The 67,530-nt window shown below is 50.1% G+C and overlaps 4 protein-coding genes and 1 long non-coding RNA gene across 10 annotated transcripts in view; 4 read left to right on the forward strand and 1 right to left on the reverse strand.

Moving 5' to 3' along the window:
• The first annotated feature begins 3,140 nt into the window (after positions 1–3,140).
• Positions 3,141–22,621, forward strand: SGK2 (serum/glucocorticoid regulated kinase 2). 2 transcript variants are annotated; one of them, XM_005235882.4, is made up of 15 exons: positions 3,141–3,416; positions 7,091–7,244; positions 12,766–12,835; positions 14,112–14,169; positions 14,576–14,625; positions 15,225–15,282; positions 15,875–15,958; positions 16,277–16,408; positions 17,287–17,399; positions 17,934–17,970; positions 18,520–18,606; positions 19,981–20,076; positions 20,347–20,502; positions 20,901–20,990; positions 21,213–22,621. In XM_005235882.4, the coding sequence occupies exons 2-15, from the start codon at positions 7,193–7,195 to the stop codon at positions 21,366–21,368; spliced, it is 1,239 nt and encodes a 412-aa protein (XP_005235939.2). In that variant the 5' UTR covers positions 3,141–3,416; positions 7,091–7,192; the 3' UTR covers positions 21,369–22,621. The 2 variants fall into 2 exon arrangements, with proteins under 2 accessions (XP_005235939.2, XP_027640279.1); XM_027784478.2 differs by lacking the exons at positions 3,141–3,416; positions 7,091–7,244; positions 12,766–12,835 and adding an exon at positions 12,868–13,068.
• Positions 22,622–22,984: 363 nt separating this feature from the next.
• IFT52 (intraflagellar transport 52) lies at positions 22,985–33,609 on the forward strand. 3 transcript variants are annotated; one of them, XM_005235881.4, is made up of 13 exons: positions 22,985–23,242; positions 24,596–24,683; positions 24,946–25,075; positions 25,965–26,040; positions 26,129–26,200; positions 27,072–27,198; positions 28,134–28,220; positions 28,912–28,980; positions 29,717–29,871; positions 30,904–30,991; positions 32,154–32,262; positions 32,764–32,909; positions 33,498–33,609. In XM_005235881.4, exons 1-13 carry the CDS (start codon positions 23,124–23,126, stop codon positions 33,543–33,545), a joined length of 1,314 nt encoding a protein of 437 aa, XP_005235938.1. In that variant the 5' UTR covers positions 22,985–23,123; the 3' UTR covers positions 33,546–33,609. The 3 variants fall into 3 exon arrangements, with proteins under 3 accessions (XP_005235938.1, XP_027640323.1, XP_055670018.1); XM_027784522.2 differs by lacking the exon at positions 24,596–24,683 and having other exon boundaries at positions 23,105–23,242; XM_055814043.1 differs by lacking the exons at positions 22,985–23,242; positions 24,596–24,683; positions 24,946–25,075; positions 27,072–27,198 and having other exon boundaries at positions 25,974–26,040.
• Positions 33,610–33,747: 138 nt separating this feature from the next.
• On the forward strand, positions 33,748–54,024 carry MYBL2 (MYB proto-oncogene like 2). Of its 3 annotated transcripts, XM_055814041.1 has the most exons (15): positions 33,748–34,399; positions 34,964–35,042; positions 40,206–40,299; positions 41,465–41,536; positions 41,920–42,012; positions 43,734–43,954; positions 44,115–44,271; positions 45,049–45,315; positions 46,582–46,968; positions 48,590–48,729; positions 49,700–49,799; positions 50,423–50,536; positions 51,102–51,218; positions 51,443–51,589; positions 53,257–54,024. In XM_055814041.1, the coding sequence occupies exons 4-15, from the start codon at positions 41,480–41,482 to the stop codon at positions 53,383–53,385; spliced, it is 1,929 nt and encodes a 642-aa protein (XP_055670016.1). In that variant the 5' UTR covers positions 33,748–34,399; positions 34,964–35,042; positions 40,206–40,299; positions 41,465–41,479; the 3' UTR covers positions 53,386–54,024. The 3 variants fall into 3 exon arrangements, with proteins under 3 accessions (XP_055670016.1, XP_055670017.1, XP_055670015.1); XM_055814042.1 differs by lacking the exons at positions 33,748–34,399; positions 34,964–35,042 and adding an exon at positions 35,910–36,069; XM_055814040.1 differs by lacking the exons at positions 33,748–34,399; positions 34,964–35,042 and adding an exon at positions 39,412–39,542.
• On the reverse strand, positions 36,478–39,208 carry LOC129785141 (uncharacterized). Its single transcript, XM_055814044.1, has one exon. It carries the CDS (start codon positions 37,273–37,275, stop codon positions 36,562–36,564), a length of 714 nt encoding a protein of 237 aa, XP_055670019.1. The 5' UTR covers positions 37,276–39,208; the 3' UTR covers positions 36,478–36,561.
• A 12,142-nt stretch (positions 54,025–66,166) lies between the features above and the next one.
• LOC129785188 (uncharacterized) overlaps positions 66,167–67,530 on the forward strand; it is a 9,787-nt gene continuing 8,423 nt past the window's right edge. The window contains exon 1 of the long non-coding RNA XR_008748841.1: positions 66,167–66,544. This is a non-coding gene — a long non-coding RNA (uncharacterized LOC129785188). The remainder of the gene's footprint in view (positions 66,545–67,530) is intronic.

The raw sequence follows: 67,530 nt of genomic DNA on the forward strand, positions 1-67,530 counted from the left end.
TGCTTGCCCCCGGGGCTCCCCCCTGCTCAGAGCCCGGGGCACCCCCTGCCCTCCCCGGGGCTCCCCCTGCCCGCCCCCGGGGGTCTCCCCCTGCCCACCCCCGGGGCTCCCTCTGCCCGCCCTCGGAGGTCTCCCCGGTCTCCCCCTGCCCCACTCCCGGGGCTCCCCCCTGCTCGCCCCGGCTCTCCCCCCTGCTCACAGCCCAGGGCTCCCCCTGCCCGCCCCGGGGGTCTCCCCCTGCCCGCCCCGGGGCTCCCCCCGCCCGCAGCCCGGCGGCGCAGCGCCCTCGCCCGACGGCGCGGCCCGGCGGGGTGCGGGCACCGAGCCCGGCCGGAGGGTCTGGGCGAGCCGCTCCCCCTTCACAGGCGCCGGCTGGTGCGGCTCCTGCCGGGAACGTTCCGCTCCAACTGCGGTTTCTCCCTGGGGTGCTGACAGGGGACGGGCATGGGAGAACCAGCCCATCTTCTGGTCGGAACCATCAGCAGCAGGGCTGAGCTAACCCCTCGGATCTTGGATGTGGAGAGCTGAGGAGCTCTGGCAGGTTAACATGCTCCTCTGCACATCTGTCGTTGGCATCGGCTGTGTGCGTGGTGGTTTTGGGGTGCTTGTCTCCCCGTGTTCCCCTGGGACCGCAGGGAGCGGAGGGATGCAGCCAGGACAGCTGCCATGCTGCAGCGGCTGCACAGCTTACTCGCCTCTCCTTGCGGGCAGTGGCCCGTGCGGGGCTGCTGGGCGCTCACACACTAACCTGTCCTGTGTCTTTGTGTTTTTCAGAGGTCAAAGGTTCTCCGCTTCAGGGTACATGAGGATGGAAACCATTCTATGAAGCTTTAACTTTATAGAGGTTTTCAATCTAATTCAGCGCTTTCCCCCCCCCCCCCCTTGGAAACAGAAATGGCTCCGTCTTGGAGTGTATTTGGGGTTGTAAGATGAGTTGTGCCTTTTTTGTGACGGTGGGGAAATTCAGGGCAGCTGAGGGCTCCTTGCTCCTATCCCTCAGGGAGCAGAACAGTGGAGCACGAGCAGAAAGTCCCCCAGCCCCTGCAAGGGCAGCTCAACCCCTAGGTCCTGCCCAGGCACAGCCCCCCCAGGCCCCTGCGCCCCAGGGAGCAGATACCGCCTGGCTGGAGGGACTCTGCCAGGCATTTCTGCCTCCCGCGTGATGCCTGGCAGAGGCTGCGTGGGTCCCAGGGATGACAGGGCATCTCAGCATCTGGCTCACTGTAGTTTTCAGCTGCGGTAAAGCCAGCAATTATCCAGAGAGCCCCGGCAGGCTTTGTCTCGCTGTCAGTTCTGCTCAAGCACTTTCCTCCGTGTTTCTGCTGGGTGTCGACGCACGCTCGTGGCTGACGTGCGACGAGCTTGCGAAATGAGCCTGCTCAGCAGGCCAGAGCGATAAGCTGAGGCTTTGTCCTCTAAACTTGTCCATGGCTGCAATGAGTGAGGCTGTGGGTGCAACCCTCGTGACTTGGGCTTGAAATACAGGCAGCCCCCTCCAACCTGCCGCAGCAGACATTCTGATGCTGTGCTGATGTGAGTGAAAGCGTATGTGAACGCAGTGTTGTGGGACATGTGCAGCCTTTAACGTAGGGGATGCAGTGGAGTGAGCAAAAGAAACCCCAAAATAGCAGCAGGTTTAACTTGGACAAAGCAGGAATCTGAAAAGCCAGCATGATGGCAAAGTCTGATCTCTGTTCCAAATGCCTTTTGTCTGCAGCTTCGTAGCTTCTGGTCATGTGCTGCAGCAATCCTCTAAACCTTCTGATTCTGAAAATGAGACAAACAAAGGCCCTCTCTGCGCTAGCAGGGAATCTATTTATTTCTCCCTCTGTGTCTTTATGGTTCCTGAAGTACAATAGGGACCTCTATTTGCATTTGTTCCCTGAGACATGAGCGTGATATCAAACCTCTGTTACCCTCACACATCTGCACGGCCATGCCACCTGGTGGGACTGTGGGTGGGAGCTGGAGCAAGGTGAGGGCTGAGCCTGCTCCTCTCTGCGCGCTGCCACTGGTGCTGGAGCTCACTGCGGGGCAGGTATGGCTCTGCCGTCTCCCCACACACACGGAGCTGAAGACCTTGGCTGCAGTGGCAGCTGGCTGTCGTGGCCTCACGAACCTTGGATGCTCCAAACCACATATTCCAGACTGTTTCAGAAAATGCTTATTTTGATGGGGGCACCAGTGTTCTCCATCATCTGATTTTATACATCTTTGTACCCATCTGTGTATTCAAATCCTGCCTCAGCTCACACTTTTGCTTTCTTAATGGCCTCCTTGTGCAGTGGTCCTTTTTCTTTCTCCTCTCTGCTTTGGGATTCACAGGCCTAGCTGGAACAGGCATGTGCCAATGGCAAGAGGTCAGTAGCTTGACAAACACTCAAGGAATGGTGCTGCCATTCAGGTTTTCTCAGAGCTGTGGGATCTATCAGCCAACTACATCATGGTCAACTCCCACGAGAGGGGCAGGTGCAAAAGGGCTTCTGAGGGTAAAAGGAATCTTCCTGCACAATCAGAAAATACCTCCCATGCATGAAGTTTGTATTTCAGGTGAGGAGCTTGAGGGTCCACCAGTGACTCCACCAACACACCCATCAAAGCCTTATCTGGGCACCCACACAGGGATGTGGTGATCAGTGGTGCTGGGCACCTAGGGATAGGAACAGGGAGCAAATAGGGGATGGCATGAATGGAGGGCAGTCGATTTTGGCTCCCAGAGGGCTGCTCTGGCCTCAGTTTTGATGTGCCCATGGGGTTCAGTCCTTGCCGGCTGCTCAGGTGCTTGTTGTACGTACATGTAGCCCAGGATGGAGCCAGGGGAGGGTCACACAGGAGGCAGAAGTGGGGTTGTAGGACTGTCACGCCTGCACAGTTCAAACATGTAAAAGTCCCTGGATCTGTTGCCCCGGACACAGTGCTGCCAGGGGACAAGGCTCCACATCGCCCAGCTCCTTCCTTGCTGGCAAGCTCCGCAGATTGCTGGTGGATGGGCAATGGGTTGTGTCCACATCCAGGAGGTCTTGCTGGCGTTTGGGAGGTGACCCATGCCTCACTACCTCTGCTAGGACCCAGCATGTGACCTGGCACAGCCTCCAGCGAACAAAGCACTTTGTTCTGACCCTTTGCACTTCCCTGCCGGTGAGCTGCCCTCTAATCCCCCCAAGGAGGGATTTTCCTCTCCCACCCCAGCTCCCTGTGCCTTGGTCCCCTCGGGAGCGCTGGCAGGGTAATCATTTACTTCCTGCCACAAGCTCCTCCTTCGGACTTTTCCTTCGACCTTCAGACAGAATCGTCAAAATAAAAACAACTGGAGGGACAGTGGTACATGCTGCTTCCCGCAGCTGGAGTGGGGCAGTGCCCGCCGGCTCTGCTGCCGGAGCCCAGGAGCCCAGCTCCCCACGCCTCGCGCTGTGCAGGTAATGCCGATTTGCTTTCTCTGGGATGATCACAACCTTCCCTTCTCTTAATGAGGTCCTGAACCCCTTTGGGAAAAGCAGGGGGTTTTGTGAAGGACTCGTCCCTTGCTGCCAGGGACCCGGCTGGCCCGTAGGAGAGCTGCTCCCCAGGCATTGGCTCAGGGTCAGCAGCGAGAAGTGGAGGGGATTTGAGTTCCAGCAGTGGGTTTGTTTCCCACCTGTGGAGGAATCCAGAGAGGAGACGAACAGTTCCTTGCTCCCTCTGGAAATGCTGTACTAGGTGGAAAGGTTTCTTGCATTAACTGTGCCTTCCCCAGGAAACTTCCATCACAAGGAACTTCCATCACCCTGCTGTGTCCGCAGCCCCTCACCTCCCTGGGTTAGGTCCCATTAGGAGCAGCCACAAGTGTTTCTGACCTTGGGTAATTTCAGGAGCTGGCAGATCAGCAGAGGCAACTGGTGACCAGCCATGTGTGTGTCCATGTCCCTGAGCTACCTGCACAGGGAAAGGAGGCTTGGACTGCACTGGCCTTTTGCAGCCAGCACCAGAAGGGTGAGGTTTGCACCAGAAATTTCAGGTCATTTTGGCTGTGGTCTTCTGGGCTGTGTCTCTGCAGCCAGGCTGGCCTGGCAAAGCTCAGGGGTGCTAGCATCCCTCTAACGGGGCATCCCTGACCTCCTCGCTGGCAGGACAGGGAGGGTTGTTCCTGCTCAGTGCCAGAGCAGGGGAGCAGAGACGGGCTCAGCAGATTTCAGTGCAGAGCTGCTGCTCTTGCACAGGGGCTCACTGGTCCTGACAATGCCTGGAGCAGTGCTTGGCCCAATTTGGACTGGGCTGCCCACTGCATCCAGTACATATAGCTGTGCTGGAGAGACTATCCCCAGCTGCGCCAGCCCCAGTTGCTTCCCATGCATGTAGATAAAAAGGGGTAAAAACATATATCCCATACGGTGGAGCTGGAGTCGGCGGCTCTCAGGGATGGGATGGGGGTGGAGCAGGGCAGAGGGGAGACAAGCTTTCCTAACGAACCCAGCACTGTGCCAGCAGTGAGGGGCCTGGTTTCGGGCAGTGCAGCTCTCCAAGCCGTCTCCAAGCTGTTAAGCCCTGCTCAATCCGGCTGGGAAACTGCCTCTCTGCCCTTGTCCCTGCCAGGCTGGTCACACTTGGGGCTTGAGCCGTGGGTGGTGGCCCTGAGTGTGCACCCTATGTCAGACTGACTTGCACTGCAGGAGAAAAGAGGTGCTCATCCCCAAAACCAGCTGGTTTCTTTTAAGAAAGGCTCTAAAACATAGGCTGTAATGTATCCTGAAGTCCTGCTGGGGAGGAGAGGAAGCAGGAAAATTGCACCTTCCCCAAGGACAAGGCTGGCCAGCCAGGAGAGGAAGGGTTGCTTAGAGTCAGACTGCTTCCAGCTTTGTGTTATTTATTCAGAGACTGTGCCTACACTTAAAAAGCACTTGGAAGCAAAAAAGTCCCAGCCAACTAATTTAATGGCAATAGGAAGACCAGTCATTTATTCCTCTGCAGATATAGAGGCTTTACAAGAGACCAGTAGCATTCTGTCATGTTCGTATTTGTAGAAATGGAGGCACAGAATGCTCGAGATTTGCTCAAACCCACTTTAGCTGTGCTTTGGAATAAAAACTTGCCCCCAAGTGGCCTCCTCTTGGCTCTTTTGACCAAAACTTCCCAGCACCCATGTGGGACTCCTTGGCAAAATCAAAGGCAATGCCTGAGGCAGAGCCCTGGCTTTTTAAAGCTAAAAGAAAAATGTAGAGAGAAAAAAATAATTTAAACAAACCCAGTGGTCACCAGTGGTCTATTTAGTCTTTCATGAATCCTCTTAAGATGAAGAAATAGGCTTTTATCCTATCCTATCCTATCCTATCCTATCCTATCCTATCCTATCCTATCCTATCCTGTCCTATTCCTTACCCAGCAGAGATAACTGAATAGTCAAACATTTTAGGTCACCTTTCACTGCAGGTTGATGGAAACTTGCTTTGTGCTCTCTAGAGAAATATTTGTTTTAATCTTATCTGGACCCTTCCTTGCAATTACAATTGCTCAGGACTGTGTGTTTCCACTGCAGCAATACTTTTATGATTACGGTTACAGATAGTGCCAGATGGGGAGATTAAAATAGTACACCTTTCCCTATAAAATAGCATATATGCATTGCATATAAAACATTTTAATAGGGAGAGACAGGGGTACTCTCTGCATGTAGAGACAACGGGCTGGACCTGTGCAAATGTGGCTTTCCCGGGGTGAGTGGCACTGGCCAGGGCTGGCCCTGCTGGCGGGGACCAGGCTCAGCTGGACCACACAGCCCTCGACCCCCTACAGGGCTTGTGCGAGTGAAGGCAGCTTTCCTCCCCCGGGAGGGAAAGGAAAATGCTTCCAAGCACTGCCAATGTCTGGAGGCTCTGAGCTGTGCGAGTGCAGCTGAAAAAAATCACCTTTTCTGGCCAGGGCTTGCTCCTACCATGAGCTGACCAAGTCCATCCCAGTCAGGAGATGTGCACAGAAGGGGTTAAATTGGCCAACAGCTGCCCATCACCTCTGCCCCCAGGTCCGGCCAGAGGTTTGCCTGGCACAGAAGTGCTCTCTGGAGGGCAGGGAAACACTGCCCCAGCACGGAAGACCAGCAACGCTGGCAGAACACAACCCTGACACCAGCAGGACTCCAGCCTCACTAAAATTTTAAATTGTGTTTAGGAGTGTGCGGGTGCTGGGCAGGGGAATGGGCCAAGGGTGTAAGAGGTGCATGGCCACACCTGCAGTGGCCACAGGGATGTGTGCCTATCTAATGTACGTGCCCTGCAAGGGCTCCCACATCCAGCAGCCCCTCCAACATGGCACTAACGTGTCCTGTCGTGGGGCAGGGGCAGTGCTGGGCAAGGGGCAGGAGCTGCTGCTGGCCATGACTGTGGGTGCACAGGGGCAGGGCAAGGGGAAACCCTCACCCCTGGCACAAGGGGAGGGCAGCCTGGGTGGGCAGCACACTGCAGCCTGACCCTGCTCACATCTACCTGTCCCACTCATGTCCTCCATCACGGGGACAACCGCTGGCCCAGGACACCTCTCCAGGGAGATGCATGGGGGTCGCCAGGGCAAAGCCCTCGGCAGCTTCCCCAGGCACCCGCTGGCATCTGCTGTTGAACCCCCAGGTGAGGATCTGCACTATGCTGGGGACTTACTGGGGGTCCATGTGTCCCTGTGCTTCAAGGGAATGTCTCCTCCTGTGCCAGGGAGCCACTAGTGCCAGGGCAGTCACCCTGGGTACAGGGACAACGAATAGGGTCTCAGGTGCTCAAAAGCATCAAAACCCAAATCCTTTCCCGAGAGCAGAAATCTGTGAATTTTACAGTTGTAGGGTAAATTTCTTCTGCTGTACAGAAGTCAAACAGCCAACCAGTGCCACTCAGCTCTCTTCCAGTGTCCCCCCACCTGCCAGTCCCAACCCTCTTTAGAGGCGTGTCCCAAAGCAAAGCCAGGGACACTAGCATGGTGGCAGAGCACCCTAATGATCCCCCCCAGACCGAGCACTGGGTAGGTGCCACAAAGGGAGCCAGCCCCACATCCCAGAGCCATGCCTGGCTGGCAGGCAGCCAGCGCTGCGCCTGAGGGCTTGATTCTAGCCTGATTCCTGTGCCCTTCACCTTTGCAGCTGGAGAAACATCTGCACGCTCTGCTTCCCGAGGATGCCTGCTGCCCATCGCTGAGCTCTCGCCCCAGCCCTAAGGAGAAGGGACTACTTCGTCTGGCTTTTATGTACATGGCCTGGATGGAGCCCTCCTCTACCGCCCTTGGGAAGACGAAGGGTAATGCTCCCACCGACTGGCACTGTGTCATTAACCCCCTGGGGATGGCGAGGGCACGGAGGAAGCTTCCCCGCAGAGGGAGGTCTCCCACCGGCTGGGCAGCTGGCAGAGGGCAGAGCCCCACTGCACACCTTCCAGGTGGGGTCCAGCCTGGCTCATGCCACAGCCAGGGCTCGCCCTTCCCAGCAAGGGCTGCACAGAGCCCGGCTCCCGTGGGACCCACAGAGGACCCAGGAGGTGGCTGTGTGCAGGGGTGACGGCAGCTTCACGCTGCACGCCTGGCCCTGAGTTACACCTGGCGCGTGCACAGCCCTGGTGTGTCAGCAGCCCTTACAGATGGAGGGGGCATGATGGGCAAAACCAACCCAACCTTCGCTTTGTCCGTCGGTATCTATTGTTGTTCCTGGCTGCACTCCAGATTAGATATTTTATGCATTCTAGCTGGTAAAAACTTTTCCCTCCAGGATCCTTCTGCTTCCTCTCCTTTGGATAGAAAATGGGTTTTTAATTAAAGATGCCTTTATATGGAAAATAAAATCAAGCAGATTTTGTTGATAATACCAAGTTTTTTATTGAAAGGAACAAAAGCAGGAGATATTGATTTGAAAATGTAAATTAGCTGCTGAAAGTATTTTGAAACTTGACCATTACAATGCAAGTAGAGGCAAAACTGGAGAAAATCAGAACATAATAGGAGATATTTTTAAAAGCTGATGATGCCAATAGCTTGAGGATTTTGGCTGAGCAAAAAAATTCAGGCTTTGACCTGAGACAGAACAGTACTTCAAGCAACATGCTGCTTCCCCTCTCATCACACATGGCAATGAGCACATCAGGTGTTTCAGATCATTTCTCTGGGTGGCTGTAGTCTGGGGTTAGGGACCTGTCCCACAGCGATCAGCCCCTCTGCTCCCCCTGGGGAAGGCTGCCCAGACCTCTGCCTTTACTGCCTTGCACTTACTCCTTAGCTTGCACCGTAAGATGGCTTTTCTCCTGTTGCAGCTGCACACAGGGAGATTTTATAGGAAATTATAGTGGAAGCAAAAAGCGATTGCTTTATTTTTAGTGAAGAGAGAGCCCTTCTCCAATGTTTCCCTTTTCTCAGAGCTTAGCTTCTGTTCTCTCAAATCATTGCATGCTTGCAATGCCAGGTTTTCCTGTCCATGTGTGTTTATGTTTGCATTTAATACTGCTGCAAAGCACCAGTCTGGCTACCCTGGGCTGCAGTCTTCCTGGGTTAGTGGAGGACATGGGAAGGAGCAACTTCTTCTGGGTTTGACCTGAACCAAATGACAGCCATGACCTTCCTCCCCACCACAGGACAGGAGACAAATTTTCAGCTTACTAATGTGTAAAAAGATGTTCTGAACACCTGAGATGCCTGCCAGGGTATAATTTGCTCCAACCCACCACCCAGACCACTCCCTCCTCATCCAAAACTACCACCCCCACCTAAATTCTCACTCCTTCGGTATATCTAGCAGGTGTCTCTTCATTTTTTGCAGCTGATCAGCTTTTCCTGCTCTCTTTAAAGGTCTGTAAGTGAGCCAGCAGTGGGATGGTTACCTTGGGAGGGTAGGGGTGTTTGTGTTCACAGCCTAAATGAAGTGCTGCAGGAAGCAAAGCTATTCCCCTCTGAGATTTAGGAAAGTGCCTGGGGCTTCTGCTCTGCCAGGACAGCCAGAGGCAGAGGGGGCTGGTGTGGGGATGGGGACCGAGGGGTCTCTGTGCTCGCTGGCTGTGGGTTGCTTCCCATGCATCAGGACGCAGCCTCTGCTTGTAGAGGTGCTCCCAGGTGTGTTTAATGCTTTGTTCTCTATTTTCATGGGGTTATTTTTTGCAAAAAATGCTGCAAGCTTTTAGCCACCTGCTGTTTTCTTTCAGCCTTGCATGTAGTTTTTCCCCCAAAATCCAAAGGGTTGTTTGTAATGTGGATTCCAGCTTGCTCAGAGCCAGGGCTGCTTGGCTGGGGCTCCTGCTTTGCTATGCAGTCTCTCTGGGGTGTAGGGAAAAGGGTCTGCAAGAGAAAATTGGGCAAAGCAGAAGCTCTGCAGAGGGTAGCTAAGAAAGCTTCCCCAAGTGAAGAAGTCTTTTAAAGTCGTTCCTAACCTCTTCCTGGATTAGCTGCATGCTATAATGTCTCAATGGGAATGAAAGTGGAGTTCAGTGCTGGCCTGGAGCTCTCTCTTGCATCTGTAGCAGAGGAAAGCTTGAGTTCCGTGGGTTTTTATTGGATTTTTTTTCCTCCTTTATTGAGGAAAAGCATGTGTTTGCAGGAATACTCCTTCCTGCCCCTCCCTATGCTCCTTCTCTGAGCTGAAACTGGGGCATCTCCCCCTTACACCCTGTGCAGCCCCTGCGAGGGACAAAAGCTGTGGGCTGCCTTAGGTGCCCCTCTCTCAACCTTGCCCCTCCAAACCCTGTGCTGCCTCCAAAACATCACCTGCTATCCCAGTGACAGCCTGCCAGGCCTCCTTGCCTCCGCATGCTGGCAACTAGCCCTTCCTCGAGCAGGAGAGGACGAGGCACTTGCTCGGAGGGGTTTGCAATCTAGGTTAGGTAGGGAATGATGCTGAGAGCGGTGACATCAGGGAAGAGGGTGGGAGGCAGCTTGCAGATGACGAGTCTATGAGGTTGCCTTTCCGTGCAAGGTATGCGTTGCATTAGTAATGTGTTTGTAGCAAATAACGCTGGGCTAGCATGGGAATGTGGGTCACCGCTGGCAGAACTGTTGAAGGAAGAAGGAGCTGCTTGTGCTGTGCTGGGAAGAAAATGTATGTTACTGAGGGATGTTTGGTGGGGGGAGATTTAGCTGTATGAACTGCTCCAACTTGTAAGTAGTAGCTTTGTGTTGGCCAAGTGGGTGCGTGCTGCCTGAGGGATGCCTCTGGCCTGCGTGTTGGGGGTGAAATGGTCTTTGGGGAGGGGGGCAGTGGTGGTGGTGATACGGTGCAGTGTGTTGTGTTCTGAGTGTGTGATAGTCACATCGTATCAGGAAACTCCTAGACTTGCTTGCTGATGCTCTCTGTGGCCCTGGCCAAGCCTAGAGCGTTCCTGCTGCCCCAGCAGGCACAAGGAGGGATGCAGCCGGGCATGTATAACCAAGGATTCCAGCGTATTTTCGTGACCTATTTCTGATTCTGTTGTTCAGCATGTGTGCACTCAGAAATCTTTGTGCTTTAGGGGGAGTAGGGTTTGTTAGTGATAAGGAAAAGCCAGTTTGACTGATCAGGAGATTTAAACCAAAAACTAACCTGGCTTTGAAGGTGGACTGAGGCTGGGCAAGGTGGCTCTGAGCCTGAATAGAAAAGGATACAGGATGAGGACGTATGTATTCTACAAACGTGTGTGGTACTTCAGTGCGATGAGAGAGACTCTTGCCTCAGAGCAAATACATTAAATGCAATAGCTTTGTTGGAAAGCACTGCCCTTGGTCAGCAGGGACTTGTTGCGTAGCTTCACTTCCAGCAAAGAAGCAGTGGAGCAGAACGGGGCTGGTGGGGGGAAGCATGAACAGGCTGTGGCCCTGGAAGAGGCTGCTGCCTAACTGCGGGCTGTGGAGACCTTGCTAAAGCAGCCTTGTCCAAGCCCCTCAGAGCAAGTCAGGGACTTGTCCTGCATCCTGTGCTGCCAGCAAATGCCTCCAGGCCAGGTGGAGGTGTGTCTGTGGCTGGCCTGTGTGCTCCAAGGTGCCCAAGCTGTGACATGTCCACCTGTGCCCGAGTTGTTATACCCCCTCCCCGAGTCTGAGATCAGAACAGTGTATGCTGCCACTGACAGACCGTGGGGCCAAACCCAAGCTTGTGGGGGTTCAGGTTTGTAGGGAACAGGCTGTGTCACCTGTTTGGAGCAGGAGCGAGGTGGTAACTGTGTGGGCTTGGTTGGGTTGCTGTGGTAAGGGGTGGGAGCCCTGGCTCCTCTATCTGCTGCTGCCATTTGCAGCCTGGGGCCTGTTACACATACCTGTGAGCTCTCACCATCCCCTGTGCCAACCTCCTCCCTTGCCCTGAGCTGTGAGTGTCGCCTGTGCCAAGGCAGCAGGGCTGACATCCCTCTGCTGTGACCGTGGTACCTGGCCAGCCTGTCTAGCAGCCTGTGGGACAGGTGCAGCCCCAAGGCAGGTGTTGGATGACCTTCAGTAGACCTCAGTGAGCCAGGGAGAGCCAGACTGTCAGGGAAATAAGGACTATGCCCAGTGGGAGGGGATGGGGATTGATCCGTCTGGGTGCTGCCTGCGTGCTGTCCCTGCCGGTGGGTGCCTGCTGGGACAGGCTCTGTACCTGCTGCAGAGCAAAGTATCAGACAAGGTCAGGGTCTCGGACCAGCCTGATGTTGTAAGCTCTCTCACTGAGTGGTTTGTGGGTTTCACTTTAAATTTCTGTTTTTCCTTTCTTATCTGTTCGGAGACTCTGAAACCACAGCCTGTTTTTTCGGGTCCTCATCAGATACGCACCCAGATCCCAGGATCACTGGTGGAGCCTGGTTCAGTGGCTCTCCGGAGCGTGCAGGTCCCTCCACCTGGCAGATCTGAAGACCCATGCAGGAAGGGTTCTCTAAATGGGCTTGTGTTTACCTCAAAACTTGTTGTCCTACAAACTCCTTGCCTGGGCTCTGGCAGTTGGTGCTGCCAATTCCTTGGTCTGTAGAAGAGATATTCCAGGATGACAACTTGCTTGTGTCTACAAAGGCCCCCTTTTTTTTTTAGGGGAAGCAGTGGAAAGTGTATGTTTTTGTGACTGTTTTAATTCTTTATTTCCCTCCAGTAGTAAAACTAGGGCAGAGCCAGGGAGTAAAACTGAGTCTTCAAATATTTTTGTTATTTACTCCTAAGCAAAACAAGGAACTCCTCCATAGACGTTGCCTTCCCAGGGTTTTCTTTTGCTCGGCCTGTGCGCTAGGGAGCAGGCTCAGGACTTTGCCTCTTTGTGAAGGGAGAGGTGGTGATGATGATGGGTGGTGGCAACTGCCTGCACAGCTGAGCATGAGGGATGCTCTGTGGTGGGAATCCCAGCTTCTGGCACTGGCTGTGTCCTTGGGCAAGTCACTTACTTGCTGCGATGTGTGTGTGCTGGCTTACCTCCTGCAGGGCCCTGAAAGGTTTCATTCATGTCCCTAATTACTCAGAGTCCTGAATGAAAGGGGCAGTGGATGTGCCAAGTGTGTGACGTATTCCAGTACAACATCGTCCTTATGAGCACACTCCTTGTCCCTCCTGGGGACCAAGGGGTGGCTCAGGGAGGCTTGACGGGGTTGCTTTAGCCTGAGTGCCCTCTGCCATGGGAGAGAGTGTCTGTTTTGTGGCACTCATCCCCATCCTGTGAGCTATTGAGGGCTCCTGGCAGGGCTGGGAGGGGAGCTGTCCTGGTTCCTATAATTTCCTGGTTATTTTGGTACGTGGGTGGAAGTGGGAGGAGGGCAGCTGTGGAGAGAAGAGCAAGGTCAGTGAAGAACAAACGTGCCTCTGTGCACTTGAAATCATGCTGCCAGCTAATCGGCTTCGGTGCTCCAACTTTCCTTGCAGAACTCATCAAGCACGGCCGTGAGAGGATAGGACAAACCTTCAAGGCGTCCGGCTCCAGGCTCTGCTCGTAGTGAGTATGAAAACCTCCCAGTGGGATGAGAGCCCTTTAAAAGCTCAGCCTGATAACCCCCGTGCTGGCCCGGCGGTGAATGGAGCTGGCTGGCACCGGCCAGATGTGGGCAGTCCCCAGGGAGAGCTGCCAGCACCCGCTGCCTCCCAGCATCTCCTGCCATGGGCGGCTCCGGGATGGCCGGGGGTCTGTGCCTGACAGTGTGTGGGGGCGGAGAGAGGGAGCACCCGCAGGTGAGATGTGTGGGAGACCAGTGGGAACTTCGGGCCCCCTTTTTGGAAGGGGCACAGCAGAGGGTGGCTGGGGGGATGAGAGCCTTCGGAGCCTCCCTGTGGTGTGTGAGAGCTTGGTGGGGCTGAGGGGGGAATGGAAGAAGCTCTCTGGGACTGGGAAGAAGGGAACAGAGCTGCCTCCCCCCACTCCACCTTCTGTCATCTTTTTAATCCCAACTTTTGCAAGGAGAGTGGGGGAGCCTTTAAAACCAAAGGGAGGAATCCCTGGGGTGGCAGGACCCATCCCTCCCCAGTGATGCCCAGGCAGGGTGGATCTGAACCAACAAGTGTTGATGTTCAAGTCCAGCACCTCCAGCCCCAGCAGCAGCTGTGCTGCCTGGATGAGAGCCCTGTGTGTTAATGCCTCTGCCCACAGAGTACGGGCCAGCCCCTTTCCTCTGCAACATCAACAGCCCCAAACTGCCCTGATCTGCCCTGGCCTGGGGGAATGGCCTCTGTCTGCTGCCAGCCTGGAAGGCATGTGGTGGTCAGACCCAGCTGGACTCCCCTGGCTCCCTGTGGGGACACTTGCTGGGCTGCAGCATCCCTATGCAATGGGCTGGGGGCTGCATCTGCCTGGAGAGGGGGCTGGCCATAGCCAGGAGGGCTGCAATCTTGTCTGGCCCTGATGCTGTGCTGCTGCTGGGGCTGTACTGGTCTTCACATGTTGGTGCCCTGCCTAGTTTCTGCTATTGCAAATCAAGGGCTAACTGTACCATTTAATCTGCTTGTGCTTCTTTGAATCACTTGTGCACCCATGAACGTTTTCCCCCTCCATCTGTCAGTATGCACCTGCTGTCCCCTGCCTCCCCCAGAGCATGTGCACCCCCACCCCTTGGGAGTAGCAGTGCTACCAAGGGGGTAGCTGAGGAATTCAGCTGAGGCTTGCCGTGATGGAGGAGAGCACACACTGGGGTCTGCACTGGTCCCTGCTGAGTTATGGTGTGAAGCTGTTTCTCTCTTGGATTTTGTTTTCAATACTGGCTTACTCTTCTTTTCCCAAGTGCTGAACGAGTTGCTCTTCTAATGGATCGTTCCCGGAGCCCAGACAAAAGCACCCAGGTGAGACCATGGCTCTGAGCCAGCAAGTTCTTACCTTTGGGATGGAGAGGGGCTGGTGCCTGTAGGAGAAAAAGCAAGGAGGAGATCCTGTGTTAGCCTGCTGGGAGTCTTACTGCTGCCTTGTCCCTGTGGGTGATGCTGGGAGAAGAAAAAGGAGAGCAGAGAGGCCCAACATAGCCTTTTGGAAGAGGCATAATGCTCCCGGAGTCTGGGGAGGGGAAGATAATCTTCAAGGTTGCTTCCAACCCAAACTATTCCACCATCAGTTAAAAGTTTGCCAAAGCATCCATTGTGTCTCTTGCTCATGGGTGCTTACCAATGGCTCTGTGCAAGTGATGCTGTATTGAGGAAAGGAAAGCACAACCTGCAGCGTGGTCCTTGTGACTAACATTGTTATCTTCCCTAGCCTCCAGCCACAACTGACAACATCAACCTTGGACCTTCTGCAAACCCAAAGTAAGCTCCCTGCAAAAGCCAGGTAGGGTGTGGAGCACGCATTGAAGGGATCTGGTAGGGGAATGCAGTTGGTCCCTGTGTCTCACATGGGTGGTGTCTGTGAAAGTCCCAACAATTACATTACTTGTCCTTTAATACAATGTGTATCACCGGTGCATAGTTTTCAAGACATTCAGCTAGAGCTGATCCCTGTTGTGGTAGCAATCCTCTCCTGTCCATGCCTGCAGCACTGTGTCACACCTCTCTTGAAAGGTAGTAAGGGAAGATCTTCCTCATCCCTGCTGGCTCCCTGACTGTCTTTCTCTGGAAATGGGGATAAACTGTTCCCTGCAAAGGTGCTGCTTGGTCCTGACAGATGCTTTCACTTGCCACAGTGTTCAGCGGGTGGGTTGCTGAGGGACTGCTCCTCCTCTGCTGGGCGCACTGACATGTGCAGTGCGAATCCCGAGCTGGCTGGGAGCGAGGGTCACCCGTCCAGTGCCCTCTAATCGCTTTCACAAACACTCGTGTTTCCAAGAAGGAACTCAGCTTTGATGGCAGCATTGCTGTTGTGTGTGTTTCTCCCAGAAACATTAACTTGTTCCATTCTTGCTCAACAGTGCCAAGCCAACAGACTTTGACTTCCTGAAGGTTATTGGCAAAGGAAGCTTTGGAAAAGTAAGTGGGCTTGTACAGGTGGGCTGTAGCTCTTCAGAGGCGGCTTGGAAAGAGAAAGCATGCCTAGCTGCGTCCTTTGCTTGCACCTTTCCTGGGGAGTTTGGCCTCAGTGGGGCTGAGACCAGATGAAGCCTGAGATAGGGTTTTCATCATCTGTCCTTTGAGCTGTCCTGCAGTCTCTCTAAGGACAGAAGTGTAAGGTGTTTTATGTTCAGGGTGGGGATGGTAAGGAGAAGTACTTGATTCAAAATAAGTTTCAGGCTTGTTCAGCTGGCAAAAGATCTTGAGATAAATCTGTATCTTGTGAAATAGCAAGGATTCACTTTAAATGGGACTGTCCCCAAATGCTCCAAAACTATTTTCTATTGGGTGTGTAAGGGATGGATGTGGAGATGCTGTGTGCTTCTTTCCAGCAATGAGAAAGTTCTGGGAAGTAAGAGGGCTGGAGCTTGGTCTTTAAAACTTTGTACCTGACCCTGTGTAGCTGTACACTCTGTATAATCACTCACAAGAGTGTTGAGCTTCTGTGAGGAAACGCCAACCATGAGCAGAAGGTGAGACTGAAACCCATGACCAGGGCCTTCTGTTGCAGGTTCTCCTGGCCAAACGCAAGTGTGATGGGACTTTTTATGCAGTGAAAGTCTTGCATAAGAAAACTATCCTGAAGAAAAAGGAGGTATGTCTGCTCTCCTTGGCTACTTCTGTGAATAGTGGTCAGCATGTATAAGGTATCCTGGTAATACAATCAAGGTATCTTGTGGCTGGTATTCATGTAGACATCTCACATGTTAAACATGGATTTCTCTTGCCATGGGAACATGGAGAAGAAATGAGATGAATCTGGTCAGAGAGGAGAGTGTTTCCCTTTCAGGGGCTGGAGATAACCTTCTTGGGCTCCCAGCTGCCACCCATTTTGAAAACAGCAGTGAGCCCCTACAGGAGGCTGGACTGGACCCTTGCCAGAAATGTTAACACCTTGCCTGCTTTTTGATAGCAAAACCACATCATGGCAGAACGCAACGTGCTCCTGAAAAATGTCAAGCACCCTTTCCTTGTGGGACTCCATTACTCCTTTCAGACCTCAGAGAAGCTTTACTTTGTGCTTGACTATGTAAATGGAGGGGAGGTGAGTGCACACTTACAGGCTTTATTTCAATCCTCTGTTTGGTCCTTCCCACACATGCTGCTTTTATTGCCAAAAATTGTTTCTTGTCAGAAGATAATGATGTTGAAGTATAATGCTGTTTTGACTGCTGGGAAAGACCAGCCAGGAGTGGCTGGCATGCTATCTCACCTGTAAATTGAATGAAGATCTTGCTGGCTGACCAGAGTCAGATGATTCCCAAGGCAAGGATGCTGAGAAAAGTGTGTGTTAGGGGAATCTTAAAATCCTATGGAGAATATGGGAAATACAGATGTTGGTGAGTCTTAGGGAAAACCCACTAGTGAGGCAGCTCTGGGTCCTAGTCCAGTGCTTGGGTGAGGCCATTGCAGTTTGCTAAACAACTTTCTGTCCTGTAGATGCTCACTTTTTTCAGCTGTCTTTTTCTGTGCTCTCTGAAACTGGCTGGGAGATACTGTTAACATGAATGTCTTGCCTAAAGAGATTTTATATTGGGGATCTTAGTGGGTTCAGATCTCTGCATGCCACTTGTCATGGCCATACTACCACTATAATCAGCTTGTGGGATGTAGCAATCCTAATTTTATAATAGTTCTAATAAACTTCTTTTTAGGATTTTTTTTTTTAACTAGATCAGCAGATAACAGTGTTCTGGGGAATGAATTCTTAAGTGAGATTGTGATGTAAGAGGAGGACAAATGAAGCAACTTCTACAAATGTGTTTAGATTGCTCAAGGTAACGTGGTTAGGGCTTATTTGGTGCTGTTCATGTGTCACTTGCTGCAAATTGGTTTGTGCTTGAGTAGCTGGCCTTCAGGCTTGCTCCAGATATCCTTCAGTTTTTTAGAGAAGAAATGATCAACCTTCTCATCTGCCTGTAGCTCTTCTTCCACTTGCAAAGGGAGCGCTGTTTCCGTGAACCCCGGGCCAGATTCTATGCTGCAGAAGTTGCTAGTGCAATTGGGTACCTGCATTCTTTAAACATCATTTACAGGTAAGGTACATCTGCTGGGGAGAGCAGGGGCATGTAGCCTGCCCAGCCAGGCTGTGTGCAGTGCTGGGGAGGGAAAGGGCTTCACCAGGGCCCTGCAAAATGTAGGACTGGAGTAGCTGAAGAACATCCTAGTCCAGACAAGACAATGTGCTGCTGGCACTTTATCCTGCAAGAGGGATACGGTCTGCACGGGACCTGATGGGCAGTAAATACTTCCAGCCTGATAGTGGGAAGGACAGAGAATGGTTAAGTGCAAATACCAAAAATAAATCTAGCTCAATAGGTAAGAAATTTTCTCAGTAACAATTTATGCATAGAAATGCAGGCTAACACCTGATCTGTATGAGCAGCCTTTCTGTGTTTGCATGTGTGTATATTGATACCCCACAGTGATGGGAACCTGCACTTTGGGAAAGTCTTGGTGAACTGGATTGGGAAGCTTTGTTAGCTCCTGTTCTTAGCTGCTGGTGTTTCCGATCTGGCTTTTCTAAATATCTGGCCAAACCTGCTCAAACAGCACTCTTTGTCTTGCAGGGACTTAAAACCTGAGAACATTCTCCTGGATTGCCAGGTATATTCACAACTCCTGCTGTCTTCTTTCTGCCTTTAAAAGCATCAAGACCACAAACAGAGGGCTATGGTCCTGCAAGCTGGGCTATAGCTCATTTCCTTGCATAGATTTTGTATGTATGCACCACTGCATTTCCATGCAGGTACTGCAAGAGGGAGTGAGCTGTTCCTCTGCAGAACTGCATGCTTGAAGCCCTCTCACCTCATTCCCAAAAGCTGGGACCTGACTTGTGGTCGGGGATCGGGGGTGCTAAAAGCAAGTCACTGCTGGTACTCTGATAGTGACTGCTGTATCAACTGGCTCTGGGACAATGCAGAGGCAAAGCACAGCAGTGCTGAATCTCTTAATTGCTATGCAGTTGTAGACAAATTAAAAAAAATCTAGACTCTTTCTCTATAGCTCCTGTACTTGTACTATAGGATGCCTAGAAGGTGAGGGAGGGGAAACAGATGAGCAGTGGGGAACTAAACACTATATGAGATGCAATGTGAAGGGAAATGCTGTCTCCTCTAGGAGCGGGCCAAGCTGAAATTTCTCCCTCTTCTTTAGGGACACATAGTATTGACAGACTTTGGACTCTGCAAAGAAGGAATGGAGCAAGAGGAGACAACTTCTACTTTTTGTGGCACTCCAGAGGTACGGCATGTGCTGGGGTTTCACTGTGATCTGGGGACTGAAAGCCTTCAGAAACTTGCAGCCCTGGATCTCAGACTTACATGGGTGCTCAGCATCTCAAAATATGGGCTTTGTGAATTAGACCGTCTCGGGCTCTTTGAGGCTGTCAGCCTAAAGCTGGAGTTCAGATAAGGCCTACCCTACCTAGGAGAGAGAATTTTACCTGTAGCAACTGATTAGTACTCTAAATTTGTTGTGCTATGAGGGGCAGGGATCCCTGTGCTTGGAAATGGCCAGTCTTGTGAAGCTGGGACTGTTCCAGGTGACTATGGAGACAACCTTGACCCTGGCAGCCCATGAGCAGGCTGTTTACCTGCTCTGATACCTTGGAGCTGCAGAACAGGGAGCCTGCTGGTACTGACATACATGGGACCTTGCTGGGCTCTTCTGTGTACTTGTTTTGCAGCTCCTGTGTAGCACGCTGTGAGGAGGAGAGCACCAGGCTCTCCTTTGGAATGTGAGCACTGCTCAGAGGGGAGGAAATGCCTTCTTTCCAATGCACCTCAGCTGGGTGTTGCTAAAACCCATCTCCAATCTGCTGCCTTGGAGGCTTTCTTCTTGCTTCTTACTGAGCTGGGGATCTTGGTAGCACTGTGGCCTTAGTAATGCAGCTGTTCTGCTGCCCTTCCTCGGACAGCTTGGAGAAGGGTCTGTATATTCCTCTTAGTATTCAAGCACAGTAGAAGTGTGCAGGAATTCCCTGGGGGTAGCCCTCTGCTTTCAGTGGGGACCTACTTATGCAACAGTACAGCATGAACCAAGCAGGAATGTTTGAGCTTTGTTTTGTGGGTTTTGGTGAGTGTCTGGTTTTTGTGGTTTTTTTGTTTCCCCTGCCCTAGACAAGGGAGCCTGACAGCACACAGAGACAATCCTGTGGGAGACCAGGCTTGATGTGCTGCTTGTTCTGCAGGCTGCTTGAGTTCTTGTGTGTTGCTCCTTAGTGGTGGTTATTGGTAGTTTTGCTGCTTTGAACAGACTTAGTGGGATGAAAAACTGCAGCTTTCTTAAAACCACAGAAGCCTTTTAGAGGTGTAACGTGTCAATGCAGGACAGGTGTGCTGGTTGAGTTGTTGTGGGTGGCAGATCCTTGTACAAGTCCTCTGTAAGAGGAGAAACTTCTGTAGCCCAGAAAAACATGTTGGGGGTTTCAGTAGGTGTCTTTCAAACCCATAGCTCTGAAGCAAGTGGAAAGTCTATAAAAGAACAGTCAAAATGCATCTGTGTGCTTCCTAATGCGTTTGCTCAGCTTGAACTACAGCCAGCTTTGCATACTTATGAGGGCAGAGCCCTTCCTTTTGTAATTTGACTCAATTATTTGCTTCTGGCTCTTCCCAGTACCTGGCTCCTGAGGTGCTAAAGAAGCAGCCATATGACAGGACAGTAGACTGGTGGTGCCTAGGAGCTGTCCTCTATGAAATGCTGTTTGGACTGGTAAGTTTGGAAGCAGTCTGGTTTGCTTTACATGGTGGAGAATTTTCAAAAGTTGTGGTGTGAGGTTGGTTGGGTGTTCACGTGGTACCTGACAGACCACTGAATCCTGAATCGGATGACCTGGTTGAGTCATACCATCGCCCTTTTGAACACAGCAATATAGCAGGTCTCCCTCATCTGCTCACTGCAGGACTCGTTTTGACCTGTGATGTGAGGTTCCTTATGGTAGCTCATGTCTTACTTGGCTGTTTCTTCTCTCTTTCAAAATAGCCTCCTTTTTACAGCCGGGATGTCTCTCAGATGTATGACAACATTCTGCACAAGCCACTCCAGATCCAAGGAAGCAAGACTGTGGCAGCTTGTGACATCCTCCAGGGACTCCTCCACAAGGACCAGAAGAGGAGGCTGGGGGCCAAGACAGACTTTGTAGGTGGCCCCCCTTACAATCAGGAGGGAGGAGGGATAGGAAACTTTTCTGTTCAGGGCCTTTCTTTCATGATAACAGCATGCCCTGTGAAAAAGCTTTGCATGCAATTTGATGTCTCTCCAGTCTCCTAAAAGAGGCATATAGAGTTGACCTGAATTTCCAAAGGGAAAGGTGTGGTGACAAGTTAGGACAGCAATGCGTGATGGTTTCATGTCCCTTCAAGGGATTACTGGACTGTGACCCTCATGTATTAAAGATTTGCTACATGGCCCCTATATGAACATGCAGTAGCTCTAAGTCTTGCTCCAAACACCTAATGGTATGAAACCAGCTGGCAGGTGCTGGAAAAGGAGGGTTGGCAGAAGACTGACTCTTTCTCCCCCTGCTTTCTATGCAGCTTGAGATAAAGAACCATGTATTCTTCAGCCCAATAAACTGGGATGACTTGTACCACAAGAGGATTACTCCTCCATTCAACCCCAATGTGGTAAGTGGGTATTTCTGTTGGTATCTGGTTTACAGCGTTACAAAAGGAATGCTCTCCAGATGTCTTGTGTGGGCACTGGGCATTGCTGCAGTGCAGGTTAGGAACTGCAAACGCAGCGGTGAGAACTCTGTTGGAAGAGCAGCTGTGTTAGAATACCTGAACACAAGCCGTTGGTTGGGGTCTGCTCACTCCACGTGACCATGCGTATGCTCTTTGGCTTAGGCTGGTCCAGCTGATCTGCGACACTTTGATCCAGAGTTCACCCAAGAAGCGATCTCCGCCTCCATCACCCACACGCCTGACCTAGCAGCCAGCAGCTCCAGTGCCTCAGATGCATTTTTAGGATTTTCTTATGCACCAGCTGAAGAGGGCATCTAGGTTTTATAAAGGCTTTCAGAAGCCAGATTTTAACTAAGCGGTTTTATGTTTGTTTTTTTTTTTTTTTTTTTTGGAAAGGATTGGTAATGTCCTTTTGCTCATGGTTTAATGAAATTGGGACTAATATACTAACTGGCTGGAATGGAACAAAGCTCTTAACTTGCTGTTTGGTGGATGTCCCTCTAAAGGACTGTTCCACTGGCAGGGAAAGTGGGACACCAATTATGATTTCCACACCACCCCCACCACTATCCCCAGCGCCCCCAAGTGTCTTGTGCTACTTGGCAGAATTGTATTCACTCTGTGGTTGTATTTATGGTTGAGGTATGTACCATCATTCACATTAACAGCCATGTCCCTGTAACTGGCCACTTTTTTTTTTTTTTTTGGTGGAGCTAACTACCCAGCTACGTCCAACTGCTTTGCCTTCCCACTAGAGAGGGAAACTCTTCACACTTCCAAGAGCAATAGCTTTTGTCCTTGAAGTGGACGGTGCCATTTAAGCTACTCATCCTGGGCTGAGAAACTATCTGGTTGTTGCTCCAAGGGCAGCTGCAGGGCTGTAAATCCCAAGCTGTGCTTGTGAGCGGATCATCTCTCTGGTCCAGGATTGGGATGCTGCTGAAGCAACAAGGAAGCTGTTATGGAAGAGCCACTGTGTGGGAGAAAAATCCTGGATAAAATGGGTGGGGAAGAGGCTGAATTGTTGGAAAATACCTTATGGCTAAACCTTGCTTGGGCTGGGGGATCCTTTCACAGCATGTGTGTGACTTGCCTGAGGCACGCCAACAGTAACGTGAGGAGCATGATGTGGAGCACGGGGCAGCAGGCAGCGGTGATGCGCAGGGCAGTGCCAGCAGGACCCGCGGCAGGGCAGGCCGGGCAGCACCGGCCCCTCGCAGTGTGAGTGTGAGGAGAGCAGCAGCGGCGCTCCACGCCCCAGCGCCTGCCTGAAAATGCGTCACTGATGTACAAGTTATTTATTCTGCCTTAATTTAAATGCTGATGTATTCGTTGTATGTCACTGCCCCCTTTTTTGTCTTTTTAAAGCTGTTTTGTTCTGTTGCTGCAAGGAGGAGAAAGGGGGCTAACTGCAACACGGGGATAAAGAAGGGGCTTTCTAGAAGTTGTGGTGCTCACGCTGTTGGGAAGCTTGTGCTGGAACAATGTTGGTTTGTGGTTGTTTTTTTTATCAGACTTTTCTCTTGTACATGCTGAATCTGCTATGGTTTATATTAAAGTGCATACACGGATGTGCTTCCCTCTCTGCCCTCTGTCTAAGGGTGCGGGCGCGTGAGGAAAGCCGGGAGGTGGGTGGTGGCTTCATACAGAAAGTCACTAAAAGTTTAATTCAAACCAATACATTCCCCGCTCTAGGCCAGGGGAGGGCTGTGAGGCGGGCCCAAGGCGCGGCAGCCTGGGCCCTGAGGGGCGGTGGGGCGGGTCCCAGGCCGAGGGCCGGCCTTGCCCAGGAAGCCGAGGGGGCGGCTCCGCGGGCCGTGGCGTCCAGGCCCCCTTCCCCCACCAACCCGCCTCAGTGGTACCGTCCCGACCCCCTTCCCTCCCGGGGAATGGAGCAAACCACCGCAGCGACACCGGGGGCGGCGGCCTCCGCGCATGCGCCGCGTTGCTAGGCGGAGCGGGCCCTAGTAACGGCCGCCTCTCCGCGCTGCCCGCCCGCGCGGCGGGGACCCCCGGCCCGGGCCCGCAGCTTCGTCTCCTTCGGGGTCCCCGGCGGTAGCCCCGGGTGACCCTATGGAGAGGGGCCTGCGGAATGCCATAGTCTTCAATGCGTCCAAAGGGGAGACTTTCACTCTCGCCAGCGGCTACAAATCCCTGCGCAAAAGGCTCCGCGGTAACTGGAAGATACAGAGGTGGGGGCGGCCTTCGGGGCGGCGCTGGGCAGCGTTTTTGTGGAGCGCTGGCGTGGAGAGGAGCCGCGTTTCTGTGGCCTGAGGGGCCAGCAGGGCCAGGGCAGTGCCCATCCCCCTGTGCTCGCACTGGTGCGGCCACACCACCAGCCCTGTGTGCAGGATCGGGCCCCTCGCTCCAGGGGGGGGCGGGGGGCGGCTGAGCGTGTCCAGGGACGGGCGGGGGCTGGGGCACAAGGCTGATGGCGGCGGCTGGGGGGGCTCAGGGGGGAGCTGATCGCTCCCTACAACCACCTGAAAGGGGCTGTGGGCAGGGGGGTGGGTCTCTGCTCCCAGGTAACAAGCGGCAGGACCAGAGGAAACAGCCTCCAGTCGCTCCAGGGGAGGCTTAGACTGGATCTGAGGAAAAACTTCTTCACCAAAAGGGTGGCCAAGCACTGGCACAGGCTGCCCAGGGAGGTGTTGGAGCCCCCATCCCCCCAGCAGTGCCTGGGGACATGGGTCAGCGGTGGGCTTGGCAGTGCTGGGGTAACGGTTGGACTCAATGATCGTAAAGGTCTTTTCCAACCTAAAATGTTCTATGAATCCTTTATAGGCAGGGTCGAAGGCACACTTAGTTTTCTTGGAGCTAGTGGAGAAGAGTCTTCCCTGAGTCTGCCCTGGCTGTGTGGATCCACCTCATCCCCGAGGGGGAGGTTGGCCACCCCTGAACGGAGAGGCTAGGCTACTGCACCCTCACCCCGTGCAGCCCCCGGGATGGGGGTCGTGGCACCTGCATCTGTAGAGATAGCCTGAAATTGGTGTGTGGTCCACACTGAATAACTCGGTAGTCTTTGGGAATGTATATCTTAAGCTAAGATCTCTTTTGCATTGATTGACCTCTGTGGATTAGCTGTAATTTCACTGTTGGATGCTATGCACCATTGTCTTCGGAGCTTCTAACCGTCTTATCAGTGGAAGAGATAAAGCATAAGTTACAAGGATGAAACTTCTTATACAGGTTTTTGAATCTTAACATGATTCAGAGCTTGGGATAAAAAGAAAACAGCCCTTGTGCATATGATGTTGCCTGTCTGTCCACTACAAAATGTGCCCAGAGAAAAAATAAGAAAAGACTGAGAGGAAGCTCATCAGCTGCAAAGTTCAATAGCAGCTATGACAATTTATAGCACTCCTGCATCTGCCATAGTACCTTGTTAGAGGGGCTACTATTTAGTGGGTTTAAATTTGTAAGGATTATTTTTGCTCAAGTTGGCAGCTTCAAACCCAGATAAAAGGATGCAATGCAATCCTTCTAATGTTGTGGTTCAGCACTATATCCAAGAATAACATATATCATTATTAATCTGTTTGTAGCTTAAAAGATGAGATCACATCTGAGAAACTTTTTGGGGTAAAATTGTGGATTACAGCAGGGCCAAGAGAAAAGTTCAGTGCTGCTGAGGTAAGAAGTCCGTAATTGTTTGCAGATTTGTTATGTTTTAAGATTTGCTTAATGTGAAATAGAAAAGAACAACATAGACGACTTTGCAATAGTACTGCTTTAAATGAAGTTACACAAATTGAAATCTGAATGCTTTTGTCATAGGATCAAGTTAATTGTAAGCAGTCAATCATTTACCTTCCTTCATCTCAGTATAGCTTCTTGCAGTCTTGTGTGTAGCTTCCTTTACATGTATTTTTTTTTAATTTTTGTTATCTTCTAGTTTTTGGTTCTGAAGAAATTCCTGGAGGATGGTGGAGCCATTCTGGTGATGCTAAGAGAAGGCGGAGAGTCCCGATACGGAACAAATATTAATTTTTTGTTAGAAGAATATGGGATCATTTTCAATAATGGTAATGAGGCTCACTGGTACCTTTTATTCATCCATTTTCAGCAAAATCTAAAAAGCAGTTTCAGCCTTTGTAAATACAAGCCAAGCAGATCCCTCTCACCGAGTACCTTTTGGTCTAAGAGATTTTTTTTTCTTGAAATCTACGTGTACATAATGTGATACTGGAGCACACTAAGGGCTTTCCATGGGCAGGGTGCCTTGATAACAGCTTAGCTATCTCCATTACTTTGCTGTAGTTGTTAGTTTTGATGGTATTTACTAACAAAAATTAATTCTAGTGACATTTCTTGGTTAAAAAGCCTTTCATTTAAAACAATTTTCTATGCGTTTTAATGGATTGAATCACTTCATACTCACCCTGAATAAACAGTGGCACTTTTCTTTAGCAGACCAATAAAATGCCATTCATTAGGTTTTGTACTACAAATGTGAAAGAAACACAACAAACCATTTGTGTCTCAGTGTCCATAAAATATTTTTAGGGTCTTTGGTGGCATTTCTAGACTATGCCTTTTTTTGCATCAACAGTGTCTGATTCATCATGTGTTTGGAAGATGTATAAAGAAAATCAGAATTTGTAAAACTTGATACGTATTCTCTTAACTGGATCATCCTTTTGCCTATTCCACTTTGCAGAAGACATGGAGATGTGCTTATTTTTCGTATTTTTATTTGAACTTGCAAATATATTCATCTTCTAAATCTGTATGTCCAAAAGGAAATGGTAGCAAAGGCTGATTTGAATTCTTTTGGGAGCCACATGCTGGCTTTGTGGTGTTAGAAGCAAGTACCCAAGGAATCCAAGAGCTAAACTCATTTTTCTTTGATACATCTAGCACACTGCTCAGCTAAGATGTAAATTTCTTTTTTTTTTTTGTTCTGTCTTCAAGATGCTGTAGTACGAAATGTGTATTACAAGTACCACCACCCAAAAGAAGCACTGATCTCTGATGGAGTTTTGAATAGGTAAATATTTGGGGTATATAAGTCTTTACAGTAAACTCGTTATAATCTATGTTGTTTTCGGTAAGTTTTGCTTTTCAACATCTTGTAGGGGAATCAGTGAAGCTGTAAGAAAAACAGTGCTTGAGACAACAGATGAAGATGGAAGTGAACATGACTCACAGTAAGTGTTTTCCTTTGAGGAAGCTGATGTGAAAATATTTAGAATAACTCAGAATTAGCAGGTTTGTAATCTAGCAGGAGTGTTTTGTGCTTGTGTTGAGGTTTTCTAATGTATTTCTTGTGTCAGTTTCTTGCCCCTCAAGGTTATATCTGGAAAGGAGAATCTCTTTAGTAGTACTTGATAACCGATGAAGGGGCAGGAGGTACAGTTCTGAAGAGTATTACTACTACTCTCCTGACCAGATCTCTTTTGCCCCTAGTCTGTGGATTTGAATTTTATGAAACTGTAAATATGAATAATCGCTAGATAGCGAGTGGTCTGGCTGCAGGCATGATCAGCCCTACTACTTTTAACAAGTCTTAATTCAAGATAAGATTATACAAATTATTGCAATTTTTAGTTTTCCATCCCTCTGTGCTGCAGAGGAGTGAAAAGGCATTGGGAAGAATACAGCTTTTCTGTAAATAAATATAAATGTTTGAATTCCTCCTTGCAGCTACTTTGTAGGCTAATAAATGACCACGTGGTTGATTACAAGGAAAAATGTTAAGAATATCTTACATAGTTTTGTTCCAGAATATATATTCATCTGGGAATTAAACATCCCTACCCTTCTCTCAGGTACAGCAACATGCAAACAGTAATTTTGAGTGTTCTTTGTTCTGTATTTAAGGGAAATTGTCAACCTGGAAAGACTGGTAGAAAGAGACCAAAATGTTTTAATGATCTGAATGTGCAAAAGCATGCCTCTTGGCACCACCACCAGTGCACAAATACAGTTCACAGTTTAGGCAGACAGACTGAGCTTTATAAATATGTCCAGCACACCTGATACATGCAGGTACTTAGGGAGTTTCTGTATTTCCTGCAGAACTCTCACTTTCGTGTATCCTTTTGGTGCCACCCTGAATGTGATGAAACCAGCAGTGGCTATTCTGTCAACAGGATCTGTCTGCTTCCCGCTCAACAGGCCTGTTCTTGCTTTCTATCAGCATGAGGTATGATTCTGCATGTAAAAAACCATGCGTTCTCTTCCTACCCCACACCAAAAAAAAAAAGAAAAGAAGGTGAAGAAATGGAAAATAAGAGCAGAGGATGCTATCCAGTTATCCTGTTGTGGGTGAAGCATGTGGAATTCAGGTTAAAACCTCATAAAACATGGGGTATGAAACATCAGAGGTTTGTTAAACTGGAGCTGTTTGATGTATCTTCGAAACAGCAGTATTCATGGTTACATTACGCTAAGAGTTTCACAGTTGGTGCAGGGAACGTTAGAGGCTTTCTGGTTCTGTTGAGAACTTACTGTTTCTTATGTCAGTCCTTGTGGAAGGATTAAGGAGTACTTATAGAGAAGAATTCCAAAGATGGTTCATGAATGCATTTTCATGCATGTCTAATGTAGCTAAATCAAAATATAATAACCTACACGTTTTGCATTTCATCTTACAACTAATGGAATTACCGAACTCTTCTCTCATTAGCTGACATGGATATGTGCTATTGTGACATGTGTGCATGTCGCTGGCTTCTAGGCTTGTGTTCTGAACATTGAAGAATAGGTCCCAGAAAGTTAATAATGCATTCATTTAATTTAATTGATTTTTTACTTGATTGAAAAAGTGTTCTGCAAAAATAACCTAAGTGCAGCTATTGTTGATATTCTCTGGTGGGTTTTTTTCTTTGATTGCCAGCCAATTGTCTGTCTACTCTTATGAAATGCAGATCAGTATTTTTGATAAATCTATGAGCCTTGAAAGCATATACGCTTGAATGCTGCTATGCTCTTGTGAGCTTACCAAATGTGAAACTGCTTTTGTCACTATGTATTCCATAGTTTGCTGTTTCTTTAAATCACTTTGTAATTAGATGGCATTAACAATTGCCTCTCAAACTGTAATTTGGAAGGATATTTTGCTTTATTCTTTGTTGATAGAGTCAAGGTGGAAAGATGGCAGCGCTGGGATCTTCCCATATGTTCAGTGATCAGTATCTAGATAAAGAAGAAAACGGTAAGATCATGGTAAGTTTTGTTTGTTTGCTTTTTAAAAAACCAAAACCCACAAAACACCTTAGTGGATCTTCACAGCACTTAGTAAGCAATGCGAACTTTGAGCATACATCTTAGAGCAAGACAGCTATGAAGCAGACTCAGTATGGAGATTCTAACCCATTAATAACATCCTGAGGAATTTGTTACAGCACAGCTAGCAAGAAGGAGTTTTAAAGATATGGTTTATTATTTATGATAGGACTCTGAAAAACTTCTACTTCTGTTCACCACTTTGTTGTTATTAACATTTAAATATTAAGTATAGCGGGGTTTTTTTTATTAATTTTTCTTAGTTTCTTCAGCGCTTGGTTATGGCTATGATTAATAATAAACCTTTGCATATATAGCTCCTGGTACCTGGAGACTGTAATGCACTTTCCAAGGCAGGGTATGTAACATTATGTGTAAGAAAGGGAGTTCCCTGCTGAGGTGTTTCTGAAAGTATGTACCTCATACAAAGATGCTCGTTGCCATGATTCATTGCTTCCATATGTAAATACAAATCAAGTTGGCATTTTCTTCATAGATATTCTTTGATTTATTACCCATTTTCCCCTTTTTTTTCATGGTATGCTACTGAATAGATTTAATATGAATGTTTAAGCATAATATAAGATTACTTGGACCCTCCTGAAGTTAATTAAGTTTTGCCCTTCTCCAGGATGTGCTTTTTCAGTGGCTCACAACATCGGATATCCATTTAAACCAGATGGATATGGAGGACCCTGAGGTAAGAGAGATCCATCACAAAGAGGACAATAATAACATGATCTAGCAGCACCAGTTTTTGCAAACTGTGTATTTAGCACAAAATGGTTAACAGCTAGATGGGTGCTGTTTATTTTTTCAGGGTCTCAGATTGAGTAGATAGATGGATTAGGCATGAAAAGTAATGGTATTGTAGCTCTCAGACTTAGATTGCTATTCATTATCAGATTTAATTTGTCAAAGTCTCTTTCCCCTTTGCTGATGTTTATGAGATCATTTGCTGCTCCAGTGTAATAACTTTGCCCTTCACTGAGCCCTCAGACAAGGGGAACGTGCATGAAGACAGATGTTTTGTATATGAGTAGGGATCAACCTGTGTATCAATTTTAGTTTTTTTAACTAGTGTATGCAAACGCTATTTCTATTTGGAAATATCATATGTGATAAAACTATATACTCTGTGTGCATAAAAAGAGCAACAGTCTTGCACAGTTGACTAGTAAGCAGTCTCTTAGAATTTTAAAGAATTAACAGAAATCCGGATACAACGTTCATTTGGCAAGTAGCTTTACAGCTAAGAGAATAGTTTGCAGTTTACTAATCTAATAAGCTGTACTGCAAAGGGTCATACCTGTTAAAGAGTGGCATAATTATTTCTAGATGAGATTTTAGGTGAGATTTAAACCAAAAAGAGCCTATGTAAATGGGTTGGTCTTTTTAAACCGTAGGTGTGCATAGCTCTGTGTGTGTCTATTCAGATTTCAGACTATACCATGCTACCAGATACAGCTGCACTGTCTGAGCAACTGCGAGTCTGCCTGCAAGAAGGAGATGAGAACCCAAGAGACTTCACAAAGCTGTTTGATACATCCCTCTATCAGCTGGATACAACTGCCCTCCCTTCAGTTATCAAGTCAGCAGCTGTGATTTTTTTATTATTATTATTATTCATATATTCCATTCCATATTCTGCATTTTCTCTTTGTGCTTAACTGTGTCTACTTAAGAGCAGAAGGAATTGTCTGTAGGCAGCATTCTGAATACGGACCTACTGGAAGATTGATTTGTACAGTGTGACAGTGACATTTTCTCCTCTTCTTGTCTTAGCTGTAGTTTCTGGCATTGGTTTTTTCCTTTTTCATGACTACTGCTGATTCAGTGAACTGATACATTTAGTAGAACTCTCTGCAGTGATGTTGGGTACTTCCTGGAGTGATAACTGAGAGCCTGGTGGTGGTTCCACATTTGAATTGCTTGGCCTTTACTGAAGGTGCATTTCATTCATCTTTGCATTTCCCAATAATTGTGTCTTGAGATTTATCTGCTGCTCAGTTTTACCAGTTTTGTATCACTAGCAGCTTTGTCCCTAACTCATTTGTTACCCACATCATGTATGGACGTGTTGAATAGTGGCAGGCTTAACACAGATTCCATAAAACTCCCCTCTGTTGCAGACACTGTCTCTTCTTACTCTACATTTCTTGTTATTTTCACTAGATGTGAATTCATAGTGAGATCTCCCTTCTGATCCCATAATAATTTTTTTAAATACCTCGTGCTTATGGACTTGCTGAAAAACCTTTCTGAAATCCCAAGTTTGCTCTTTTTGAACTCGATCACTTTTTCTTCATGCATGTTCATCCCTTTAAAAGTTGCTTGAAGAATTAAGTGTGATTTCTTTCTTTTTTATCATATATACCCAACTATTGTTATATTCTTCTCTGTCATAATTTAACTAATTTGCTTGCTGTAGAAATCAGTTATTACTGATAATGTAGTTCTCTAGGGTCCTTCTAAAATTAGACATCCCTTTTTTTTTTTAATGCTATGCCTGTGCATAATGTTGACCCTGGTGTCTTCATAAAAAGTCATCTCTATAGCTTGCAAGTAGAAATGGATGTTATATCATTTCTTCTCTCGTACTTTGCTGTCTTCTGTGCTGCAGAGCTTATGAACAGCTGAATGTGAAACATGAACCCCTCCAACTCATTCAGCCTCAATTTGAGACTCCACTACCTGTTCTCCAGCCAGCCGTGAGTGATCCCCTTGCTAATACAGCACATGGAGAACCCTTTTGTTTCATGTAAAACCTGTGTGTCATTTCCATAGTTCTTTAAAACAAAAAATCTCCACCAAAACCAACCAACCAAAACAAAATAACAAAAAGAGAAAAGTGAGAAATGCTGTAGTAATAATTGATCACTTGGGAGTTGAATACATTGCAGCAACTGTCTTTTAGGAAAGAGCACTTATTTACACTTCTGAATTTTATCAACAGAGCTTGAGAATGTATTATCTGGCACCATAGGAACGCTGTGTGTATGGAATCCTTCAGCTGAGTGGCTGCTCCCAGCCCTGTGAGGTGCTGGTTCAGCCTTTGCTGTGGAAACAGAATGTGGTATTTCAGAAAGCAGTGGGGGTGTAAGTAACATCCTGACTGCTGCCAGGGGAGGAGCCAGTCTGTCCCACCCCTCTTACATCTCCCACAGCCTCTGGGGAGGTAGAAGGTAGAATATTGGTCTTTTACCACAAGGACTGGCCAAAATTTTACCAGCAGAGATTTGGGCTGGCAGCAACAACATGAGCTATGGTGGTGTCAAACTTACTTTGCAAAGCAAGTATCTTTGAGTATCTTTGAGTTTTGCCATTGTGGCTCCATCCTTCTTTACCTTGGCCACTGAGGAAACGTTACTGGGATGCTTATTAGCTGCAGGGGTGCAACTGAAAGTACTTTTTCATGTGCTGCTTTTTTAAAAACACAAGTCCAACTTGTGACATAAATGATGCCTGCATGAAAAAGAAAATACTTTTACTAGATTTGATGTGAATATGTTTCCAAGGTGAGCTGTTACAGTGAGCTTAATACCTCAGCTATCTCAACCATCACCTGGATCTCACGGAGCAAAACTGAAAACAAACTGTAAATGCAGTATGTCTAGTTGTGATGCTAGGTGATAGTTTTGGCATACTTGTGACTAAACTCTTTTGGAATATTCAGTTATTTTTACAAAATCTAAGTGGAATTTTTAAAAAGGTATACCTTTGTACTGTGGGCTGTGGAGTTGCATTTGACTTTATAAAAGGTTTCTTTAAGTCCGATAGATCGGACTTAGAAGTCCAAAGCTATCATCTTAAAGATCTGTAAAGTGTAAGAAAAATACGTGGCGATAAACCATGCTAATTCTTCTCTTCAAGGTTTTTCCACCTGCTTTCAGAGAATTGCCTCCTCCCCCTCTGGAGCTGTTTGACTTGGATGAAACTTTTTCCTCTGAGAAAGCTCGTCTTGCAGAGATCACAAATAAATGTAAGTGGAGCAGACTGATTGTTCACACATTTATATATAAAGTCCCAGTTTTTGGAGGAAAATTTTATTATATTTAGTTTTAAAAAATGGACTTCATTTATGAAAATCCACTGCTGTCGCCCTAGGCCAAGAAACTGGAAGGCCTTGGAAACTGATAACATGACATTATGTACCGTGAAATTTTGTTTTGTTTGTTAACGTGACATTTTATTATGTTTTTACCTGTTGTTTCCTATATCGTGCATAAGTTGCTTTATGCACTCTTGATTGATTTCGCATCTTTTTGTGCTTTGAAGTTAAGTTGTTAAGATTATTCTAAACACACTTCAAGTCTAAACAAGATGAGAAAGTACAAGCTGCAGGAATATGTCATGGTTAGTCCACTGAACTTAGTTACAGGAGTCCCAGAATGCCAACAACAAATGGAGATTAAAGCTTTTGCCCAGCTGATATGGATATGTGTGATGTTCAACTGCCTTCTTCCCTGGGATGCTTGTTTAGGTACTGATGATGACCTGGAGTTTTACGTACGAAAATGCGGCGATATCCTAGGAGTAACAAGTAAACTCCCAAAGGAGAAGCAAGATGCCAAACATATCCTGGAGCACATCTTCTTCCAAGTGGTTGAATTTAAGAAACTGAATCAGGTATTTGTAATAAGAGAATTACAGGTGATTAGTTTGGTTTTATCAGCACTGAGGCTGATGTGTCTTTGTAGCAGCGACAGTTGTCACAGACAAGAGGTACAGTGATAAGTTAAGACATTTGTTGTACATTAAGTTAGACCAGTGAAGTGTGATCCAGACCACCTATGACTGTTAATCTCTATAGAATGTGTAGTGCTCCATTTACTGTCTCATTATTTTAATTGGGGGGACTAATGTGTGCAAGTGTGGTTTTGGTAATTTCAGCTAAACAGAGTTCATTAATGGTGCACTGAGTAAAAGCAGCGTGCCCTCTTGAATGTTCACAGTGCTCACTGGTGCTACAATGTAGATGTGAAACCAGCATTGTTACTCGCAAGCAGTACTGTGCTGTAATAATTCTTCATAGTAAATTTGATATTTCAGAATCTGTTTGGAGCATTTTGGCAGATGAATTGATTCTGCTAATGAGTATTGTCTGTTTCTGAAATAGTGTAGTTAAGACAAAAATTGGACATTTTTACCCTATTGCTAAAATCCTTTTTTTTTTTTTTTTTTCCCTTTCCCCTCCCCCTCCTCCCCTTGCCTAAGGAACATGATACTGACACAAGTGAAGTTGGATTCCAGAATGGTAACTGAGACCTGGCTATTCTCAGTTTGAGACAGATGTTTTAATAAAAACATACTTTTCCATTTTTTTCAACCTCTGTGTTCAGTATATTGATTGGGACTGTCTCAGTAGTTCACTGAATGTTTGGATCATTTACATGTCATTTTGCATAATTAATGCCTTTTGAGGAAGCGCTTGTATTTTGCAAGCACTTTCCAATAATTTCCTATTTTTCTACTTTTTTATTGAAACTGTAATTCTTTTTATATATGGAAAAAAAACTTGTACTAAGAAAAAGTGGTTTGGGTCCTTCTTTCTGGCTCTAGTATTTATTTTCTTGTAGTAAAGCTTATTGTGGGTTCTCCGGGTGCATACATAGTCCTTAATTGCACTGTGGGAAAGATTGTTACTTTGGTTTGTGAACTGTGGAAAATAAAATACAGCTATAAATGCAGGAGCTGCTGAAAATACGCTAGTCTGTCACCCCGAGGCAGCCTCCTTTGGTCTCTCTGCCAAAGTGAACCAAGCAGAGGTGGGTTTGTTACTGTAGAAGGAAAACATTTCTTCCAAGGGAGTGGAAGAATTGAAATTAAGCAATAATGGCATTGTTGCAGAAAGCTGCCTCATGTAAGACTGGAAATACATAATTTTGAAAAGAAGGGACAGCATTTGGACGAAAAAGACTTTAAGCTTTAATGGATCATTATTAAGAAAATGTGATACTGTGCAGAAACTCAGGAATAGTTTTACTTACAGTTATTTGATATCTAGCCCATTCCCAGCGATAGTGAGCCAGGTGTTGCACAAGAATGGAAATCCAAGTGAATTTCATTGACCATGAAATGTTGAAGCTCAATACACAGCAAAACCAAGGATATGAGTGGTGAGAAGAGATTTGTCGATACCATTAACACCACGTGTCTTATTTGCAAGGACATTTTTTATATCAACACTGATATTGCACTTTAAATACGTTTTTTGGATATCAGTCTGACATTCACAACTGTTAAAACAAATTCTTCCTCCACTCAAGGCTTCTATGCAGCCTTTATGACGCCTATGCTCTGTCCTGCTCTGCCATGTTTTTTAACACCAAATCTGCTTTTTGCAAAAGATCTGATTTACTTTCTTCCCACAAAAAATGTTTTCATTTTAATGTTGCTTCATGTTTCGCCTGTCAGCTTGGCACAGGTTTTTCTAACGGAGTTGCCCCAAAGTGCCTGTGAAGTTACTGACCAGTTGAGATGTGCTAAAATCATGCTAGCAGAAATGGTTGTATCTCTTCTTGCACTGCAGACGTTCTTTTTTCACAGCAGCATGTTTGAAATTTTTCATTTCTTCCTCTTTCATTTATTTTTATTTAAGGATGTGGTTGTGTTTGTCACACAGAGTACTTTGTATGTTCCAGCTACAGGTTTACACAATAAGCTTAATCTTTCCTCTGCAGTATCAATACCGAGCAGTCAACCAGCACAGACGCGGCTGAACCAAACAACCCCGTGGTCCTCTTGCTAGTTACAGATCTGGTTTGTACTGTTTTGTGGTGTTTATACTTAAAACTGTAAACACTTTCTGTTTCCAGGCCCTTTTTCTGAGTTTTGTCACCTGTTGCTGATGTTTTAACACGCTTTAGAAAAAAAGTCATCTGAGCAGCCCAAGAGTACAAGCAGCTCCCTGTTTGAGGTGCCTCTCTGACAACTGAAGAACATTTTTTGCTGAATGGATGGGTTTTTTTGCCCAGCTCTGGTGTGAAACACACATGGAGGCTCGTATCTTTCAAGGCTGTCCCCTCACCCTCTGGAAGTATTTAAACTGTTGTTTTGTAAACAGAAGTGCTTGTTTTGGTTGTGGGAATATGATACACATATAGTTTATGGCTGATTGACAGAATTTTGAAGCAGTATGAGTGGCTGAGGGCTTTCAAGAAGTGAGGCTAGCCCACCGCAAGGTTAGGCACGCAGCTACCGTGGAGTTTATATATTCATGAAATTACTGCTGTGCTTCACAAAAGTTGGTTCCAGGCAACCCTTGCTGCTTTCTTTTATTGTCTCTATTCTCACGCAACATGACTGCTCACCCCTTAATCTGTCCCTAAAAGGCGAGGAGTGTGCGTTGCTTTGTCAGCGATGCTCTGGAAGGTGGTTTTGGCCGGCAATTCTCCCTGATTTTGCGAGGGCTGTAGGCGGTGATGGGAGAGGAGGAAGAGCGAGTGCCGGTGGGAGGTGGGACGCTCTCACGGAGCCGTGCCGGGGGGGCGGCGGCTGGGGGGCTCGTCCCTCTCCCCCGGCGCGGGGGCCAGGCTGCGGCCGTGGCGGCCCTGCGCGCCCAGCTCGCGGCGGGGCAGGCCCGGTGAGGGCGCGGAGCCGCCCCGGCTGTGTTTCTCCCTGCGTGCCAGAAGAGGGATCCCCAGCCCCGGCCGCCGCCTCCCTGCCCGCGCTCCCCGTGGGCAGCGGCGGGCCCCGGCAGCCTCCACCGCCATGGCCCGGCGGCGAGGGCCGGGGCCGCGCTCCGCCGCCACTCCTCCACGGGCGCCTCCCCGGGCCCCTCTGCCAGGTAACGGGGGCGGGTGGGGCCGCGCACCCGGGAGCGGGGCCGGGCCGGCGGCTGCCGCGGGGCTCCCCGCCCGGCCATCTTGCGGCGGCGGCTCGCCCCTCCTCAGCCGGCCGCGGCGGGTGGAGCGGGGCGGTGGGCCGCCGGGGGCTCTCTCCGCGGGCGGGGAAGGCGCCGGCCGCCCGCGGAGGGGTGTTGCCGGCAGCTGCGGCCTCGGCCCGGGCCCCGCGCCCGCGGAGCCGAGCCGCAGGCCGGGCAGGGCGCAGCCGAGCCTGCACATGGAGCGCCACGCGTACCTTTATTGCGTTACTACAAAAATACGGTGCTGGGGGAAGGGGCGGCCATCGCCAGCCTGGGCTGCCCCGCAGCAGTTGGCAGGGTCAGGGTGGGAGGCTGAGCCTTTCGGCGGGTGATGCCAGCGGCCCCGGGCAGGGCAGGGGGGCCCAGCAGCGGTGCCGCAGCATGGCTGGCAGCCCCGCCGCGCTGAGCCAGGCCTCACGGAGCCTGGTGCAGACACCCAGGGGTGGGCTCAGGGTCACCCGGCTGGGTGTCCAGGGTGGCAGGCCTGTGCAGCAGCGCAGGGTGCTGCTTCAAGGCACCAGGCCAAGCCAGAGGAGCTACTACAGAGGTCTCCAGGGCTGGCATGTCCTGTAACCGTAACTCCTCGGTGCTTGCATCAAGGGACAGGCTGGTATCCAGCGGGGCTTTTATTGCTGAGATCTCCCATCCGGGTGCTGGTATCTTCCCAAGGGTTGAGAGGTCACCAGCAAGGTCGGTGCTCTTGGAGAGCAGGCTCTCCAGCTCTTTGGGGTGCTCCTTCTTGCATGGTGTGGAGGTGTTACGGGACACCATATCCATCAGGCAGCCGGCTCTGCTGGGGTGCTCACAGGGCAAACCAGACAGGTCAAAGGCAGCCAGGTCACGGTGGTTCTTGCAGAAGCAGACAAGACTGGGGTCAGAGATGCCCTGGGTCAGGTTGTGCAGGTTGGTCTTCACACAGCTATTCGGAGATTCTGACTGCTTGACGGCACACAGAGAGCTGCTTTTTGTTGCATTCTCCAAGTCCATGAGAAGCTCCCAGGTGTCTGAGTCCACATAGTAAGCGTGGACAGGAGAAGAATGGGAATGGCTGGAGGCCCCAGCCATAAATCCCTTTTCTAGGATATCCTTTATGATTGGGATGCTGGTACTGTCCCTCTTGGTAGACATGGTGCAGAATTCCACCACTGTCAGGCCTATGGAAACCAGAACACCCCTGTCAGAATAAACATGTTTCTGTTTATTACTGTTCACTAGCAAATTGTGCACCTAAAGTAGCAAGACTGCTCTCTGCAAAATCCTGGCTTAGTCTTACTTGGGAGAATGAAGAGCTGAGCAGGATCTAGGACAAGTAGGTGAGCATCCAGCCTGTCATTATCTTCTAGAGCACCACTGTACCACAGGCAGTTCATTGCTTGGAGGTCATCATGGAGTCTCTCTATAGCTGTATTTATTCAGCCTCAGCCTGTATACCACTACTCTTAACTTTGTATGGGGTATAGAGAGTCTTAGTAAACCTTTCCAGCAGTTAGTGGTACTAAGATAGTGCTTGTTTTCCCTAGAGATGAGACACTTTATCTTCATTCCTCAAGTCAGAGGACTATTAACCCCAGTTAGAGTTGAGTTCCTTTGAGGATAAACCTGATCTGGTTAGGATAGGAGAGACTGAGAAACAGCTCTCATCTTATGTTTAGTTCCACATGTGGTAACCTCCACCTGCAGACCTGTGGTGTCCTGCAGCCCTCACAGGGCGCCAGAGAAGGTCCCTGGGGACAGGCCCCCCAGCAGGTTGCATATGACACACCGTTGGCCTTCTCCTCCATGGGCAGGAGCTTCCTTCGTGCTCCCCTTCTAGCTGGGAGGGAAGCTCTCACCACTAGCTCAGTCAGCAGCTGCCTTCCAGCCACCCCCACAGGGAAAGGAGAACTGCTGTGACCTAAAACCATTTTTAGAGCAAATACATTACAAGTAGAGAAAAAAAAAAACTCCTGAAGTTACTGCAATAGAGGACTATATGGTCAGTTTAAAACAAAAGTCTTCTTTAAGAGACTAAATTACCTTTTCCTTAAACACAATTTAAGCATATTGGTATGTGAGAAATATGAAGTACATGTTAAGAGAATAGACTAAGAAACATTCTTTACCTTTAGCTTCTATAGAAACTCTCTTTAAAAGTCCCACTGTTTTTTTTTTTGCCAGTGATGCTTGTAGCAGTTTTATAGTTCTGGTAATTCATTAACAAGCTAATTTCCTATTTAAGCTAGTTTGGGAGAGGGAGGGGCTTTTGTTTGCTTCTTTTTAAGCACGAGGCAGTGATTGTGGGCTGTGGCTAGCTGCTGAAGGCCAGGGGGGGTTCTGTGGGGGCTTGGCTGTTAGGACCCTGTCAGCAGGTAGCCTGGAGAGCAGAGGGGTCTTTGCAGGGGCTGTGCTCCCCTAATGCAGGAGGAAGGGGACACGTGGAGCCTTCCTGCCTGGAGCCCCTCAGGTGGGGTCCCCACAAGGTAGCATCTTGCTTAAGTTTTTGTCTTGCCTGCTCTAAAACAGGCCAGGAACATCTGTGGGCATAGGTGGAACACAGATGTGTGGGCACCAGCAGGTGCGCGTGCTTTGTGTGCACAGGCAGCATGCACCGTGAAAACAGCAGCACTGCAGGATGGTGTGTGCAGAGTCCCAGTGTGTCTGGGACTGGCTGTCACCGGGGTAGATGCTCCTGCTGCTTTTTCGGTCCCGCTTTCCGTGCGCGTTGTGACAGTGCTGCTGCCCGGACGCAGGGAAGAGCTGAGCTTTTCCATGGCAGCCACCTCTGGTGGGAAGCGTGGGAGCTGCGCGCAGCCCCGGGACCCCGGAGTGCACCCCTGGCGTGAGGTGCTGCTAAAGCAACGCGGGGAAGGTGCTTCATTTTAATTTGCTTTTTTTTTGCCCATTTGGATGGGAGGCAGCTGCTGGGGGTCCTGTGGCTTGTGACCATTGCTGTGCCTTGCAGGAGCAAGCCCGCTTTCTAGAGCTAAGCCAAGCTGTGCCCCCCAGACCCGCCCGGAGCCACGTTCCCGGGGGGCTGCAGCGTGAGGGGCACCCGGGGTGGGACCCTCCTGCCCTGCGCCCTGGGCTGCCCGCTGCGGCTCACTTTGGGGGTCTCGGTGTGGAGGGGGGGGGCGATGGGAGCTTGGGGCAAAGGTGGGGTTCGGTGGGGCGGAGGGGGGGCTCGGGGCGGAGGAGGGGCTCGGTGTGGGGGGAGGGGGTGGGGGCCGGGGCCGCCCCCGGGGACGGGGCGGGCGGGCGCCCTCCCGCGCGCGCCTCTTTGTGCAGGCGGGAGGCGGCAGCGCGCATGCGCGGCCCGGCCCCGCGCGGGAGGGGGGCGCCGTTGGCGCGAGATAGGAAAGTGCCGCCGCCGCCGCTGCCGCCCGGGCCGGGCCCGCCATGACGCGCCGCAGCCGCGGGTGAGTGCGGCCCCCCCCGCCGGGGCTGCGTGTGCCGGCCCCGCGCCTTCCCGGCGGGCTGCTGGGGGGGGGTTGGCGGCTCCGGGCTCCGCTTCGCCCCTCGCCACCCCCCGGATGGCCCGTTCCCGCTCTCCGGCTGCGCTGCGGGCAGGGCCGCGGCCCCGGGCTGCGCGGGCCCCGCGCCGAGGGCTCCTCTTGCTCCCACCCGGGAGCCGGGCGAGGGGCTGGCTCTGCCTGCTCGGGGCAGGGGGGTGACAGGGCGGGCCGGGGGGGTGATGGCAGAGCCCTTCGGCTGCTCCTCGCATCCCTTTTTTGTGCTCCAGCAATCCGGGAGGCTGGTGCGCTGTAAGGAGGGGAAATGGTTCCAGTCCGTAGGTGCAAAGTGCTCCCAGAGGGGCAGAAGGGAGCAGCAGTCGAGACGCTCCTTCCCCTCCTCTGGGTAACGTCAAAATTGCTGGCACGGGCCATGAGCCCGAAGCTGAGGGACCACTCAGACCTGGGGACCAGTCAGACCTGGGGTGGCTGAGTTAACGTCTGTGAGGTGTTGGGGCTTGGTGCTGGAAGAGAGGAGATCTGGAGCTCTGCTCTGCATGCTTGAAGTTGCTCCCTTTGCTGTGTTTTTGTCAGAGGTGGAAATTATAATCTTAATTTACTCATTTCTAGTGAGGACCAGGATGAGCTGCATTACCAGGATACCGACCTGGATGTGCCGGAGCAGCGGGATGGCAGGTGCAAAGTCAAGTGGACGCAAGAAGAGGTGAGTGAGAGCCCAGCACTGGCTGAGAGCAGATGCTTTGGTGTAGGCATCTGGCACGGCACCAGGGGCTTGGGTACCTTTACCTCAGTCCTCACCTGCTGGCCACGACACCACCTCCTGCTGCCTTGCTATGGAGAAGACCATGTGTCTGGTTTTCCTGATGTGAGCTGGGGCCTTGATGAGGCTGGGAGGTTCAGGGGATTTTGAAGTAGAGCATGGACAGCGACAGCTCCAGCCACTTTAGTTTAAGGATGTGAGCCCTGAGCGAGGCATCTGCTGCCTGCAGTGCTCTTGTGAGCAAAGAGGGGTTCCAGAGGATGGGTGAGGCCTCTAGCTAGCTGAATTGTGCAGTGGAAACATCCTTCCTTTTCTTTATCAAAAGCAGGGAGCTAGGCTGTTGGGATTGTAGCTTGATCATCCTGGTGGAGAGCCTAAAGTTAGTTGGGGTATTCTCTTCTGTCCTCCCAGTTCCTCAGTCATCTTTGTTCTGTGTGAAAACTACAAGATGTCCTGTCTCCCTTGGGATCTGAACACCAAGTAAGGTTGTCTTTGTGCAAGGATGAAAGCCTTGGGCTCATGTTGGGCAGGGAACTGCTTCATGCCTCTGTTTGCCCAGCCAGAGCACGCAGGCAGGGACACCTATAGCAAGCTTTTTGTGAGCTGTAAGAGTAGGCACACCTGGGCTATAGCAGGGTTCAAGAAAGCTGCTGTAGAGCCCTGTAGCACTGAAACACAGCAGACCACCAGGCCAGTGCTGATGCACTTAAACCAGTCACCTCTCTTGGCTGGGCAGAATCAGTGGCTGAGCTGGGAGATGGACTGTCTGGTCGAGGTGTACTGGGGCTGCATAAGCAGGTAGCCTTGGCCACAGGGTTTGAACCAGACTATACTAGAACAGAGCTGAGCTCTTGTTTTGTACTCTCTGTATGAGCTTGTCCTATTACAGAGCCCAGAACCAGATGTTCTGTTCCAGTGGAGCTCCAGGTACTGGAGCACTGCTGAAGGGCTGTGTGAGCTACTTTCCTCCCCTGAACACAGAATGCCCAAAAAATCTTCTTGATAGTTCAAAGTATCTAGCTTGTTCTCTTGATGCTGTCAACCCAGGGGTGCCTGTGCTGTGTGTTGCCTCAGTGTATGTGAAAGTGGATGTCTTTGTTCTTTGCAGGATGAGCAGCTGAAGATGTTAGTAAGGCATTACGGGCAGAATGACTGGAAGTTCCTGGCCAGTCACTTTCCTGTAAGTGACCCCTTGCCCACTTGGGAATCATAGTGTTTGCATGTTGCTTCTTGTGCTCATTGCGCTGGTTCTCTGTGTTTGTGCAGCACCTTGCACAGTGGGAATCTGTTCTGTGACTGCAGCTTCAGGCTGTAAAATGGTGCTCCTTCAGGGCAGGGAGACATCCTTCTTGTATAGAGGACTTTCAAGGGTGAGTCTGTTGGAGCTGGGGTGAGAAATGGAGGTTCCTGTCCTGTGCTTGGTACCCTCATCATAGTATGTGTTGTCCGTGTGCTTCTGCAGGTTTTCCGTGGGCCAGCCTTTGTGTGTGGGGACTGCCCTTGCTATAGGGGCTTTTGGAGGCTCTGGTCTAACACGTGGCTATTCTCATTCCTTCTTCCTAGAACCGCAGTGATCAGCAGTGTCAGTACCGGTGGCTGAGAGTGTTGAATCCAGACTTGGTTAAGGGCCCTTGGACCAAAGAGGAGGACCAAAAAGTAAGTTGGGGCTGAGAGTTTGAGTCTTGGACTGTGACTGTCTGTAGAGAGCATGGAAGTGTCAGACCCTTGGGTCTGTTGTCAGCTGTGGGTAATTCTTTCCAGTGGTAGACGGCCACGAGAGTGGCACTCTGACCTGTCCTGAGCAGCCTGATGCAGCCGTGGTTGTGAAGTGCAGCAGCAGGTCTAGGCCTCTTCAGCTGAACAGCTTCTCCCTTTCACACAGTACTGCTACAGAAGGCTGCCAAGGGAGAGAGCAGAAAAGGGAATTAATTCATCTGCCTGCTGGCAGATCTCTACATGACCTGGCTGTGTTTGACCTAAGAGAAAATAAACCTGTCATTTCCTGTGCCACAATAGACAGACTGAAGTGGATGTCTGAGGTCAGCTAGGTGAATCACGACTTCTGTGAGCCTCTTTCTCTGCTGATTCCAGAGTGAGCTTAGAGGAGCCAGCTCAGACACTCATCTTGACGTGCTTAAAAGCTGGAATTCGTTGCAGCTTTTATCAAGGTTTTCTGCTGCAAAAAGTCCTAGTTCTTCAGAATCTCTGTAACACTTCTGCTCCCCCATTTCTTTCTCTTTTGGTCCCATTACAGGCTGTTAACAGTTGACTTTTTGCCTTCCATCTATGTTATATCAAGCATGTCCTAAAGAAGCTTTTCATTATGCCCTTTTGCTTTCCTACAGCAGAGCAGTTGCTGCCTGCTTTCCCCTTCCCTTTGAATGACCTGATGCTGCCAGCCTACCCATCCTGGCCAGGCTGAGCTCCAGCTTTTTCTTCCTGGCACTGCATGTTGCTTTGCCCAGCAAGTGCTCCAGCTGCTTGGCCTGTGCCTCAGTTTGATGTCTTTGGTCCATTTGGGCTTGGTAGTCAAGTTTCTGCAGCAGGGACATTTGTTAAGGGCCAAGAGCACCAAGCATCACCTACGTACCCACATGTTTCAACTGGCCAGGGTAGAAATGCTCTTTGAGAACCCTTTAGCCTCCTCTCTTAAGATTTTGGAGCACTGGACATTGTGTGCAGTGGATTGTTCTTGTCCTGACTGTGGTGTGGACATAACACAGGCTCAGAACAGAAGCATTTGCCTTGAGCCTCAAACAGAAGTGACAAAGCCCTGGGTGAAAGGGAATTGGCAGAGTGGGTGGCTCTTGAGTGAATATGGCTTGTTTCTGCTGTGGTGCTCTCTCTGTGTGTCCTGGTGCTAGCAGGGCATGGAGCTGCAGCCCTGGCTTAGTCTTGGTGTGACACCCTGTTAAAGGGAGGCTGTGCCCAGTGGGCAGACCAGTGCAGAGCTAATGGGGACTGGTCTCATGTGGTTAGGTCCTCGGTAGGAGGGCGGGCAGAGAGAAGCCTTGGAGCATGTGGCACTTGGCCCTTGTTCAGAAATGGGCATGTGTTTCTCAATCTGGACCCGTCTGCCCCTGGTGCACCTGCCAGTCTCCACCCCATCTTCTGTGAGCACCCATCAGCATTCACAGGTGTCACGTGGCAAAATGTCTGTGTGGAAACAGCCTCTTTCAGAAATTCAGCTTGCTCTTGCAAGTGTTGGTACGCCTGATTGTCAGTGCTGGATCCCTCCAGCTTTTTCTCCTAATGAGCCTTTTTCTATCTGCCCTTACCTGGTCCCAAGACGGGTGAAGAGCAAAGCCTGAAGATAACTGTATTGACCTTCCCCTCCTTTATTCCATTTCCTTATTTCACTCCTGCTCTCTTCAAAGGTAATTGAACTGGTTAAAAAATACGGCACCAAACAATGGACCCTGATAGCCAAGCACCTGAAAGGGCGGTTAGGGAAGCAGTGCCGGGAACGCTGGCATAACCATCTGAACCCTGAGGTGAAGAAGTCGTCGTGGACAGAGGAGGAGGATCGCATCATTTTTGAGGCCCACAAGGTCCTGGGGAATCGTTGGGCAGAGATTGCCAAGCTGCTGCCTGGGAGGTAGGACCTCTTTGCTCACTGGTGCCTTCACTTCTGGGTGGCCCATGGAAATCCATGTGTTGTGCTCACAGGATGGGACTGGAGGCTGTGTAGGAGCTGTTAGCTGTGCTTTGGAGCTGCTGTAAATGGTCATTTCTGTTTCTTTCTGCTTTCTCTGCAGGACTGACAATGCCGTGAAGAATCACTGGAACTCCACCATCAAGCGGAAGGTGGACACAGGAGGCTTCCTTAATGAAACTAAGGAGTCCAAGTCACTGTACTTGCTTGTGGAGGTGGATGACAAGGAGAGCCAAAGTCAGACTAGAGCTGAGAGCCAGGTACTGCATCGGCACATTTGCAGCAGGTAGTTGGGTCAGTCCCCTGTTCTGCTAATGCGTATCAGAGCTGTTCATCCACCCTTCTGCTGCCTCTCACGCTGCCTTTGCCACAGCCTGGTGTCTACATAGCCAGTCTGTGCCTCCCCCCAGCCTTCTGAGGCTGACTCTTGAGAGATCTCTCCCTCCAGGAGCTAGAGGTTTAATGTGAGCTCCAGTGCGCTATCCAGGTGGGGGGCAGCAGTCTGCTTGTGGTGTTATCTTGCCAGTCCCAGCATCAGGTCTGTCTTGGAAACTGAAGGGTTTTTTTGCTCTGTTGTGCTGTTGCTGGTGGGAGGAGGAGGCTGCTCCAGACCGTGTGGGGGGGCATGGTGAAGAGGTATTGCGTTCCTTTCCTCTAAAAAAGGAAGCAGGGCAAGTACAGCCTATTATTTTTTTCATGAAGAAAGCATGTAGTTGTCAAAGGCAAGCTCTTGGAAAGTGGGGAATGCAGAATTAGTGCTACCTGCTCAGCCCTTGTTCAACTTTCTCCTGGGATATTAAGTGAAATCTCCAGTTAAGCATTCCTGTGCTTGTTATGTTGCATGGATTTCTTTCTGTTCAGATGGTGTCTGGGACAGAGCAGTGAGGGAGAACAGGGATGTGAAACAAACTGAATGGCAGGTAGGAGAGCAGGTAGAGCTGAATGTGTCCAGGGACTCTTGCTCTTTGTCTCCAGGACTTGACATTGTTCCCTGGGTTTCTACTAATGGCTGGACTTTCTTTGTTGTATGCACAAAGAATGTCCTGCCGAACTGGCCAGTTGATATCTCTGAAATAAAAGAAGAGGATGTCAGTGACGAGGAGGTTACGGGTGTACAGGAGCTACCCTCAGAGCTGCCAGCTGCTGAACTGGCAGAGCATAACGCTGAGGGTACTCCGGATGTTGCGGTGCCTGAGGATGCCTCGCTCGTTACATCACCATACAAATGGGTCGTCGAAGCTGCCAACTATTTGTACCTGACATCTGGGCCAGCCTTCAATGAAGCTCTGGACATGATTGAATCCGTAAGTAAAAAACCCTTGATCCTCCAGATAATGTAGGGAGACTGACCCCCACCCTTTTCCCTTGAGTGAACTTACTGTGTCCCCTTGCTCATCACCATGGGTATCCTGAGGAAGGCTGGGTCTGTCGCTGACTTGTGGCTTCCCACAGTCTCTTCCAGGGCTGGATTAGGCCTTTACAGCTCTGCCAGTATTACTCTGGGCTTGCAGATTCCCCGAGGTGGTTGTCCTTGTGCATAGGCTCTGCGGGTGTGGGAGGCTGTAGATGCTGGCAAACCTGATCTCACACCTTCCTTTATCAGCCACCCTGGCCCCGGCTCTCTCCTTTTTGTAACTATTGAGGCCCATGCTCATGAGCTTTCCTTTCCCTCCTGTTACAGGGTGGGATAGGATAGGACAGACCGGGAATAGGCCAGGCCCACTTGTAGTATGCAGGACAGACCCCTTCACGCTGGGATAAATACTGCTATTTGCTTTCAGTGGCGGTAGCTTCACTGGAACTAGTAATTTTGGGCCAGTCAAGTAGCACTGACATCCCCAGGGTGATGGAGGCACACCAGGGTAGGAGGCTGACTAGAATCGACAGAACCATTTGCTACCAGTAGAGGGAAATGTCTTGGCAACCCCTAGCCTGACTCAGAAGCTTATGAGCGGATTATCTGTGAATGATCCACTTTGTATGTGTATAGGAGAACAGAGAGTCTGTGCCCAAGGCTCAACGGCCCATCCACGGGTCCTTAGCGGCCTGCTTGTATGGTGCTTTGTGTATTGGTGGGGTTGAGCTGTGAAGCAGCTGATCTCTGAACTGGTCTAGTTATGTTTAATCTGCTTTCAGCAGTGTGTGGTACAGCAGAGCCCTGTGTCCGGCTGTATCGATGTGCCCAAGACTGGTTTGGTGTTGGGTGACATTTGCTTCATTCAGTCCCCAGACCTACGCCCAGCTGCTTGTTTTGTCCCTGCTGTGTGGGGTGCAGCTGTTTGTGCAGCTGTGCAGTGAGCTGAACTGGGAAACCACCCTTGCGTAAATAGAAAAATCTGCCCTATGTGCAGGCATCAGCTTTCAGCTGGTTAGGTTCCCTGTTCCGGTTCTCCACTGTGCTGGCAGCAGAGGAGAGGAGGGTTTGAGCTGTTCTTTAGCCAGGCTCCTTGCAGAAGCAGGTGCAATCACACCCCAACTTACTTCACCTCCCAGTTCATATCTGCATCTGCACCAGTTGGCTACTCAACTTTCCTTCCTGAGCTGCTTCTGATGGTTTCCCTTGTGTGCAGGACCCAGATGGGTGGTGTGATCTGACCCAGTTTGACCTGCCTGAGGAACCTTCTGCCGGCAGCAGCAGCAGCAGCAACAGCCCGGTGAGGCAAACCCCCAGCAAGGCAACACAATCCCTGCCCAACGTGACGGAGTACCGCCTGGATGGCCACACCATCTCTGACCTAAGCAAGAGCAGCAAAGGAGAGCTCATCCCCATCTCTCCGCACGCAGAGGTCAGCTTTGGCACGCCACCCTCAGTGCTGAAAAGGCAGAAGAAGAGGAAGATCTCCCTTTCCCCTGTCACAGAGAATGCCACGAGCACCAGCCTTTCCTTCCTTGACTCCTGCAACAGCATGACGCCCAAGAGCACTCCTGTCAAGACACTGCCCTTCTCTCCATCTCAGGTATGGAGCAGTGACAGAGCCCAGTCTGTGCACCTCTGCTTGGGCTTGGTTGTGAGCTAATAAGCATGTTAGTGCTCTGTCTACTTGCCTTAATGCTATGTAATCCCATGAGCTCTGCCAGCTTTGTGGTTTTCCTCCCTTGAATGAGGTGGTGCCAGTGTTCAGGGTGTGTGTCTTTGCTAACAAGGTGCAGAGCTGGGTTCTGGCCCTGCTGTTCTGCAGTGCTGCCCTTCCTGTGTCTGCCTGTGGGAGTGCTTGTAGTGTCAGGGGAGCCCAGCTATGCTATGTGATGGGGTGGGCACTTGCCCACTATGAGGAAGGAGCACCACTGTGCAGATCTACTTGCCTGTGTGCTGCAGGATTGCTGGAGAGCATAATGCTTCTGTCACCGAGGAAATGCTGACCCAGCTGTGGGTAGCAGAGTGGCAATAGTGAAAAGGGGCTTTCCCTGTTTGTTTCCAGTGAAGTTGAGCAGGCAGGCTTGGCAGCACACGCCTTCTGCGGATCTCTGAGGTGCTTGTGCTTAGGAAAATTGTCCTGAACTTGTCTTTGTTGCAAAAGGGATTTGGGATCTTTCAAGCCTTGTGACTCCTGAAGTGTTCACACACATGTGCACAAATGATCTCTAGCGTACATCATCTGGGAGCGCTGTGGTGGTCAAACCTGCTGGTGTCTCGTATATTGCTGTGGAGCTCTGTCTGTAAAACAGAGTAAAGACTGCTATGTTGCTGTGCTTTCCATCACAGTTCCACAGCTGCTCTGTTCAGACCCTGCCTACCCATGCCTTCCAGGCCTTTATTTCTGCTGTTTCTGCAGCCTGGGGTGGCCCATGGGAGTGCGCCACAGGACAGTCTGACACTCAGGTTCAGGCAGACCTCAAATGCGAGGCCAGCAAGAACTGGGAAATCAGAGCAGGACCTGAAATGTGCAGCTCTGCAGAGTGTAAAATGCTGGAAGGCCTGGAGTAAATTTGTGAAGGCAAAAGGGATGTCCTGCCTCTCGTGCTGAGCTTCGACCATTAGTGAATATAACACAGATGGGCTTTTCTTTCCTGATAGGTTTTTGGGTACAAACTTTGTTCCTTATGGGAGTAAAGTTGTCACTAGCTGTGAGGAAAAATCCTAGCAGAGATGGGACGGTTTGTTGTTTTCTCACAGTTCAGGCTGAAGACAGCTCAATACAAAATCTGCTAACTTGTATGCTGCTGTGTTACATGGACTTCCCTCACATTTGCCATTGTGAGTTTGGAATAAACCTTTGGGCTAGGATTATCTCTCCTTTACCATTTTGCTTGGCCTTATCTGGACCAGTGCAAGGAGAGACTTCTCTGTCCCACTCTGTAGCTGCCTGTAGTCATATTAGCTTATCCCTATGGGAAGTGAATAATGTTTATAGGTATGAGGCACCTTCTGGCAACTTTCACATGTGTGTCCATGTACAGGACTGCATGATTCTGTAAGTCATCCTGGTTTATACTGGGACAGATCCCTCTGGTGCTGCTTGGTATGGGAGGATTGTCTCTACCTCAGGTTTTCTCCTCATATTTAGGAAAAAGCAGTGACTTACGACACTGTGCTGAGATGCTTGAGACTGAAGTGTCTTTTCTTTCTTTGCTGTGCAGTTCTTAAACTTTTGGACCAAACAGGATACACTAGAACTGGAGAACCCGTCTCTGACCTCCACGCCTGTGTGCAGTCAGAAGGTGATTGTCACCACTCCTCTGCACAGGGACAAAACCCCTCTGCTCCAGAAGAGCTCGGCGTAAGTCTTTTCTTCCTTCTCCCCTGAGCAGTGTCCTTTTCTGCACAGGAGTCTGGTCCATTTCAGTCATACCTCCCCCAGTACCAGTACTGGCACTAGTGAGAGGCAGGGCAGGCTGGGGCTTTCCTTAAATCAGTTTCCTTCCAAAGACAGCTCCTCCATGAGCTGCAGGGAACAAGTGTCCAGGCTGACTGGGGCTGCAGCCAAGTGACCACTATTGTGCTCACCTGCTGGGTGGGCTTTGCCTTCTGTGCACATCTTTGTCTGGGAAACATTGCTGTGCTGTGAGCCCTGTGCCAGCAGGGCAGGGATTTGACTTCTTCCACAAGAGCTATTCGGATCCATCCCTTTAGCTCTGCACCCTCTGCTTTGCCTGACCCCAGTGATTACCCAAGGCGCTGTACCAGGCAGGCGAGCGGGGATGCTCTGCACAGGGAGTGTTTTGCTGGCAGACTGAAGCAGCACAGTGTAAGGGGGTGCTGGCTGTGTTAGCAAAACTGCTCTGTTGTCAGCCTAGCCCAGAGCAGCTTCTCTGTCCGGGTGGTGTGAGCTGGCTTGGCTGCTCGAAGTGCATTTGCACCCAGGACTTCTGCTGGTCCAGCTGTGACTGTCACAAGCCCAGGCTGGGCCTGAGCAGATCTGCCAGCAGAAGCATTGCAGAGCTGGCCCCTGCAGAGCTGCATGTGGCCTGCGTCAGGGTGCTGTGCTGCTTTCTGACAAGGGTGCTTGTAGCTGGCAGGGTAGAGCAGCATAGCTGGCACATGGGAAAGGTATCCCCACTAAAGGCTCCTCCGTGCCTGTTTGCCCTGCTTGCACCCCAGGAATAGTCCAGCCAGGAGGTGCTTCTGCTTGCTGCCATGTGAGACTCTGCAGGTGACTCATGCTATGAGAGGGCTTTGGAAGGACAGGGGTTACGTTGTGTGTGTTACAGCGTGTATGATCCTTGGTCTTTCCTGCTCTCTGCTTCCAGGTTTGTCACACCAGATCAGAAGTATGTGGTGGACAACACACCTCACACTCCCACGCCCTTTAAAAATGCTCTGGAAAAGTATGGACCAATTAGGCCTCTGGTAATTATTGGGCAGGTCTGCCACTTGCCTGTGGCAGAAGCATAATGAATGCAAATGGGACATGGGGTGGGTTGCAGCAGAGTTGTCAGCCAACTGTTATCTGTACCATAACAAAGTACAGTTTGATAGTGCCAGGCTGGGAATGAGGAGGATTGAAGGGGACCTTGTCGTGATGAACATGTCATGATAGGTAGCCACAGGACTTCTAGCTCCTCTGTAAACCAGAGGCTAAAAGTGCCAAAACCTGCCTTTGAATTGGGTTGTAGTGCTTGGCTACTGGTGACCTTGAGGAAAAGCAAGAAATCTACCTAGATCCTGAAGAACTGGGTCTCTTAATGTGCGTGTTGTGGGAATGGTGGCTTCCAGTATCCCAGGCCTTCTGTGCATACCGGTCTCTTGGTGGCACATTTGGGGTTCAGCTGGTAAGATTCTCTTAGGCCTGGAGATCCTGTAAATTGTCAGGCTAGCAGAAATCTTGTCTTATCTTTTGCAGCTGGGAGGTAAATAAGTTGTCTTTGTGTGTGGGCTGCCCTGATGCCATTATCCCTTAAGAGAGAATCTCATGAGCCTGCACAGCATACAGATTCTGACTGTCTTGTGCTCTCTCTACCTTTTCACACCAGCCCCAGACTCCTCACCTGGAAGAAGACCTGAAAGAGGTACTTCGAAGTGAAGCTGGCATCGAACTTATCATAGAGGATGATGTGAAACCTGAGAAACAGAAGAGGAAACAAGGGGTGAGCTATTTTTGCATCTAGTACCTGCTGCTGAGCTACCCTGTGCTGTTAAGGGGTGTTCTGGTTTTGATCACCCTACTGTTGATGCAAAAAAGTTTTTTGGCCTATGGCTGCTGTCTTTTAATCAGCAAGAGGTGCTTGAGGTTAAGGCCTGCTTAAAATACTGCCAGCTGTGTCCTGGCTCATGCTGAATGCAGGACATGCTAGGAGGTGCTGTGTCCCTAACCTACAGGAGAGACCCATGGCACACTTGGAGCATCTATGGCAAGTTGGGCTCCCAGAAGCCTGTGGGCTGGCATGTAAAGTCTGTTGGCTCAGTTCTGTGGTGGCCTTCCTTTCCTACTGAAGGGGGCTTCCTCTTCTAAACTGGTGGCTCTTGGAGCCAGGAGGAGAGCACTAGAAGCTGCTGTGCCTTGTGGTGGGGAAGGCTGTAGCATGCCTTCTTCCTGAGGTGCTGGTGCAATACAGACCTGGGGTGATGTGGTTTGGTGTGCACCCTGGGGTCTTTAAGATGGCACTTCACTGGCTTGATTCATGATGATACTTGTTTTTCTCTGTCCCCCAGTTGCGCAGAAGTCCAATCAAGAAGGTCCGGAAGTCTCTGGCACTGGATATTGTGGATGAAGATACGACACAGAATATGCCTGCCTTCCCCAAGACTGTCTGTTTCAAAAGAGCCCAGGTGAGGGGTACTGTGTGCGGAGCAGGGGTAGAGCTGCCTTCTGCTCTGAAGAAACCCTGTGCAAGCAGCGGTGGGAGCTTTGCCACCTGCAGCTGCCTTTGAACAGGACATGTGAATGTGGTTGAAGGGCTGGATTTGTAGCTGGCCTTTTGGTCAGGCCAAGTATCAGTACTGTTAGGGCAAAACAGCTTGTTTCCTTATGCTTTTCTTTTCCCACTTTACAGCCTGTGAATTTCCTGTCAAGATCCTTGAATCTTTCCTCCTCCAGCAGGAAGAACGACAGCGGTTTACTCAACAGAGCCTTTGTGCAAGTGCAGCCAGAGAAAATGTCCTACAGGAAAATGCCAAGCCATTTCAGACCACCAGCACCAGTAAGTCCTGCAGCCACTGCTCTCCCATTTAGGAGGTTAGCTGGTAGTGCAGTCCTTGTCCCTCCTTGGGAGGAGGAGTGAGGGGATGAAGCTGTGTGCGCTCCTGCATAGGCATACATACACTGTCAGGGCTGTCTTTGTACAAAGGTTTGGAGATGCTGATCCAGCAGTGTCACACTGCAGCTTCTTTCTGTCTCTTGGAAAACCTCCCTTTCTGCTGGGCTGTAATGCTCTCTTTAAAATCTTCGCATTTCAAAAAAATGGTATATTTACAGGCAGAGTGTGTTAGTAGAGGAGGTACCCTTGCTTTGTTAGGCAGTGTGGCCTAGAGGGGGGGATTTGGACCATGATTTTGCAGGCATTTGCTTGGGCTGAGTCATGGGAGCTCTCGTAGCTTGAATGAGGATGGAAATAAATGCTTTCCTCAGTGGGGGGTGAAACTGCAGCTGTGGGGGTAGCTACTCTTCCCAGGAAGAGCCCAGATGCAGCGTTGTCTTCGCTGAGCAGCCTTGGCTCAGTCTTCATGAAACATTGCAGCAAGGGGGGTTGCATCTGTCCCTGGATTAGAGTTGTCTGTTGTGAAAGCTCTTTCTTCTGACAAATAAGTACTCCTTAGCCAGAGTAATTCCTTCCCCTTCTCAAAATAAACCCTACTTAAGCACTTCCATTTCTCCTCTTGTCCTAGACAGGGTCGTATTGCTCTGAGAGCTAATAGATCCATATAAATAAAGCTTTAGGAGTGAGTTGAAGGTGACAGTAAGACAGCTTGTGTGGTGACAGAGTACAGGTGCGCAATGAAATCCCATTGCCCAAAGACAGCAGAGCTGTCTGTGGTGTTGCTGGGCTCTTGGGATTTATTGTGCTGGACTGCTGTTTCTAGCAGTGACAGTTATTTATTAAGGAGCTCACCTAGCTGTGGGCTGAACCTAAATCAGCCCCAAAGCCGTGCTGTGGCTGCGTGGGACGTTGTTACTGTAAGCAAAAGCTGAAGCTCGAGCTGTGGTTCTTTACAGTGCGTGTAAGTGGGTATTTCCCGCTCAAGACACTACGTATCTCTTGGCTGCATTTCAGAGGATTCACAGGGGTTTTCCTTAAGTGCAAAAACACCTTGTGGGTGCTCTTTCTGTGCATGGTGACTGAACCACACCTGACTTTCAGCTCTTCCTGTGTGCTGTGGGGCCCTGCTGAAACTGAAGGCACCAGGTTGCTGTTAAGAATGGTCTTTGGCCAGTCTAGACGTGGGGTGGAGCAGCTCAGGAATTAAACTGGATGGGAATAAACTCCAGAGCTATTCCTGAATCTCTTTCATCCCTCTAGAGCACAAGGAGCCTTAGTGGATTTGTGCTTTGGGGTTTTTGCCTCAAGCCAAGTAAGGGAAAGCCCTGGGAGGGCATGTGGGTCATCCTGAAATGGGGCACTCACCTGGGATACTGCTGAGTGTAATCCCTCTTTGCTAGAAAAGATTCTCAGCTGTGATGAGTAACTGGTGGTGTGCAAGTTCCTCCTGATTGCAAGATGGGTGCTCCAAAGTCTGAAATTTTATTTCCCTTGGGTCGCAGATAGTTGTTAGTTTTATTTATTTTTGCAGTCTTTTAAAATTGCATGTTGACATTGTGTTTGTCCTCCAGTTAACTGTGTTGTGTGTGTACTTTCTTTTCCCTCTGTAGATGACCAGGGCTTGGAAAGTGGTAGCCTGTGGTGGAACCCGAGACCAACTCTTCATGCAGGAGAAAGCTCGACAGTTTTTGGGCCTGTTGAAACAGAGTCACACATCAAGGACCTTAATCTTATCATGAAGGATTGTTCTGCTTGTTTATTTTATTTTTTTAATTTTTTTATAAGTGCAGGGGAGGGAGAACCACAGGAAAAAATATCCTCTGCCAGGCCTTAGTGTGTGGAAGTGGATTTTTTTTCCCTTTTCTTCCCAGGTAGATCTATATTGTAATAAATTGGGCTAACTGCTGGCTAATGTGTGGAATGCAAGCTTTGGGATCATTATGGAAAGGCAAATGAGGGAGGGGCGGAGAGTTAACAGCAAGACCTCTCTCTGAAAGACCTGAGTTCTGCAAAAGTAGAAGCGTGTAGCCGTGTTCCACCTCAGAGCAGCATGTGCAGCATGCAGTGGAGACTGGCTTTGCAGCCTGCCTGGATTTCATGTTGGCTGCTCTGGTACCTCAGGAATGGCTTTTGTGAAAGTTCCTGCATGTCTTGTGTCTCCAGGTTTTCCCTGGGGGGTGGAGTGGCCCCCCTTCACTCTAGGAGGAGGGATGGTGTTGCACACTCATGGGAAATGTGCTTTGGGGGGTGACCTGTGTCAGCGCTGGCCCCTTGCTCCCTGTGGGGCTGTTCTATACTGCTGTGCCGCAGAAGGGGAGCAGCAGGTGCTCTCCCCAGGACTGTGCTCCCTTTTCAAATAAACAATGGTGCTAACATCACCCTGTCACTCAGACTCTGACTCTGCCCAGGGCCTCAATGCTTGGAGGGAGGCAGTGCCGTGCTGGGGTCGGCGATGCCCCAAAGCACTGGTTTTCATGTGGGATCTCTTCTTTCCTGGCAAGTTGCTGGATTCCTGTTAGCCTCTCAGCATGGGGAGAAGGGACTGTTTCGCTTCAACCCTTAACAGTTTCATCAGCTGTTTAGAAATTATTTTGGCTACTTCATGGGAAAGTGCCAGTGTCTTTGAGCTTAGTGTGGCTGGGATCCCTGCAAAGCTGCAGGAGTGGATGGATGTGGAGAGCAGTGGGCTGGAGAAGAGCACCAGGAGTGTGTGATGTAGCAGAACCTCTTCTGCTCTTCCTTTGGAGGCCAAAGCTGCATCTGTGTAGCTGTTCTGCTGCAGTAACAGTAGTAGGGTGTCCTGTTTTGATGTAGCCAAGGATGAAATGTAGCAATTGTAGCCCTGTGTTAACTCGCAGCAACTGGAAAGGTGCTGAGAAAACTGAAGAGCAACTTGCCAGTTAGACCAGTGCATGAACAGCTCTTTGGTGAGCTGTCTGGGGCTAGGCTGGGCTGTCCTTTGCAAGCCACCAAAGCCGCCATGGCAGATCTGCCTCTGGCTGGGGGTGGCTGCACAGCAAAGATGTGGGGAGAGGGTTCTGTTCACTCCCATGCTTCTCAACAGGGTCACTGTCCCCAGTCCCATTGCAGGGTGGAAGAACAGAACAGGGCCGTATAAATCTCATTTCAGGTTGTGACTTAACGTTGGCAATAGAGTCAAAAAAGCCTTACTGACAAATTTGTTAATAAAACCTTGGATCCTGGGAAATGAGGGAGTTTTATGAGTTTTAGAAACCCAGCTCATTTTTCATTTCTACAGGCTCAGGGCCAAAGCAAATCTATGAAATAATTTTTATTTCTCAGTACTGCAATGTTTGCTTTGGAAAGATGGCTGGGCCCGCTTGTCTGAAGGCCTGGCTTTAGCTGCTTCCATTCTGTTGTTATTTTAAGGGAAATTGTCATAAACCCATCCCTCTCCGCTCGGGCTTTAGTGGGCTTGGCTATTCCCGCGCCAGGTGCCTTTAAAACAGCCCAAGCAGAGACCTGCATTTCCTTCCCAGAGCTGGGTGAGCTGGAGCCCAGGGAGGCAGGGTCTGACGGAGGGTAGGTCCGTGCGTGAGCCTGGCACCTGTGTTTGGGGGCTGCCCCGAAGTTAAAGGGTTATGGGGCTGAGAAGCATTAACTGCTGCTCTGATGCTGTAAATCCAGGCAGGGCTGGGTGTCCTGCATGGCACAGTCCTTATTAAGAAAGATTGAGGGGCAGCAAAATACCGAGGAAAATGAGCAAGGCCTAGCATAGTTAACGAGTAAAAAGGCAATTGGCTTTTAATTGGAAAATGAAGTTCCTTCTGGTGTGGATGTTACCAGCTCAGCCCAGTTTGCCTGTCTCAGGGCTCGGGAATAGGCAGTGCTCTGCAGGTGGAGAGAAAAGGCCCTGCTTCCTTCATTTTTCTGTTGATTCGGGTGCTCTGCTTTATTTCCAATAAAAATCTCGTAGAGGTTGGGCTTCAGGCTGGCGGTGGAGCCCCTGGACTAGAGGCCCCAGGAAGGAGTTTTGCTGGAGACCCCTCTCAGTCTGGGGCTCCATGTCCCTGGCTGTTGTCCCTTAGAAGCCTCTGCAGTAACTCAGCCTTCTCAGGCTGCACAACCCTCACGCACAAAGAGAAATTTAATCTAGCTTTAAATGAAAGAGCAGGATGAAAGAGTCCCAGGAGCCTCTGCCGTGTGGGAGAGGAATGCCTTTCTGTGGCCCAGCTTGCTGGAAAGCTGCAGAAACCCTGGGTTGCTGCTTTATTTTAAACTTTGTATTTGCTTTTGGTATTTTGCATTCCTCAACAGAGCAGATGGCCCTTTGTTTGAACCCAGACACACACACACACACACAAAAAAGATTGATTTATATCGGGGATGGGAGGGAAAGAGCAAAGCTGGAGCTCCTGGGTCATGGTGGTGCCCTGACTGCAAGCAGGATATTGCTTCCAGTTGGGACAGGCCTTGGAAAAGCTGGGGAGAGCAAAAATATTGGGGTAAGGAGGAAAAAAAGAGAGGAACACTAGGGTTTTTTATTGGCAAGCTTCTTTTAGGATGGGGCTGGGTGACATAAAGCAGTGCTGAGCTCACACAGCTCTATGGCCGGCCAGCAGCGTGGGAGCTGCTGTGTGTCCCTCAAAGGGCTCTGGGCTGCTGGGCTTGTTCCTGCTGGTTGGAGGGATTTCACAGCCTTTTTATCTTGTTTTCACAGCTAAATCTGCTAAAGCGCTGTGCAAACAGCAGGTTGCTCGCAGAGGGCTTTTTGGCATGGCACCCACGGGGAGAGCTGTCCCTGCGTGCAGCCGTGGAGGGATGCGAACAGCAAATCAAGTAGCTTTTCCAATTTTGGGTATTTCCTGTAGTTAAAGGAAAGAAAAGAAAAAGGAAATTGAAGTACCCTTGTACCAGCCCTGGTAAAGTGAGGGCTTTGCCTGCTCCCGCGCCGAGGCTTTCTGCAGCTGCGGCTGGGTTGGCCGGGGTGGCACTGCCAAGTCCCGCAGCTGCGGCAGGAGCTGCTGACCTGCGTGCAACTGCTGGCGTAACACAGACTGGCCCCCTGACCTCGCTATCGTGCAGTACACTGTGCTGTGATGGCATGGAGTGAAATAAATTGCAGTGTGAAACGGTGAATAATTGCTTAGCAGTGCTATGAAGGTTTGAGCTGTAGCGTAACCTGCCACTGCCTGGTGTTGCCACAGAAGCACGGCAAGGCTGCAGCGTGCATGGAGGGTGTCTGGCAGGTTTGCCCTCCGGAGCAGCGGTGTGATCCCGCGTTACAGCAGGGCTGTTGGCTGCACCAGGAGCATTCAGCTCCGCTTAGGAGCTGTCCCCGCTCCCTGGTGTGCAGGCGTGCTGCTCCGTCCCTACTCCCCTGCCTTCCCGCACAGGGCAGCGGGGTCGCATGAGCTGTGCATCCACTGGGGCTGTGGGTGTGCTGTGTTGGGGTAACAAAAAAAAATAAATAAAAAATTCCCACTGTTGGCTAAATTTGAGTTGGTTACACCTCGAAGTTTGATGAGCTTTATTGCAGCTTGGTGCAGGAAAGGAGGCTGCCTTAGATTCTGTGTTGGACCCTGTGATGGGTGCGAGGGCGTGCTGAGGTCGGAGTGGGTGTCTGGGGCTTCTGTTTTGCCAAAAAGTGCTTTGACCTTGGGGATTACTCAAAGCAGCAAAGTGCTGCCTCTCTTGCCTTTGCTTATAGTATTTATTGAGCAGTTGCTAAGCAATAACCTTGTAAAATTTCCCATGTGCTTCTTTTGACACTCTAACCTGTGTGTTTAGAGGTTTAGGAAATTAAAAGGACAATTTTAGCCTGGTAGATACATGCCAAGGATTAGCTGAGTAGCTCCTGGATTTTGCAAGAGATGGAGACAGCTTGTGTTAAGAGCTGGCTGCAGCTGGACAGGAAACTAATTGTGCTTTAGAAACTTAAAATCCTTCCCTGCTTCTGGAGTGAGGAAACTGCAATTCTTCATCTCCACCAGTAGAGAAGAATAAAAGACTAAAATATGGTACAAGGTCAGGGAAAACATTTTGCTGTGAAAACCAAGGGGTTCAGAGTGAGGAAATGAATGTTTCCATTTGGAAAACGTTAGAGGTTTCAGGGAGTTAAAACCCCCATTGTGAAGACTCAGCAGAAAGCCTGGGGGAGAAGCGCAGGCTCGTCTCCCCTTGCCACGGGCAGCGTCTGGCTTGTACGTGCAGAGCTGGCAGTGGTCAAAGCCATCACCTGGATCATACGTGACCTAATAGCTTGTGAAAGGCAAAATTAATACTTTATAGGGGTTTTGATTCGTAAATGCATTAGGATTTTCTTTTTCTTTTCAAAATACTAAACAAATAGGAATTGCACTCCTAATTCCCCTGGGGTTTTTTTGTTCAATTTTGGAAATCTCACCCAAAGCTTCAGCTTTGAGTGAGGTAGCCAGCCCAGGAGAAGGGATGCCTGGCATCACTGTTGTTACGTAATACTTTGTAAGGTGCAATTTTCTTTTGTCGGCCAGGGGCCCTGAGCTGCTGAAAGCACTGGAGTCTGTGCATTGGGGAAGGGAAAGCCCATTGCCTGGAAGTGCTTTGGGCAAAGACCCAGGGCAGTGTCTCGCTTTGGATGGGCAGATGCTCCAGCACTTCGTGCTGATGTTCACCATCACGCTGTAGGCGAGCAAAGCTGCTCCCTGCCCGCTGCTTTCCACTTCGCTACAGCAGCCAGAGCTCAAGTGCAAAGTCTGGTGCATAAAACTGTGTTTTTACCATCCTGTGTTTGCAAAGCTGTCACAGTGGCGGTGCTGGCGCAAGTGTCTAGGGATGGTGCTGCCAAGTGCCTCCATCCAGGGAGATTGCTGGTCTAAAAACTCCGCTATCAAATTAGAATCTGCAGCCCTGTAAAAATACAGCCCGTTATCTCTAATTGTGCAGCAGGCAACAGGTGCCAAAACTGGTGTCAGATCTGCTCAAAAGGACTAGATAAGGAGGAAAAAAAATTAATAATAATTTTAGATTGAATTCCACAGATGTACTCATCTATTCCCAGGGTTAGTGTAAATCGAGGTTTGAATAAAGCCAAACCAGCCCAGTTAATGTCTAAATCTGCCATTTCTCAGGCCCTGCAGAAGCAGACAAACACAAAATCGATACTTGCTCTAACTGTTGCTAAGTTTTCTTTACAGATTAATTTCTGCCTAACAATCCCCGCAGCTGCGGCTCTGCAGAGACCTCCCTGCCCTGGGGCCGCATCCCGCCCCACGCTCCCCCCGGCTTGGTGATGCTGGGCTGCCGTGGCAGGGGGAAGGTGTGAAAAGCCAGCCTTACCCCAGGGCTGGGGCTGCTGGGCTGCAGCTTGAATCCTTCCTGCAAAACCAGCCCTGCCCGCCGCCGGGGCAGCGCACAGCATCCTTCCCTCCAGGGAAGAAAATGTTTCCCCCTGCCCCGATGCCCGGCATCCTGCGATACGTACCGCGCGGTGGAAACGCAGCCGGATTGATGCCCGGGTTTACACGCCGGACCCGTGTTGAGCCAGATCATTTTATCCCGCATGTAGAGTGCTGTCTGGTCTGAAGGCTTGTTCTCGGCTCCTGCCGCTAAGGGGGAGTGTTGCCCCGCCGCAGCGCGGCCGTGGGACCGGAGGACCAGCCGCTCCGTCCTCCAGGAGCCGGGGGTGGGCAGCAGGGAAGGGCTGGCCACAGCATCACCCAGGGGAGGGCAAGTCCCCTCCTGTTTGACAAGTAGGGAGCTGACCCAAATTTCAGACCTGTCTTGAACAATAAGGGCAAATGTCATCCTACCCTTGCAGCCTGATGGGTTTGATAACGTGGGGTGAGGGAGGCTGGTTGATCACGATGCACTTCAAAGCCCGAGGGGGATGGATGCTGATGAAGAGCTGGGAAGGCACGGTGAGGATGCAGGTGGGTGGATGAACTTTTGGTGGTCTGGTGAAACGACCTTTCCTGCTGCAGGAACGAGAGGATCAAGAAGAGAAAAAAATGCTCCAAAGCCTGCTCTGGAAGTGGTCCCTCCCCACCTGCAGAAGAGCTAAAAATGGGGCTCAGTGGCTCCTTAGGGTAGGGTAGTTCAGGATCTCTGCTTGTAGGCACTGGTCTGATGCTCATGTCATAAGTTACGTGCTCAAGTTGACCTCAAGGTTTTTCCCCTGCCCTGTGGGACACACTGTATATGTATGTGCAGTTCAACCCTTTTTCTCATTAGGACCCCAGTCCCTTTGCCTATGAAATGCATATGATCCTAGTCATCTAGTTTAGGTTTTTTACCTTTCCCTGCAAAGGGTTTTTGGATCTACAGATGCCAAACATGCTTGTTTATGGCTTGCTGAGGTTAGAACTGAGAGTTTTCTTTGAAAATATGCTCTGTTTTCAGTTTCTTATTTCATTTCAAATGTCATCCTTTCTCTCTTATTCTAGGGACACCCAGGGATTTTATTCACAGAATTGGAATGAGCTGCAAAAGGGATAAAGATCATTCATGGGAACCTTGAAAGAATTGTCTGAGCTCTATGAAATGAAGGTTAAAAATAAAACAGGTAGGTGAAGCACAGGCTCCACCATGAACATCTTATAAATACCCGTCCGTGAAACTGAAAGCTCATCCCACCGTGCTGGGCGGCTGCATGGGAAGGAGCTGCCGTATCCATCTCACCAGTGGGTAAATGGGAGCACAGCCTGAGGGCAGGAAAATACAGCAGGTTAGAAAATCTGCCAGCTCTTTGTGAAACATGTTTCTGTTGCTTCCTCCCCGTGTAAACTGGACAGGCGAGCTCTGCCAGGGGTTGTTTCAAAGCTGACATGTAAGCAGTGGCATTGGCAGAAACCTCCAGCTCCTGGGGAAGGTGAAGTGAGGAGGAGGAGGGAGAAAGGGCCATAATCCCATTCTGCCTTCAAGCACAGCCTCCTGGTGCTTCCAGTGTTGGTGTAAAATGAAGGGCTATGATGATTGCTGCTGCTCTGCATGAATAGGAGACCTCATCAACCTTGGTTGGGTTTCTGTGTTGGGTTTTGCCCTGGGGTTGCTGGTGTTCAGGGGTCAGCTGGCTGCATCTGGCTTGCTTTTGGGTCTGAGCACCCAGAGGCTTCTTAACGGTTGTGATTTGGGGAGCAGACCTGGCAGGGCTCTGGCTTGCCTCCCCCTTCATGCCACCTGGGGACCCACTGGCCAAAGACTTGGGTCTGGTTGCTTCCAGCCCTCGTCCTGTGTCTGGGCTGGCATTTATGGCTTGTTTGTGCCATCACAGCAATGATACTCTTACAAAGCACTTTCCTCCAGGCTGGTATGACCAGTACTTTGCAGGTCAAACCCAGCCAGATCCCACCTATCTCACCCTTCTTCACCCAACCCCCCCTCTGGCACCGGGAGCAGCAGTGACTGCTCAGGAGGGGTCCTCAGCCTTGGTCCTGTCCCTGCGGCCCTATTTAAGAAGCTGCTCCAGCTGTGTTTGCCTTGAGCTTAACCCAAAGAAAGGGTTTTGTGGAAGGTGTGAGGTTGCTTGGCAAGGGCCTGCACCCGTTTTTGCACAAGGATTTTGCCTTGCAGCTTGGCAAAAGAGTCCTATAGCCCAGCATCTCTTGTTGCACAGCAGGGAGCTCCTCCAGCCCCAGAGATCTTGGTTCTTGGAGCTCAGTGGCTGCCCCAGCTGGTCTGCTGAAGGCCTGGGGCTCTCCATGCCCACTCTGCCTCTCCCACGCTGTAAAAGAGTGGCTGAATCATGTTCATTCTGCTGTGGAAACCAGTCTCCCTCTGCCACGCAAGCACATCCACTCATCTCTGCAAAAAATGTCAGGACCTGCAGTTCAGTGCAGACATGATGCGTCTGAGTGGGAGGATAGCGGCAGCTCCTGTGCGTTTGCCCTAGATAGGCAGGAGAGGCAGCCGGAGATCAGGACGTTCCCTAAGCACAGGTCTGGGAGCTGGGATAACCCCAGGCAGATCTTCAAAGTGCAGTTGCTGGCTGTAGGTGGGGGAGATGCCCAGTCCCTGTGGCTCCAGTCACGGAGCAGCATCATGCAGGTGACAAGGGGCTGATCTGACCCGAAAAGGCTTTGGTTGGCTTCAGCAGCCCTTCGGCTGCTGTGCTGGGGTGTGGGGCTTGGGGCAGCCACTGCAATGGAGCTGCACGTGGTGCTGGGCAGCAGCTTGGGCTGGTACGAGCCAGGGTGGTGGCACCTCACTGCGGGAGGTAGAAGACCAGGGATGGTGCTGTGGCCAAGGGTGCTGCACTGTGCTGGGACCTGCTGGGCTTTGCAGGGCCCCGCTTTGGCTGGTGGCAGCAGGATGAGCTCCCTGAAGAGGCTTCATATCTGTGGATGACTTTTGAGCCCCTCTGTCTTGCCCACCCAGCTTGGTCATGTCTGGTTCTTGGCTGTGCAGTGATTTGGTAATGCTGTGGTGTGTCCGGAGAGGAGTCACCAAGGCAATCTCTCTAGGGACTACCTCTGATTTTCTCAAACCCCTGTGAGTGCATCCCACAGAGCCTTTCTGGAGGCCCAGTGAACTCACGAGCAGCTTTGTGGCGGTGCCTTCCTCTGCGTTACCCAGACAGTGTGAGCTATGTTACATGTGGGTACCATACATCCTCTGCCAAAAGCTCTTTTATGTTGACGAACCTTATTTAAGTGTCAGGCCATTATGTACAAGCACAGCAGTTGTGACAACATGCCAGATCGGCTGAGCTTCCCCGTGAGCTGGTTCTGTGCCTGCGGGGCAGATGCCTGCCTTCGGCCCCCCCTCCCTTTTCCTGGCTCACATCAGTCAACCCCGGACCTGCTGAGCATCTCCAGCTTTGCGTGTCTCTGCCACGTGCCTCTGATCGGTCCATTCTTCGGGGCTTTCTGAGACCAGGGCTGTGCTCTGGCCATGGTGTACTGTGGGAAACCTTCCTTTGCCCAGGTAGATTTATCTGTTACACGTGGCTGGTGGGTCTGAAAGGTGATCAGCTGCACTAATATTATTTACTGCCTCTCAGACGAAGTAGGTCACCAATCCATCTTGGATTCATTTTGTGTGATGCACAGGAAAAGGCAGTGAGATCCTATATCTTCCCCATCCTCCTCCTCCCCACCTACAGGCGACAGGAGGGAGGGCTGTGAAATCCCAAGGAGAAAGGCCTGATCTGGTGCGATGCTGGCTCTTGGCCTGCCCCAGCAGAGGCTGTGACCTGAGAGAGGGTGGCTTGTGCCAGGGCGGCAGGCTAGCTGGCTCCCCACGTGCTGGTTTTGGTTTGCCTTGAGATGTTGGGCTGCAAATGTCAATGGCCCAGGAGATGCTCTCTGGGTGCTCTGTGCCAATCATCACTGAGAAATTTGCCCTAGTTTTGTGTCAGGCAGGGATTTGTGCACCGTATTTGTGTTAGAAAAAGCATGCTTAAGCATAAAATGTTTGTGTTATTCCTTCTGTTGCTTTTTCTGAGTAAGTGACATCGAGAGGTATCTTTTAAGATGAAGTGAAGGAAGAAGAACTCTTTCTGCTTGATAAAAAGCCATACTATGTCTGTTGTGGGTGTTTTAGAGTATTCTGTGGCTGGCTGGAGACCTGCTGAGTCTCCTTTTATCAGGAACAAGCCAGGATGTGATACAAAACTTTCACCATCTCTCTCCCTTATTTTACTTAAGACTCTAGTTGAGAGTTTTAGTGGTGCCCATCTATCTGGCTCTGGGCTGGCTGCTTTCTCTTCCTGCCCCTGGGGCCACATCCCTGGAACAAGGGTGGTGCCAGGGCATCAGAATGACTTTGGGAGACGGAGATGACCAGGAGCCAGGTCAGGGTGGGAATCTGGTGAGAACACAGCAGAATAACTCCATAAGGACAAAGAGCTGCAACTCTGCATTAGCCAGCAAAAGCAAGGAAAGCAAAGCTGCTGTTTCTAAAGATAAGTCCTCCTCCTGGAAAAAAAAAAAAAAAAAAAAGCCATTTTGGGTGTTGCTGATAAGGAATCAACTAAATTCCTCCTTTCTCTGTCCCCATCTCTGCAAGAGATCGTTCAGCTATTCAGCTAAGGCTTAGCACATGGGGCTTTTGAAAGCATCTTGGTGCAAGTGCTTGGAAAATGCTATCATTTAAATCCGTAATAGCTCTGTTAGGAAACACGCCCCAGGCGTTGCACATCAGCTCTTGATGTCGCAGAGGATATGTCTGGTAATGCTTCGTATCACCCAAGCCATAAATAATGTGAATCAAACACAACATTAGCCTGCCTGGGCTCACAGGCAGCCTTAGGCCACCGGCCAAAAAGTGGTCCAGTGTGCCTGGGTGGGCTCCAGCGAGGACTGGGGCTGTGTGACAGAGCCTGGTGTTCCTACAGGCAGGAGACCCTCCCTGAGGAGCTTTACTAGGACATCTGCGGGCTGCTTGTCCTGCTCTCCATCGGCAATTCGCTCTTGGGTGGTGGGAGAGGCAAAGCAAAGTGGAAAGGGATCAGTGCATCTTTTTCTCAGAAAGAAGTAACCCAGTTTCTGGAAGCAAACCTGGGTTAAGCAGTTGAGTGCCATCAGGAGGTGCGAGTAAACCCTGCTTAGCCTGAGCTTTTGCTGGCAGCATCGAGGTTAAAGGGGGAGGTCTGTTAGATCTTCCGCCGATGTCTTCCCCTGTTCTGCTGATAAAATATGGAACTGGGAAATTTTGAAAGAGCGGCTGTGCTTACTGAAATGCTTTTACATCACTTAGTGCTTGCTTCTGCCCACACACACTTCTGAATAATCATAAGTTTCTTCTATAATTATGTTTATTACACACTTGCTGTGGTGACACACTATCCCGCGCTGTGGATGAGACTGTAGCCAAGCTGAAATCCTGCTCCGGGCGAGCAGCTGATTCCCGAGGTGCTGGTGGACCGTGGGAGGGAAATCCTTCGGTAGTCTTTCTGTCAGGCTCCCCCGCCTGAGAAGGCATCACGGCAGGTTGCACAGAAATTAATAACATCATCATCTATCCTGTGTATTTTGGTAACAGCAAGCTAATTAATAATGATGGGTCAACTGTTTTTAGGCTTTTAGGATTAGCACCAGGTTTCGAGGAGGATCACGTGCATGTCTGAGCTGCAATGCGCAGCCGTAGGCAGTAAGTTGCGATAAATGATATATGGCCCACATTTTAAAGTTGTTTTGTTTTTTAAAAGAGGCTACAGACTTAATTCTCTTCCTCTACCTGCCCCAACTTATTAAATCCCTCTTATTTAGGATGAAAAAAAAAAAAAAAAAAAAAAAAGACTTTTGTTTCATCGGGTAAATGATAGCTTTTGGGTGAGATGGCCCAGCCCCCTGAAGTTCACATTATTTTATGAATTGCTTCCTTGATGTGTTTCAGGAATGAATTGGCAGCTGAGGTGCTGGTGACACCTCACGTCCCAGCAGATCCACAGAGGGCTGCTGAGGCTCGGAGGTCAGTGGAATCCCATGTGTGAGCTGCGGTTCAGGAAACCCATGATGTCCTGTTTTGCAGAGGCAGCTGTGATACCCTCGTGGGCACTGGCCCACCTTGGGCTCTTGCTGCTGTCAAGGTTGTGCCTGAAGGCTGTTTTGCAGTGACCTTGGAGGAAGGGAAGGTTCTCAAAGCCTTGCATTCCCTACAAACTTAGGGTAAGACCATACAGTTCCAAATAATAGTAGCACCCCTCAGTTTGCTTTTCAGCCCAGGGTCCCAGCCCTGTAGCAGCCATGGAGAAGACAGCTGGAGTATCTGCCATGGCAGAGGCCGAGAGAAGGACCTGCAGAGTCAGGCCTGGAGAGCCCCTTGGTCTCAGGTGGCCTCCTTGCAGGCAACTGATGGAGCAGGACTGGCTTTAAATGTGTTGTCCTTTCTGAAGGTGGTTGGATGTGGGGACAAATCATCTGGATGAGTTGGCTGGGAGTCTGCATCTAATTACTGAACCAGGGTGTACATGTCTTCCTCCTGTCTCGTAGCACACAGCAAGATGCTTGCTGTAAGTGCTGGGCTCTGCAGATGGTGTTTGTGTAAGGGTAGAACACCTTGTGGCTGGCACAGCGCCTTCCTAACCTGTCTGATGCTTACACCAGCCTGACCTGGTCTGACGCCAGTGCTAATGCTGCGATGAACAGGAGATTGGATGAGACACCTCCAGCCTGGCTTACCTGATCATTTCCCAACACTGCAAAGTTTTGCCAACCTACGTTGGGCATGGGTAATTGCTCTCATCCTGCTGCCTGAGCTGACACGGCTAATGCAATGCAAGCCACTGCTCCGTTGGTGGGCTGTGGGTGGAGGTCAAGGAGTCTCCTCACATTGCTGCAATTGAAGCCACTTGTCATAACAGAAAGATGGTGACATCCCGCTTCCCTCTGTGTAGCTGTGTCATGAAGCCTTTCCTACCCCCTTCATCTCCTGGTCACTGTCATCACCTTTTCCTTTCCCCCTATCCTTCCCAGCTGCTTCTTTCTTTTCCTGTGAATACTGTTAACCTCAGCAGCATAAGGATAATCCTTCAGACAGGAGCTCAGCCGGCTCGACCTCTCTGAGAAAGCTCCTTCCTGCATCCCCAGCAAAGACTGGCTGCCTGTCTTGTACCACAGCTTACCTGCACCTTCAGGGAAGACCCCAGAGCAGCAGGCGATGCATGGCGAGGGGTGCAGTGAGCACGGGCAGCCTGCCTGCCTGCTGGGAGCGAGCCAGCCACGTTGCATGGTGTGCTGGATACCAATAGGGTAATCAGCACATAAGCTGCTAATTAAAATATAAGTACACTGCTCTGAGAAGGTGCTTGTGCAATGGACCTTGAAATGCACTGTTTGCATAGTTGATGAGAGGCAGTTAATGCTCTACAGTAACTCTGCGTGGCACATGTGGAAGCCCACGGGGCTGCCCTGCTGCTGCTGGCTCCCCGACCTGGTGCTCCTTGTGCAGCCCCGGAGGAAGCCCTGGGCTCCTACCTGGCTTCTTCCCAGCAGCCGCAGCCCTTGTGGCAGAGTAGGGGTAAGGTCTTGGTTCACATCCTACTGAAACGGTGTCTAAAGGTGCTGGTTGTGGTGCCTGGGGAGGGAGGAGAGGGGTGACTGGCTCGGGGGGCAGTGGCCGGGCTGTGAGCTGGTGGTGGCAGGGGGTGGCCGGGGGGCTCAGCCTCTCATGCTCCTTGGCGATGCCCCTCCTGCGGTACCAAGCTGGCTGTTTGCTTGCCCCCGTCTGCATGCCGGAGGTCTGGGGGGCTTCGATTTAATCACTGTTTGCCAAAGTGCTTTGAGATCGTTGGAGGAAAGATGTAGTCTTCGATGATCTGTGTAATGAGCCAGACCCCAATTCACTCTTCTCTCGTTCTTGTCTGTCCATGAGGTCTGAGCAGATTCAACATTTACTCAGGTGGCAAAGTCAAACATGGTCAGTACACCTGTTAAACAGACTGGCACACAAATTATAAGAGGAATTTTCTATTGTAGTTCACCCTTAATGAGCATGGAAAATTAAACAGAGCAGACAGGAGTTAGGTGGCTCTCTATTTTACAGAGACTGTTCCCAAGGAAGTTTCTTACCACCTGTGCTGGGCAGGGGGTGCCCTGCAAGCCACAGCAGTTGCTTTGCCTCCAGATGCATAAACATCCAGCATTTTCCACTGATCTTTCTCCCACCGCCCAAGCAGTTGTGCCTGAGCAAAGTGCCACATTCCCCCAAGCTTTGATCCTGCAGCAAAGTCTGAGTGGCAGAAGATGCTGGTGCAGGGCTGAGCGTGGCAGCAGGAGCCCAGGGTGCTGCTGGAGCTCAGTGGGACTTTTGGGCCAGGGCTGGCCTGGAGCTGAGGAAAGCCCCCAGTGCTGGCACAGGGGTTTTTTGTCAGCTGCTTAATGGAGTCGTTATCACGTCAGCTGTAGGAGGTGGAGAAATGCTATGGTATGAGGGGACATGAGGTGTGTGGGAGCCTGGACCCCTGTTCTTCAGCTCTAGCTATGGAGCAACACACCAGCCCTCTG

The sequence above is a fragment of the Falco peregrinus genome, chromosome 9 (assembly GCF_023634155.1).
Source record: "Falco peregrinus isolate bFalPer1 chromosome 9, bFalPer1.pri, whole genome shotgun sequence".
Taxonomy (NCBI): domain Eukaryota; kingdom Metazoa; phylum Chordata; class Aves; order Falconiformes; family Falconidae; genus Falco; species Falco peregrinus.

Bases quoted from the DNA above. Each gene is read 5' to 3' on its own strand.
- SGK2 (XM_005235882.4), top strand. From the start codon at position 7,193: ATGTACATGGCCTGGATGGAGCCCTCCTCTACCGCCCTTGGGAAGACG. The intron at 17,400-17,933 runs GTAAGGTACATC...TTTGTCTTGCAG, and splicing joins TCTTTAAACATCATTTACAG to GGACTTAAAACCTGAGAACA. The intron at 20,503-20,900 runs GTAGGTGGCCCC...CTTTCTATGCAG, and splicing joins TGGGGGCCAAGACAGACTTT to CTTGAGATAAAGAACCATGT.
- IFT52 (XM_005235881.4), top strand. From the start codon at position 23,124: ATGGAGAGGGGCCTGCGGAATGCCATAGTCTTCAATGCGTCCAAAGGG. The intron at 24,684-24,945 runs GTAAGAAGTCCG...GTTATCTTCTAG, and splicing joins AAAAGTTCAGTGCTGCTGAG to TTTTTGGTTCTGAAGAAATT. The intron at 26,041-26,128 runs GTAAATATTTGG...AACATCTTGTAG, and splicing joins TCTGATGGAGTTTTGAATAG to GGGAATCAGTGAAGCTGTAA.
- LOC129785141 (XM_055814044.1), bottom strand. From the start codon at position 37,275: ATGTCTACCAAGAGGGACAGTACCAGCATCCCAATCATAAAGGATATC.
- MYBL2 (XM_055814040.1), top strand. From the start codon at position 39,523: ATGACGCGCCGCAGCCGCGG. The intron at 48,730-49,699 runs GTAAGTCTTTTC...CTCTGCTTCCAG, and splicing joins CTGCTCCAGAAGAGCTCGGC to GTTTGTCACACCAGATCAGA. The intron at 50,537-51,101 runs GTGAGCTATTTT...TCTGTCCCCCAG, and splicing joins AACAGAAGAGGAAACAAGGG to TTGCGCAGAAGTCCAATCAA.